General features: G+C 47.0%; 3 protein-coding genes and 2 pseudogenes across 6 annotated transcripts in view; 3 read left to right on the top strand and 2 right to left on the bottom strand.

Annotated features, from left to right (window-relative positions):
* The window catches only part of LOC123148670 (probable aminodeoxychorismate synthase, chloroplastic), a 5,692-nt gene extending 4,162 nt beyond the window's left edge, over positions 1-1,530 (top strand). For all 4 annotated transcript variants that reach the window (XM_044568162.1, XM_044568166.1, XM_044568164.1 and 1 more), the window contains exons 12-13: positions 1-99; positions 529-1,530. The exon at positions 1-99 is cut by the window's left edge and continues 552 nt beyond it. In XM_044568162.1, coding sequence (XP_044424097.1) covers positions 1-99; positions 529-1,069 — 640 coding nt within the window. In that variant the 3' untranslated portion in view covers positions 1,070-1,530. The remainder of the gene's footprint in view (positions 100-528) is intronic.
* Positions 1,531-4,691: 3,161 nt separating this feature from the next.
* On the top strand, positions 4,692-6,466 carry LOC123152823 (UDP-glycosyltransferase 86A2). The gene is made up of 2 exons (XM_044572250.1): positions 4,692-5,308; positions 5,408-6,466. Exons 1-2 carry the CDS (start codon positions 4,744-4,746, stop codon positions 6,310-6,312), a joined length of 1,470 nt encoding a protein of 489 aa, XP_044428185.1. The 5' UTR covers positions 4,692-4,743; the 3' UTR covers positions 6,313-6,466.
* A 32,940-nt stretch (positions 6,467-39,406) lies between these two features.
* LOC123153574 (uncharacterized) lies at positions 39,407-59,553 on the bottom strand (annotated as a pseudogene).
* A 1,154-nt stretch (positions 59,554-60,707) lies between these two features.
* Positions 60,708-64,200, top strand: LOC123152800 (putative clathrin assembly protein At5g57200). The gene is made up of 10 exons (XM_044572241.1): positions 60,708-61,116; positions 61,227-61,312; positions 61,395-61,778; positions 61,866-61,982; positions 62,060-62,125; positions 62,394-62,474; positions 62,845-63,033; positions 63,145-63,220; positions 63,362-63,486; positions 63,585-64,200. Exons 1-10 carry the CDS (start codon positions 60,939-60,941, stop codon positions 63,912-63,914), a joined length of 1,632 nt encoding a protein of 543 aa, XP_044428176.1. The 5' UTR covers positions 60,708-60,938; the 3' UTR covers positions 63,915-64,200.
* Positions 64,201-70,851: 6,651 nt separating this feature from the next.
* LOC123153573 (L-type lectin-domain containing receptor kinase SIT2-like) overlaps positions 70,852-71,799 on the bottom strand; it is a 1,590-nt pseudogene continuing 642 nt past the window's right edge.

Below are 71,799 nucleotides of genomic sequence, written 5' to 3'. Positions count from 1 at the left end.
TCAAAATGCAATTCTGGAGGCAAAACCGATCAAAGGTACTATAGCACGTGGCAGAACACCCGAGGAAGATGAATGTCTACGCTTGCAACTGAAATACAGGTTAGTATATTAAATATAATCTTCTTTTATTTTTCATACATCTTTTCATGTGCCCTTTTTGAGATGTTACACCAGTTTCTTTTGTTGTTGATTTATTCGCGTGCGCTACTCACAATCAGTACTGTCAGATGTTTAATTAGGTTGTTTACCGATTTTTCTTTTGGATTAATTTGCTTCATAAATGATTTGATAATTTGAATTCAAAATATTTCAGTAGCCCGCAGAGTAACAAACTGTGCTTGCTGAAACTATTTCATTTTTGACATCGCATTACATCACAGTTTTATCATCGAAAATGACATGTCCTCTTGGCTGTTCAGTATCACTACTATGTAGATGTGTCGATTGTTATTCCTACAAACTAGCGAATTGGGATACCACAGTGCTTATAATGCTGATACTGTTTTTTGTTCTGCATTTGTTCAACAGTGAAAAGGACCAGGCTGAGAACTTGATGATTGTCGATCTCTTAAGAAATGATCTGGGCAAGGTCTGCGAGCCCGGGAGTGTGCACGTTCCTCGCCTCATGGATGTCGAGTCATACAAGTCAGTTCACACCATGGTTAGCACCATCCGCGGAACAAAGAAGCCCGACCTAAGCCCGGTCGACTGCATCAAAGCCGCCTTCCCAGGGGGCTCGATGACGGGCGCCCCGAAGGTGAGGTCGATGGAGATCCTTGACGTGCTCGAGAGCAGCCCGAGGGGCATCTACTCGGGGTCGATCGGGTTCTTCTCATACAACCGCACGTTCGACCTGAACATTGTGATCAGGACGGTGGTGCTGCACGACGGGGAGGCCTCGGTGGGGGCGGGCGGGGCGATCGTGGCTCTGTCGGACCCTGAGGCGGAGTATGCCGAGATGATGCTCAAGGCTAGGACACCGACGAGGGTTGTCGAGGAGTGCAGCCAACAGGCCGCGGCGCACAGCAGTCCGGACCGATCGGATTCGGTGCGGACGACTATAAGTTAGAAGACATGCCCCTTCTTCTGAATGAAACTAAACCAACATTGCAAGGTTCAGCATACATCAACCAACATCCATGGTGGGTTCAGCCTGGCAAGTTCATCATCGCTGCTGCGGACGGCCTTTGACCGAAGGAGGCTTGAAGGGGAAATTTTCCTTCGAGGAAAGCTGATAGTGAAGACTTGTTTTCTGGGGGAAAGCTGGAAGTGAGGATTTCATATTGATGGCAATATACTGCTTACCTCTGTACCAAAATATAATATGTTTTTTAGGCTAAGCTGATACGGAGGGAGTAGTATACTGTGTAGTGTTAACTAGAATTCACAAACAAATCAAAAGTTGGCATACATTTTTGTTTCCCCCCAAAAAATTAAACAGTGACGTTGCGCACTGATAGCTATTCTTTCTCGGAGACGATGATGCACTGATTGTAATGACAAATCAATCGATAGACTGATATTCACAAAGCGCAACAGTTCTTTGGAGATTTGGACCGAGGAGCATGCAATGCACTTAGGACGTGTTTGGTTGTCTGCATCGTTTTTTGTCATTTTACATACTTGTTCCAGTAAGATCTAGCTATCTAGCTGGGTATATGTAGGCAAAAAACCATCATCTGTAATGTTGACTGGCTGCTTGCAACTCCTCTCTCTGCATAATAGCAACGTCTCTATGCATTGTGTTTGGTTGCTCGACTGTGCTTATATTAGTGCATGTTATTTGATTGCCTGCACAGGGTATAATTAAGACTTAACAACTATCCATAAGACCATAACAATGCTTGATGACAAGGACATAAGCAACTAGCTTGCCGTGCCGCCGTCAGACTCGGCGCCAAGGCCATCGCCCACCGTTGTGGGCTTGCCCATGCGGAACGCCGGCCTCTTCGGGTCGACGAGCATGCCTCCCGCCGCTGTGGCAAGCAGAGTCTCTGGAGCTCATCAATGGTAGATAGATACCGAGCAGGGGAGGGGAACAACATGCTCTTCTCCAAGTTCGATACGCCCTGGCGCGGCTCGCCTCGCCGTGCTCCTTCCTGCCGTCGTGCTCTTCTGCAGGTCGTTGAGCGCGGCGCAGGAGCGGAGGACGTTGAGCGCGTGGCTCGGGAGTGGCTGGTCGGCGCGGGTTGTAGGCGTGGTCGATGCACACAACAATGGCTGGCCAGAGCTGCTTCACGATGCAGGAGAGGAGGCCGAGAGGAGCGACGCCAGCGATGACGCCGGTGTACCATGACACGGGAGAGTAGACTGAGATTATGGGGTGTCATTAACACATAACACATATGCGTACATACGTTCTGTTGGAATTTTGCTAGTAGGCCTTGGCCCAAAGCCCAACTAAAATTCTGAAATTCTCTTGGCCCATTCATGCACACATGTGAGTGGAGTGAGTGAGGCTAAAGTTTAGTCCCACCCCGAAAGTTGAGAGAGAGTTGCACCTCTTTATAAGGTGAGCTCTTCTACCACTTGTATAAGCATGAGAAGAGGAGACCTACACGCGCGCTCCTCCTTCTCGCCACGCCACGCCTTGTCACGACGCGCCGCGGGTTGCGGGATTGAGCCGAGCCGCCGAGGACAGAGCTATGCACGTTGTCTATATTTTTGCTGCATGGGAAAATTAATGAGTCATTAATTACTGAACCGTTTCCGATTCTTTTGAATCGTGACGACTCGGACGTGGGGTTTACTCCCACGACCTACCCGGCCCGCACTATATAGTCATGCAGACGTCTACCCTAGCCGCCGCCGCTTCGTATGGTTTCTCACCACTCCAGATCATTGCGCCGCCAAGCAAGTCTTCTCCATCCCTCCTTCCGGCGTGCACCGCGAGAAGGGACAGCAGGCCTCCGGAACCCCGCCTCTCGTGATCCTGTATGGGAGAGGGGCGATCAGGTTTTTGGGGAGCGCACTCGCGCGACTGCTGGCAGCGACGACTTCTTCCCCGACCTCGGCAACCTCGTCCTCGACGACATGGGCGACAACGTCAACGCCGGCGGTGCTGCACCCGCTGCATCGTATGTGATTCTATCCTTCCTGTTTGAGATCGTGGTAGAATTCATGTTTCTAGTATGTGCCCTAGATGTGATATGTTCATCTGCTATGCTAGTTCGCATGATTAGTTTAATCTCTGCTGCTGTGGTCATGATTTATCTTCTGTTTATTCGGATTAAATCTCGTAGTAATTTGCTCGTATTTCCAACACGTTCCACGAGGAAGATGTTAGATCTATTCGTTTACGATCGTCGAAACAGAAAATCTACAACACGAAAGTCATGTGAAATTGCAAGATGAAGATACTGGTCAAAGGAAATTTCAAACGATCGACCGTGCACGACAAATTTGACAAAATGGATTCAAAATAGCTCCAAACATGAACATGAAATTGAATATTTATGGTCAATGAAACTATGAAGTGATCACAAAAATGAAACAGTAACATCGATGTGCATCTTTTTCGTGTAAAGCTTACCTCAAAATGAATCACGTAGATTTGAATGGGTGGAAGAAAGGAGAATAGAGAAGGAGGTTACTGGAGGTGGAAGAAAATAAATAACATACATGCTACACACTAGCCCGCATCCTCTTGTGCGAGAGGACCCACCATGTGCGAATGAGGTGGGTCGACCCAGCCCGGTTTGCAAAAAAACGGTCGATTCGGCCATTCCTCCAGATCCAGGCTCATGCATGCTTTGAAGTTCGTCGAGCCAGGTTTTGGATGCGGCCCAGACAACCAAACATATCAGATTCTTCTCGTGCGGCCCTGGTTGGGATGGATGCACGCAATCAAACGCGCCCTTAAAGTATCTCTTACAAGTTTTCCTACTTGATATTTTTGGGAACTCGCCCTAAAACACGTGAAACTTCATGCATGGTCACGCCACTGCCGCCGGCGATCGTCGCCGACCCGCCCCACCACACCGCTGTCTCCACTACCCACTGGTGCGCCGCACGGGGATACTGTCTGATCCCCCTGCCTCCTCGTTGAGGTGGATATTAGGGGTCCGGTTGTAAATACCCTAACATCTTTGCTATTCAGCCCCAACACTTTGAAAAGACAAAAGAAGTATAAAAATATGCACCCAATATGCCGGTGTTGATACAGTACTAAATTGCCTATTGCCAGCAGCTGACTGATTTTACCAAATTGCCTATTGCCAACAGCAGAGTGATTTTAGACTTAAGGATAAGATAAACTGCTACCAGCGGTTGGCTGCTGCTGTTTGTGTGTTTGGCAAATATGGAACCTAGGTGTCATCTTATATCATCTTACTCTTCAGAACCATCTACATCTTGAAGGATTTACCTAGTGTGAGTTCATATTGTTCAAAGATGCTCTGCCCATAGATAACCTATCAACATGTCCCATCATTCTAGGACAGGAAGAACAACTCTACGGTGGCTTCAAGTGCCAAAGAACTTCTCCATGACAATGAAATTCCCATTGATGGTGGTTACCGTTTCTTCTTTTTCTTTTTTTGGGACAATGGTGGTTGTTGGGCCGTGTACGTACATGTGCGCGACGGAGGAGGGTGGTTGGCTGTCGATATGCGCTTGGGAGGGAATATTTTGAAAACCACTTTCCCTGTACCCTTTTCCCTTTGGTTACACATGACCTACCTTTGAGCCGAGTTCAAGCACGGTTAAGAAGCGAATCTGCAGCCTGCAGGGACGTGCCAGGTCATGCAAAAATTGACTATGGCGCAAAAGGACGCCGGCGCAGCGGCGAGCGGCGGCCGCACGGGCAAGCCGCACGCGGTGGTGGTGGTGTACCCGATGCAGGGCCACATCGTCCCCGAGACGCACCTCGCGCTGCGGCTGGCGGCGCGGGGCTTCGCCGTGACGGTGGTCACCACGGAGGCCGTGCACGACCAGACGGCGCGCGCCCTCGGCGTCGACCCGGCCGGGCACGACGCCTTCGCCGGCGCGCGCGCGGCGGGGATGGACGTGCGCTGCGAGCTCGTCAGCGACGGCCTCCCGTTGGGGTTCGACCGGTCGCTGCACCACGACGAGTTCCACGGCTCGCTGCTCCACGCGCTCCCCGGCCACGTCGAGGAGCTGCTCGGCCGCGTCGTCGTCGACCCGGCCGCCACGTGCCTCGTCGCCGACACCTTCTTCTCGTGGCCGGCCACCCTGGCCAGGAAGCTCGGCGTCCCGTACGTGTCCTTCTGGACGGAGCCCGCGCTCATCTTCAATCTCTACTACCACGTCCACCTGCTCACCGAGCACGGCCACTTCGGATGCAACGGTGAGCACCTCCCATATGCTCATGTATCAATTCAACGTAGCGAAATAGTCTGCCTGCCATGGCATCGATTTTGAAGATCCTTTCTGGGACGTGTTGCAGAGCCTCGGAAGGACACGATCACTTACATCCCGGGGGTGCCGGCGATCGAGCCGCACGAGCTCACGTCGTACCTGCAGGAGACGAACGCCACCAGCGTGGTGCACCGCATCATCTTCAAGGCGTTCGAGCAGGCGCGCGGCGCCGACTACGTCCTGTGCAACACCGTGGAGGAGCTGGAGCCGTCCACCATCGCCGCGCTCCGCGCCGAGAAGCCCTTCTACGCCGTGGGCCCCATCCTCCCCGCCGGCTTCGCCCGCAGCGCCGTCGCCACCTCCATGTGGGCCGAGTCCGACTGCTCCCGCTGGCTGGACGCGCAGCCGGCGGGGTCCGTGCTCTACATCTCCTTCGGCAGCTACGCGCACGTCACCAGGCAGGAGCTGCGCGAGATCGCCCGGGGAGTCCTGGCCAGCGGCGCGAGGTTCCTGTGGGTGATGCGGCCGGGCATCGTGAGCTCCGACGACCCGGACCCGCTGCCCGAGGGGTTCGCGGCGGCGTCCGCCGGGCGCGGGCTGGTGGTGCCGTGGTGCTGCCAGGTGGAGGTGCTCTCCCACGCCGCGGTGGGTGGATTCCTGACGCACTGCGGGTGGAACTCCGTGCTGGAGAGCGTGTGGGCGGGAGTGCCCATGCTGTGCTTCCCTCTGCTCACTGACCAGATCACCAACCGGCGGCTCGTCGTGCGGGAGTGGCGCGTCGGCGTGACCATCGGGGATCGTGGCGCGGTGTGCGCCGACGAGGTGAAGGCGAGGATCGAGCGCGTGATGTCTGGGAAAGAGGGGGAGGAGCTCCGGGAGGCGGTGAAGAATGTGAGGACGACGCTCGAGGCGGCCGCGGCGCACGGCGGGTCGTCGCAGCGGAGCTTCGATGAGTTCGTCGACGAGCTAACGCGGCGTTGCGGCGGATGTTAAGCTGCGCCGACTGATCGGCCTGAAGCGCCACCCACCCGCCGTTGGAGAACGAATGCAGTTCAGTTCATAGGATTTTTCTGTCTTTGTATGTCTTTGTACTCTGTCATGTGTAGTGTGTACCTAATTGCCATCAAAAGTCAGATTTTTCTGTCTATATCAAACGCATAACCTTGCCCAGCAAGGCTAACACGTTATCAACACGATCCTCTCAAGACCGTCATGAAGTGCAGTTACATCATCAGAGAACATTTTATTCACCACATCATTTTTCAAATGATAAGATGATATTTTGATCATTTTTAATTTATTAGTTACTTGCCCGTGCATTGCAATGGAGTATAGCATAGTATTATATTGGTCCAACATCAATTGTGTTTGACATATACTCACTCAGTTCCTTTATACAAGGTGTATTTTTCTGATAAAATTGCACAATGTAAGATGCAATTTTTTTTCTAATTCCCCGTAATTTTATTTTTAGCCCTCTAGAAAAAGGAAATTATCTGATTACATGTATATCTCATTGCAGTGAAAAAAAAGGAAAAGTATCTCTATCCCGATTACATGTATCTCTTCCTTTCCCATGTTTAATGTTTTACTTGCCGATAATCAACTAAGGGTAATCTCGTACTAGATTGTCTATAGTTATGTGCCTTGATCACCATGTCAAAAATAATACACCTTACATAAAGAAATGGAGTACCTTAAACCTACCATATTTTAGATTTTGATAATATTTGATTTGATTTGAGTATGGCTAGGGGAATACAAGGAAAGTTTTGATTTAATTGAGGTTTTGATAATATTTGATTTGATTTGATTTGGGTATGGTAGGGAAGGCGATGGAAGATAGCTAAGGTTTGAGGCTTCGGTAAGACTTGATTTGATTTGACTGAGTTAATGCATGACATGATTTTCATAAAATTTGATTAGTAGGACAAGGAAATGAAAGTAACAATTTGGTTTAGATTATTCCAAATCAGGGAGGGGAATGGAGAAGAAAAAGCCAAGGTAGGTGTTGGGGATATTACTATCAGTTAAGACCCGTCTAGAAGGGGCCGGGTCAGCTTCAATGGCGGGTTACGCAAGAAGCTCAGTAAATATCCAAGTTTGTAGTTTATTAAGTCTTATAGAAGGCCCAAAGGCCTGGGGCCGGCTTGAGGCCCGATACTATAAGTAAACCGCCACATGTAAGGAAATACTTGTACAGAAAGACATGTAAAGAAAGTCACCGAGCCGGACACGATTATGAGCCGGCCGGGACTCTGTAGGCCACCTGGCGTCAACCCGTGTATATAAGGGGACGACCTGGTGGCGGTTTAGGGCAAGAAACAACCAAGTCGATAACCAAGCCGGCGAGTTGAGCCTCTTGGAAGTCGAAACCTCAGCAATACCAATCCCAACTAGACGTAGGCTTTTACCTTCATCGTAAGGGGCTGAACTAGTATAAAACTCTCTCGTGTCCTTTGTCCCAATTAACCCCTTTAAGCTTCCTAGTGCGATGGCCCTACGACTAAGTCCTTGCTCTAGGGCATCTGCCGTGTCAATTCCACGACAGTTGGCGCCCACCGTGGGGCCAGCGCACGGTGGATTTGAGTTCTTGAAGAGCAACTTCGAAGGGCTCAAGGGATACGCCGTGGGCCGGATGACCAAGAGTCGTCGCGGCAAGATCTACATCGACGACGAAGGCTGGGGCCCCGAGGCCGGCTCAATCGAGTACGGGTACCGGGTCCCCTTTGGCGGAATTCACGTCTTCATCGGCCGGATCGGCGAGTCAGGACCTGAGCCGGATGTCCACACCGACCTCATCGAAACGGCTCAGCGCGCCAGGTCCACCCGTGTTCAATCTGTCGTGAAGCATGCCTTCGTAGGCTGCATCCATGGCGGTGAATACTCCGAAGGATCAATGGAAGGCGGGGAGACGGCCATCTGCTCTGATACTGCATCATCAACAGGTGAGACGGACTCGTTGTACCAACTGCAAGACGGCTTGCTCGGGGGCTGTTCCGATGGCAGCAATATTCTGGACCCCCTTGAGCCACCGAATTGGGTCGGAGTCTTCATGGCAGGGATGCAGCCTGGGCAGAACTCCACCGCAGCGACAGCAGCAGCCACCGGGTCGGCAGCTGCCGGGTCAGGAGACCCCGCGCGCCCCCCGGCTCAGGTTCTCATGGATCTCATGGATAAACTGACAACTCTGTTAACCGCTGCGGTAGAGCCAGCAGATAAAGCCCAGCATGACGCGGAAGTGGCACGCGTGCGGGAGGAGATGGTGCAAGCTAAGGAAAATTTGGCCGCGGAGGAAACCCGGATGGCAGCAGAACGAGCAGCTTTGGATGCTCGTGCTCAGCAGCTTCAAGCAGAAACCTTCCGGCTCTCGGTGGATCTTAATGTGTCAAACGAAGTCATGAGAAGGAGGCGTCAGAAAACTCAGTCGCGTCTGCCTCTAACACTGGATCCGAGGAATCTGTTCCATACACCCGGAGCTGGATGGAGCAACCCGCCAGAGGCAAACCGGGTCACGACGCCCGGTGCACCAGTTCAGCCACGCACCATGGAGCCGCCGCGTATGAATACGGCTCCTCCTCGTTATATATCAACACCCCCGGGTCACTTCTCCAACCCCATGGAGAACCTCATTGCAGCGTTGACTCGATTGGCAACTCTCCCGATGGAAGGCGACTCGCCAGCAGCAACTGAAACCTGGAGGGTAAGAGAACTACTTCAGACAGCTTTGGCCCAGTAGGATGCATACTCCTACAGTCGAGACATGATTCATTCAACTCCTCGCCCAAGCCGGAGCCCGAGTTACAGTAGGCACATGGAATCTGCAGAGATGTCAAGTAATGCTCAACGTCACAACCGGCCATATAGGTATGAGCCAGTGCGGGCTGGAGCTCTTAACTTGGCGGATCAGGAGAGGATTCTTTAAGAGGCGGAACGGGTGGCTCAGATAGCAGCGGAGCAAGCGGCTCACCAAACCTTTCCGGCTTATCCAGCAACCTCGGTTGAGGCGGGAGTGGCTACAAGAACAGGAGGCGTACCTTGCCTGGTCCCAGCCATACGCAATGAGCGGTTGCCCAAGGATTTCAAGGGACCTCGTAAGATGCCTAACTACACGGCTGACTTACAGCCGGGGGCTTGGATTGAGAATTATGAGATGGCTATGGAGCTGTTGGAGGTTAGTGATGCTGCAATGGCCAAATATTTTACTATGATGTTGGATGGAACGGCTCGGACCTGGTTGAAAGGATTACCACCCAATTCCATCGGCTCATGGGCAGAGTTGAAGGCACGGTTCATCCAAAACTTTAAAGACACGTGTAAGCAGCCAATGTCGATTGTGGATCTAACCAATTGCAAGCAAGAGAATGGAGAATCTACAACCCATTGGGTGCGCCGGGTCAAGGAGATAATACATTCATCTGATAAGATGGATGCCGGCTCAGCAGTTTTGATGTTGGAGAAAAATTGCCGTTTTGAACCTCTGAAGCAGAAGTTGGGGCGGCTTAAACGTGACTGTAATGACATGGGAACGTTGATGGCGGCTCTTGTCAAGTATGCCGATTCTGATACCACCAAAGACCCGCATCTGATGAAGAAAAAGCAACGAAGGGAAAGAAGAATGGCAATGGCAAGGGTCACCAGCATAACCCGGCAAATCAAGGAGGTAATAAGCATAAGGCTGATGAGTTTGTTGCTAATACTAATGCGCAGGGTGGTAATCAGCGGCGCAAGGGCAGACAACCCCCTCGATCGGGCGGGTCAGGCCCCACCCTTGAGCAGTTGTTGAATGAACCTTGTCCAAGACACGGCACCCGGGAGAAGCCAGCCACCCACTTGTGGAAGGATTGCACGATCATGAAGGCATTTAAAAATTCAAACGCATTTGATGGGGGTCACAGCCCGGGTGGCGGCTCAGGTGGAGGCGGCTTTTAGGGCCCGGGCGCCGGTTCAAGCGGAGGAGGTTTTCATGGTCAAGGTCATCCTGGTCACCAGGGAGGATATAATTAGCAACACAGCCAAGGGAATCACCAGCAGCAACAATCCGGCTATCAGAGCAACCCGAAGCAGTTGAGTAGCGGACAATATCATGTCTTTACTACCAGTTTATGTAAGAGAGACCAGAAACTCCACAAGAGGGCCGTCAATGCCGTTGAACCGGCAATTCCACGTTATCTACGTTGGTCGGAGCAGCCTATTGTGTGGAGCAGAGAGGATCACCCGCCCCGGGTTGATAATCCGGGTCACTTGGCTTTGGTAGTGTTACCTCAGGTTGGTGGGTAGAAGTTTACTAAGGTACTCATGGATGGAGGCAGCAGCATCAACATCCTTTACTATGAGACGTTCCGCCGGATGGGATTGACGGATAAAAATCTTAAACAATCCAACACTGTTTTTCATGGTGTGGTACCCGGTAAGTCGGCATACCCAGTTGGTAAGATCGAGCTGGAGGTAGCCTTTGGGGATGAGTATGACTCCAGGGCAGAAAAATTAACCTTTGAAGTGGTTAAGATCAAAAGCCCATATCATGCTCTGTTTGGGCGGCCGGCTTATGCCAAGTTCATGGCTCGGCCGTGTTACGTGTATTTGCAGCTCAAGATGCCGGGTCACAAGGGCACCATTACAGTCCATGGGAGCCGGAAGATCGCCTTGGAATGTGAAGAGGGGGATGCTGCCTATGCTGAATCTGTTTGTGCAACAAAGGAGTTGAAATTCTACAAGGATCATGTTGACCCGGCGGACATGAGGTCATTAAAGAAACCAACAACAGAGCATGAGCCGGAGTTAAAGTTCAAATCGGCTGATGACACTAAGATGGTTGACTTTGTGCCTGGCGATTCATCCAAACAGTTCATCATCAGCGCAAACTTGGATCCGAAATAGGAAAGCACGCTCATCGAGTTCATCCGTGAGAGCCGGGACATCTTTGCATGGAAACCTTCAGACATGTCGGGTGTCCCAAGGGAACTCGCTGAGCACACTCTTAATATCGATCCAAAGTTCAAACCTGTCAGACAGTTTCTTCGGCGGTTCAATGAAGAAAGGCGCAAGGCCATTGGAGAAGAGGTGGCCCGGCTCTTGGCGGCCGGGTTCATTGTGGAGGTCTTTCACCCAGAATGGTTAGCTAACCCGGTGCTCGTGCTCAAAAAGAATGGCACCTGGCGTATGTGTGTGGATTACACAGATTTAAACAAGGCTTGTCCGGCTGATCCTTTTGCTCTTCCCTGTATTGATCAGATCATTGATGCTACGGTGGGTTGCGCACGGTTGAGTTTCTTAGATGCTTACTCCGGGTATCATCAGATTAAGATGGCAGTCAAGGATCAAGAGAAGACACATTTATAACTCCTTTTGGGGCTTTCTGCTATGTGTCTATGCCTTTTGGGCTCAAGAGTGCTCAGGCGACTTACCAGCGGTGTGTGCAGAATTGTCTTCATGATCAAATTGGGCGCAATGTTCATGCCTATGTGGATGATATAGTGGTGAAGTCCAGGGAAGAGGAAACCTTGGTCACAGACCTGAAAGAGACTTTTGATAATCTTCGGGTTTACAAGATGATGCTTAACCCAGCCAAGTGTGTTTTTGGAGTGCAAGCCGGCAAGCTTTTGGGTTTTCTGGTGTCTAACCGAGGTATTGAAGCTAACCCGGAGAAGATCAAGGCAATTACATCCCTGGCCAAACCAACCTGCGTCAATGATGTTCAACGACTGGCGGGTCGTGTGGCTGCTTTGAGCCGGTTCATAAGCCGGTTAGGGGAAAAGGCTATGCCTCTGTATCAGTTGATGAAGAAAACAGATGTGTTTGTTTGGAGCGATGCTGCGAATGCCGCTTTTGAGGATCTGAAGGCACAACTGGCTGAGCCACCGGTCCTAGCTGCTCCAATTGAGAAAGAGCCGCTATCGTTATACGTAGCTGCCAACTCACGGGCTGTTAGTGTGGCTATGGTGGTAGAGCGCAAGGAGGCTGGCAAAGAGCACCCGGTTCAGCGGCCGGTTTATTATGTCAGTGAAGTGCTAATTGAGTCTAAGCAACGATATCCACATTGGCAGAAGCTTGTTTATGGGGTGTTCATGGCAAGCCGGAAGCTTAAGCATTACTTTCAGGGACATCCAATCACTGTGGTTAGCTCTGCTCCTTTGGGAGACATTATTCAAAACAGAGAAGCTACAGGGCAAATGGCCAAGTGGGTAATTGAGCTTGGGTCTCATGGGCTAAAGTATGTTCCACGCACTGCGATTAAGTCTCAAGCCCTGGTTGACTTCATCAATGACTGGACAGAGATGCAGATGCCAGAAGAAAAGCCGGACAACACATATTGGACTATTCATTTTGATGGGTCCAGGCAATTGGAGGGCTCGGGGGCTGGAGTTGTATTAACTTCCCCACGAGGTGATAAATTTTGTTATGTGTTACGATTGATGTTTCCGTGCACTAACAACGCAGCAGAGTATGAAGCATTGCTCCATGGTCTTCGAGTGGCAAAGGAGATGAGCTTGAGCCGGGTCAGATGTCTTGGTGATTCAGATCTAATGGCTCAGCAGGTGTCTGGCAAGTGGGATTCCAAAGACCCTCTCATGGCGGCTTATCGCCGAGAGGTCGATGCTGTTGCAGGATATTTTAAAGGTTATCAGGTGGAACACATTGACCATCGAAAAAACGAAGCAGCTGATGCTTTGAGCCGGCTGGGGTCTCAACGTAAGCCGGTACCACCCAACACCTTTTTAGATGTTTTGCATAACCCCTCTGTCAAGTTGCCCACAGAAGAAGATTTAGCTGTTCCTGACCCGGAGGCGCAGTTGGTGGCGGCTCTTCATGTCATCCCAGATTGGACGGTGCCGTTCTTGGCTTACATGACCCGGGGAGAATTGCCAGCAGATGAGACCCTGGCTCGACAGATAACCCGGCGGTCTAAGTCCATGACGATTTCGGATGGAGAGTTATTTCATCGCAGTGTTTCCGGAGCGTTTCAACGGTGTGTTTCCCCCGAAGAAGGTCAAGAAATCCTTCGTGAGATCCATGAAGGCGATTGTGGTCATCACACCGGGTCAAAATCTTTAGTGGCCAAGGCGTTTCGTCACGGTTTTTACTAGTTGACGGCTCACGCTGATGCAGAAGATCTGGTCAGTAGATGTGATGGATGTCAGAAATTTGCACGACGAGCGCATGTGCCGGCTCAAGAGCTCCGGATGATTCCAATCACTTGGCCGTTTGCAGTTTGGGGGCTTGACATGGTGGGACCTTTCAAAAGGTCTAAGGATAAGAAGACACATCTCCTGGTGGCTGTTGATAAGTTCACTAAATGGGTTGAGGCGGAGCCTGTGAGTAAGTGTGATGCAGCCACGGCGGTTCAGTTCATGAAGAAAATAATCTTCCGTTTCGGTTTTCCACACAGTATTATCACAGACAATGGCACTAATCTATCCCAAGGGGCTATGGAAGAGTTTTGTCAGCGAGAGCACATCCGGCTTGATGTTTCTTCTGTAGCTCATCCTCAATCCAATGGTCAAGCTGAGAGAGCCAATCAGGAAATTCTGAAAGGGCTAAAACCCCGGCTTATGGTTCCTTTACAGCGAACGCCGGGTTGTTGGGTAGAGGAGTTGCCTTCAGTGTTATGGAGTATCAATACTACACCCAACAGGTCTACGGGTTACACACCCTTCTTCATGGTTTATGGAGCAGAAGCAGTGTTGCCCAGTGACATCCGTCATGACTCGCCCCGTGTGACGGCTTATGTTGAAGCTAACAATGAAAAGGCCAGACAGGATGCGCTTGACTTGTTGGATGAAGAAAGAGACTTAGCAGCAGCACGGTCAGCAATCTATCAACAGGACCTGCGTCGTTATCACAGCCGCCGGGTTAAGTCCAGGACTTTTCAGGAAGGCGACTTGGTGCTCCGGCTCATCCAAGATCTTTCAGATGCACACAAGTTATCCCCACCTTGGGAAGGACCCTTTGTGGTCAGTAAAAATTTAAACAATGGGTCTTACTACCTCATTGACGTTCGAGAGCATGCAGACTCACGTAAGTCGGAAGAGGAGACCCGCCGGCCGTGGAACATTGCTCAACTTCGGCCGTACTATACCTGAGCCATCGTCTCTCATCATGTACATACGTTCACATTGTATATACGATGATAAGCAATAAAGTAAGACCATCGGTCTCTTTTCTTTTCAAAGATTATGCATCTTTATTATTCTTTTCACAAATGACTATTAAGGAGCTGATCATATTTGAATCAAGTTTAACCTTTTTTAGTCCGGCTTATGATCGTATTCGAATCTAGCTGTAAATCTCATGGTCACTTGGGGGCTTCCTGTTCAAACATAGGTCGTATTCGAACCAAAGAGAACATAGCTGTCGTAACCCTCTTGATCGGCTCAAGGCCAAACTCACTTGGGGGCTTCTTGATCGTATCCGAATCATAGCTTAACCCCTTTTGAGCCGACTTGGATCGTATTCGAATCAGGGTCGTTAAAAACCTCTCAAGGTCATTTGGGGGCTTCTTGTTCAAACATAGGTCGTATTCAAACCAAAGAGAACATAGCTGTCGGTACCCTCTTGATCGGCGCAACGCCAAAGCCACTGGGGGCTATATGGTCGTATTCGAACCTTAGCTTAACCCCTTTGGTCCGGTTTACTGATCGTATTCGAATCAGAAACCCCCAATATTTTAAATACAGAGTTAAAATTATGTTTGTTATCTGTTGCTTGCCTTTGAGTTTTTGTTGTTTCAATATTACAAATGAGGTGGCCTGGTTTTTCTTCGCCGGCTCAATTATTGGACAACACAGCTGCCCGGGTTATCTAAACCGGTGGTCTAAGGATCCGAAGGTACGAGCTGCTGAGATATGATGATTATTGAATATTCAAGGAGTATTAACTTTTATACATATTGAGTTATCAAATTCATCACCCGGGTTATTTGAACCGGCGATCTAAGAATCAACAAGGACAAGGTGGAGATATGGCCTGCAAATTAGGTGTTTAAACCCAGTTGGTTTTAAACCGCCTTGCCAGGTTTTTCCTTGTGTTCACAGGAACAGAGTTTAAACATTGTAGAGACAAGCATTAAATGATGTTTAAGACAACATTAAACATTGGCATCTGGAAGCACAGATTCACATAGAAGTGTTTTATGCGCGATGGCATAAGCAAACATGCGGTGTTTTAAACAGCTAAGCTATTACAAGGCTTTATAAGCCCGTGAAGATGATCACTGTCCTTCCCTCACCGGTTCACCATCTTGAGTCTGCTGGAAGTTGGATTTTGACCAATCAAAGCCATTCATGGCGACAAATTCAGCTTCGTCGTCAATCAGGCCGACCGGGTCAATTTCCGGGGCAAATGTATCTTCTCTCACAGGTGGGATCAGATCAGCAACTTTGTATGAAGGAGTGGCCATCTTCTTATTTGCACTATCAAAACCCGGCTGGTATTTGTCCACGTTGGTGTCATCTCCAAGGCTAGTCGCCTGAGGCCGGACTTCACGGACGCAGGCTATAAAGTCATCTTGATCAAAAGGAGACCCGTCCTCCTTCACAGTAGGATAGCCCCTTGTGACGTCCGCCGGGTCTAGGTCTGGCACCCAAGCTTTGGAGCGGCTTAGGGCAGTCAGTGCACCGGCTCGCGCACAGGAGCGTTTTACCTCTTGGAATCTAGCAGGAAGGATGGATAGCTTCTTCAGGACATCGCTAAGCCGGTTGGGTCCTTGATTTACCGGAGAGATAGCGGCCAGAGCCCATTGTGTACCAATGTACAATTGTTGAACCAAGGTGTATACTGCCTTCAGTTTAATCAACGGGTCTTGGCTCAGATTTTTGCTTCGCGGACCTGTATATATTTTTAACAGAGTCAGTTGGCGGATCATATTCCGGTTTGACAAAAATTATATTCAAGATCAATTCAGACGGCTTACCAAAATAGCAGCAACCATCTGAGATACCCGGCCCTTCAAATTGTTCAGCTCTGTTGAAATTTCTTTCAGAGCTGTTTCGGCTGTCTCAGCTCGGCGGGTCAGGAGTGTTTTCTCATTTTCCCAAGTTTTCTCTTTGGCAGCAAAGCTGGTCTTCAAAGTCTCTGTTTCAGAAAGGCTCATTTGCAATTTGGAGGTGGAAGATTTGATTTCTGACTCCTGGCTTGCTAGCCGGGTCTTTGCGTCAGTCAATTGGGAGTTCAGTTCAGATAATGCATTCTGTGAAACATTCAGATAAGTCAAGATTTGGTTTTAAATTCCAGTATACAAATTCAAAATTCAAAGTCCCAAGTACTTTACGAATAAACCACTTGGCACTTGGGGGCTAATGTATGCCAAATCAAATTTTTGCGACTCTACCAGCATATTAGAAGTCCCAAGTCCTTTACAAAGTAACAACACTTGGCACTTGGGGGCTAATGTACGCAGTTCAGCAAGGTTATCAAAGATAAACTGGAATGTTAAGTACTTTACAGATGGTGTTCAATTCTGAAGTACCGATTCATTAATGATTAAATAAACCGGTCCTTGGGGACTATGGGTGAAGTCTTGTTCTACCAATATCAGGCAAAGATTCAGAAGTAAAGGTATCGGTCTATATTTTAAGTCTACAGGTTATTCTGTTCCTCTCATAATCTACAGACTTGGGGGCTGAAGGAATATTGGTAAACCGGAAACTACATACCTCATACTTCAATTGAAGCTGCTTGACCATCTCAATCTCAGAATCACGACTGGAGTGTACATGACTGAGATAGCCGGATAAGATATCACTGGCATTAAGACAGTCATAGTTGGCAACATCAAGACGAACCTTCCGCCTCTCCAAAGCTTCTTTCTTAGCTGTGCACCGTGCCAATACCGTCGGGTTCCCCGGCTCAACATAGCGGCTCCCAGTAATTTGAACATCTTGAACACGGGGAGACGGTGGGCCGGTTGAGCTTGATGGACCAGCTGCAGAAGGGTTAATAGTGGTCTTGACAAGGGATGGCTCTGGAGGATTTGCTTCATGAACAATAGGCGGGTCTTCTGGGGCGACAGTTAATGGAGAAGGTGGCCTAGCCGGCTCAGATGCCAGTACTGGCGGGTCTTCCACTGGTTTTGTTGCCTTCGCTTTCTTGGACTTAGCCTGACCGCTAAAGAAAAATATTGCAGGATAGTCAGCATTAAGATAACAATTGATAAAACTCGGAAGAAAAGAGGATTTTTAATTACCCGGGAATAGTCTTGAAAGCCGGAAATTGTGTTTGTGATGAGTCGCCCGAGGAACGAGACACCTCCTGAAAAGGTAAAAGAAAGGAGTTAAAGGAAATGCAAGGAGCAGGATTCATTAAAACAAAGGTAAGGACAGTAATAAGTAAACCTCGTTCGGACGTTTCCGAGGGGTCTGTTCAGGGACGACAGCCGGCTCATCTTCAATCTCAACTTCACGATGGCTTTCATGCTGCTGCTTTTTCAAATGAAAGTTGGGATCCAAGTGAGCTAAGGGGTTAGAAAACCTTACTTTACGGATCACTCGTCGAACTTTGTGTCTTGGTAAGGGCTCTAAGTCGGAGGAAATGATAGTTACCTCTGCTTCCCCGGCCTGACTAGCCCGAGTGTCATCCTGGTAAGGATCAGTATCAATAAGACTGTTAAAAAGTTGACCAAGGGAATCAAGGGCTACCTCCGAGTCAGACGAGTCATCAAGCTTTATTATATCCTCAGCAGTAGTTTTCTTCTTCTTCTTTGATTTCCGGGTTGTCTTCTTGGTGTTCATAGCGGCGGCTTTCGCCTTCTTGGAAGCTTCGTGGTCATATTTCACTTTCCAGAAGTCAGAATTGGCCTATAAAGACAAGAAGAAAGATCAGTATTAAGAACTAATAGCTAGGCAAAACACGAAGAAAAAGAGATCAGAATGTACTTACTTCTGGCGCCGGATTAATCTTGCAGAAGGGACTCAACCCAACAATACTGCAATCTTCGTACTTCCCATTTACCAAAAGGGTTGACATCGAAACAATGTCTTCTTCGGTGAGTTCAACTGGGCTGTGACGAAGAGGGTTGTCCAGGCTTCCGTCATATTCATACATCAGTTGAGATCGATGACTTAATGGAATAACCCGCCATGAGATCCAGCAATGGGTCAGATCTACTCCGTTTAAACCATTACCCAACAAGTCGTTGATTCTTCTAATGGAGGGAAGAAGCTTCATACGTTCAGCGACGGTAAGCTTATCCGGAAGGGTGAACTTGGAGTCAAGACGACTAGGGCAGTAACCTGGCAGAGGCTTCTCGTTTGCTGGAGAAGTATCCTGACAATAAAACCAAGTTTGGTTCCAGTCCTTTGGGTGGATCGGTAAGATGATGATAGGGAAAATAGCACCCTGACGGCGCTGAATCGAGATGCCTCCAAGTTCTAAGCTAGAACCATTGGTGCATTCATTCTGACGATTCAGATAAAAGTACTCTCTAAACAGCTCTACGGTGGGCTCTTGCTGAAGATATGCCTCACAGAGCACTTGGAAGTTACAAATGTTGGAAATAGAATTGGGTCCAAGGTCCTGAGGATGGAGTTTGAAAAAATGAAGGACCTCTCTGAAGAATTTTGAACCGGGCGGTGAAAAGCCATGGTTCATGTGGTCACTGAAGATAATCACTTCTCCGTCTTTTGGATTGGGACGTTCTTCCTCCGGGTCAGGAGCACGATAAGACATGACGTTTCTTGAAGGCAGAAATCCAATGAGGAAGAACTCTTTCAGACGCTCCTCAGTTATGGTTGAGGGAACCCAATTGCAGATGGTGGGTGTCTTTGACGGCATGATGAACAAGGGACTGGAAAAGGAAAAATAATGTGCCGGGTCAATAACAGTTAAAGGTTGAAATCGTAAAACAAGTAACGGCGGCTTAACTAAGGGCTAATGACATATAGGAAAAGAAAGCCGGAATGGTAAGCCGCCATGACTACAGATTTTTTCGGAAAGCAGATTCAGCTAAGTGTTGGCATAAACAAGTTTCACCAAGCTATCATTATCATTTTGGATCAAAAGGCTGTTTCAAAAAGGAAAATATTCTAGACATAAAAACCTAGCACAGATGAGTTCGTCGACTGTAAAGAAGCATCTATACAGACAAAAGGGATCTACTGATATAAAAATGAATGCCAAACAATTACCGCGCGAGTTATATCTCTTCTTTGGATCAAAAGAAGTTGCGGAGAAGATCTACAAGATGATCCATGGCGAACAGGTGAAGAACACTGAAGAACTTGCAAACCTAGAACAGATCTAGGTGTGTGAGAGAGAAGAAAACTTACAAGATGCAGGCCTGCCGCGAAGAGTCGCCGCGTTCTCTGGTCGGACTCAGGATAATGCAGCGGCCGAGCTTGACGACGACGATGAGAGTTGCAGCGGTGGCGGAGCTCGAGCAGCGACGGAGGTTGCGAGAGGAAGAAGATGAGGAAGAAAGGAGAATGGGAAGGACCGGCCGCATGCCTATTTATAAGGGCAGATGCGAACAGGCAGGCACGAAAATCAAGGAGACCCAATAATAATTATCCAACTGAACAGACGCCTCGATTCTCAGAAGGCATTAAAAAATAAAAGATCCGTTGTAAGATGACGTCATGAAGGTTTTTTGTGTTTTCAAAAGATGACGTCACGGCGGGTTACAGAAGTTTTCAGACAAAGGATGGATTCTGACTAAGTATTGAAGATTGACAAAGAACAAAGTTCAAAGTCAACCTGGGGCCTAATGTTGGGGATATTACTATCAGTTGAGACCCGCCCAGGAGGGGCCGGGTCAGCTTCAATGGCGGGTTACGCAAGAAGCTCAGTAAATATCCAAGTTTTTAGTTTATTAAGTCTTATAGAAGGCCCAAAGGCCTGGGGCCGGCTTGAGGCCCGATACTGTAAGTAAACCGCCACATGTAAGGAAATACTTGTACAGAAAGACATGTAAAGAAAGTCACCGAGCCGGACACGATTATGAGCCAGCCGGGACTCTGTAGGGCACCTGGCGTTAACCCGTGTATATAAGGGGACGACCCGGTGGCGGTTTAGGGCAAGAAACAACCAAGCCGATAACCAAGTCGACGAGTTGAGCCTCTTGGAAGTCGAAACCTCAGCAATACCAATCCCAACTAGACGTAGGCTTTTACCTTCATCGTAAGGGGCCGAACTAGTATAAAACTCTCTCGTGTCCTTTGGCCCAATTAACTCCTTTAAGCTTCCTAGTGCGATGGCCCTACGAGTAAGTCCTTGCTCTAGGACATCTGCCGTGTCAATTCCACGACAGTAGGGGAACCTGGGGAGGAGATGAGGAAAATGTACCAACTCCCTTCTTAATAATAGAGATATACTATTTTATTACTTTGATTTACATTTCACAATTTGTTTTTGCAGTTTAGTATGTCCAATCTTGCCAAACTCGATTTTGTGGCTTTGGATATCATCGGCCAGAACTACTTGCAATGGGTGCTAGATGTTCAAATTCACTTGAATCCTCTAACCACGAACGATTAATATTTGGACTCTATTTACTATATGAAGCGCCCGTTGGAATTGTATATACAAGATGATGCCCTGCGCGTTGCTGCAAAAAATTGCCATTGATTTTCGGAGTAACATGAACATCTCCGAAGTAGAAGAAAATTTGAATCACTAAAATGATAGATTTCATATAAAGGTAATGACTGAAATGAACCATATACCATATGATAAATGGTTTGTAACATGAACCATATTCTTTACATGATCTATTCCATGTTGCTTGTGGGTGCACCTTCTCCGGCTACTTCGACCTAGATAAATGGCATCTTATTCATTCCAACAGAATAAGAAGGAAGCAAGATGAGTAGCTCAAAGCTTATATGTAATTTTAAAATCTCCAAGATTAATGGTGTTTGGCCAATTTGGTGGCCTGTCAGATTGTGAAGTTTAACTTTGATGATAGAGTGGATGTTGTCCTTGTTAACAATGTTCTGGCCTGAGTGGTGCATTTTGGAATAAACGATTGTAATAACTCTTTTATATAATTTATATAGAGATCTCATTTATATATGAACTAGTTTTCGAGGAAAAAGAATGGATGATCACTACACATTGAATTATTGGTATATTGAGGCTTGGACTCACATTTGAAAGTTACAAACACCGGGTCTTTTGTGTTCTTCATATTTTCAATTGCATGTGTATATTTATTTCGGGCTACAACATGGAAAACTATTGTTTGTGGGATGGGTTGGCATCCTAGAGAAGACTAGTAAGCATGCACGTGCAATGCACGTATAACCATGAGAACAAGAAAAAAACTCCTGTATAAACATACTTTTTACATGTAATACATAGTATGTGGATTCTGCAAAGAGGAAGTTACTTCCAGGGCATGAAGAGAATGGATTCTGGCATGTAGTACTGCTAGTTAACATGGCGAAGAATTATACTACAACACTTTTATATTTCTTTATGGAGTGAGTATTTGTTATCAGACTGATACTGCAAAAGACTTGTCAATTTACATGGAGCAGGGCAGCCTAGAACCAAACATAGTTACTGCTAGTTGTTGCTATTCACAGAGATTTTTCACGGCTTCCGGTGAAGAATGAAGTCACTAAACCGGTGGAAATAAAAATAATAGGAGTGGTGATTTTGGGATACAACATTTCTTTCATAGTAAGCTCCGGTGCAAAGTGCAGTTAGGAAATTCTCATTCTTATTTGGTTAGCTTTGGGGACATGTAGCCAATTCATGCACAAATGCCAGTGACAAGGAATATAGGAAATAAATAAATAAAAGCATATCACCATATCACATATCATTTGAAAATTGCATTATCTGATTGAACTAAAAGACCTGACCGTAGTGGGACTTTTCTCAAAATGACACATGAGCCATCATCTCATCTCACGGAACCTCAAAATGTTAAAATATTTATATCTAACCATAACAAATATCATTTGAAAATTGTACTATTTGATTGAACTACAAAAACTACGAGTAGTAGGATACTAATGGATTTATAAAATTGACACGACACTCCTTTACAATTATGATAAACACCTTTTACTTTTGTTTCACCTTTCATATCCCTCGCATGAATGATGAACCTGCATACATTGCCTTTAAGAGAGATGCTTGAAAATGGAGGAAACGGGAAATATTGAATATTGTTGCCGACACCATGACTCGTTGGTGAAGATGTGCCATGGCTAATCCAGTTCTGGTATGAATCCATAGTCCACACTTTTCCCTACGATCCTAAGCCTGAAACAGAAATAAGGAGTCCATAGTCCACACTTCTACATTAGTTTTGCACAGGACTAACCGGAGCTTGTGCGTGATTCTATTTGATTACTACAGTAGCAGAGCAAAGAAAATGAATACAACATGAGAAAATCAAATATATAGCCAAGCTTGCACTTATTTGTATATTGAGGTGCTAGACATTACACTAAAAATTGTCCAACAAAATACAATAGAAAGGTTGCTCAAAATAAACAGTATGGCATGATGGCATAGAGGAATGTCACATAAAACTATAGTAAGCCCTGCAGTTCAGTGTCTATGATTCTCTAATACTGAAAGCAATAGCCAAATATCACTGTATAGTTCTCTCAGAGTAATAAAATGGTGGGCTCGCTTCAACATCCAATCTAAATGCGTGCGTCTCACTTAGAATTGCTACATGATCAAGTAATTATGCATGTGTCCTTAGTTGTCCAGAATACAGGGGGCTCATGCCTATTAGAAATTGAATTGGCAAGATGTAGAGCCACCTACTTGCCAACACCTTCAAATGTGACATAAAAATACATAATAAAATCTTCATGAAACAAAGAAGTGGACAATACTGAAACAAGAAAACGATCGAGTTTCTAACAGACTCATCCATTCTTCACCATAGGTGGAGTCTTCTCAGTTTTTTTATAATAAATGTTAGATGCTGAAAGGATTAAGCCATCTTAGTGTTAAGGGCTCTAGGGCATTTAAATTTGGTCTCAGTTAAGAAGATTAGTTGAAAATGATGCACAATCAATACTCCCATCAGATTTTAAGTACTCTTGAATTAGTTGACACTAAAAATTACTATAGCACAGTATGGATTGGATTCTCTTTTCATTTTGAAGTTAAACTGTTATCAGCATATATGCAAAGGAAGTTCACACAGATGAACAAAAAGTTAAATTTTGTTTGCGAATTTGCTATGTACTAAAGTGCATGCAGTGCACCTACAGAGTCTGAATCAAACTAAGAGCCCATAGTTAATTAGCACCACCACCACTTTATTACAGAAAAAGGTACCACCCAGTGGATATGCCTGCTCTTCTCATTGTATTTGAGTACATCATCTTACCATCCACTCCAAACACATCGAAATAGACTCTGAATTAAACTAATGTCGATAAGCGTGAAGACAGCCTTGCTGTGGAGGAGGGCCACCTGCGTCATGAGTTGCGCAGCGCGGCGGGCGGGTGATCTACGCCGCAGCGGAGTTGGACTCGGCGGCCTGCAAATGCAGAGGAGGAGGCTAGCATACACAAATGGATCGATCTACGCCTAGTTGGTTAGTCTTTTGCAACTAAAAGGTGAACTGGATTGTTAGAAATTATGTGAAAATGCACACGCACCAAATCCTAACGAAAATTGCAAGGCTGTTGAAAGTACACAAGATCCAGTATCACACATCAGTTCAACATGAGAAGTAAATACACCGAGTTGAACCGAGGGACATTAGAATAACTACAGACACAAAATTCAGTTTCAAAATTGCAACATATGAACTTAACAGGAATTCCAGTCGTACCACATAGACTTTAGTTTTTGGCACACGGGTATCAAATAAAAACGCACAAGACTTGAAATTGCCTTTGTGAGAACAGCAAGCAAGGAATTTACCGGTGAGTTTGCGATGAAGGTGCGGCAGGGCCATCCCGTGGTGTTGCTGAAAGTGCGTTATATCGACTAGAGGGGGATGGTGAATAGGCGATTTTTATGAATTCTTCACTGAGGAATTTGTAGGTGAGGAAATTCCTTAGCAAAGAACTACTAGCAGTGGAATAAGTACTCAAAAGTAAACATAACAGAACACAAGCATAGTCATCATGATGAAATGAAGACAAGCACAGAGTACAGGAAGTGTAAGCACATGATAGCATAGGATGAAGACAAACAGACTGAAGAAATTGAACTAAGGAATTTGAGAAAATCTTCAGTCAAAGTCTTCAAACACAGATATGAACAAGCACTCAACACAATTATGAGGAAATTAAAGAGTTGAGGAAATAGAACCAGTGAGCTTGGTGAAGACAATGATTTGGTAGACCAGTTCCAACTGCTGTCTCAGTTGTACATCTGGTTGGAGCGGCTAGGTATTTAAACCTGAGGACACACAGTCCCGGACACACAGTCCTCACCATATTCTCCTTGAGCTAAGGTCACACAGAACTCGCCCAATCACTCGTGGTAAGTCTTCAGGTGACTTCCGAACCTTCACAAACTTGGTCACTCGGCGATCCACAATTCCTCTTGGATGCTCTAGACCTTGACGCCTAACCGTCTAGAAGAAGCACAGTCTTCAAAGGTAACAAGCGTCGGATGCACGTAGGATCAATCTCTTCAGTGATGCTCAATCACTTGGGGTTTGTAGGTGTTTGGGTTTGGGTTTTCCTCACTTGATGATTTTCGCTCAAAGTCCTCGGAGGATGGGATGCTCTCAAATGACAAGTGTCAGTTTCTCTCGGAGCAGCCAACCAGCTAGTGGTTGTAGGGGGCGGCTATTTATAGCCTAGGGAGCAGCCCAACATGATAAGACATAAATGCCCTTCAATAGTATGACCGTTAGGTGGGTAGATATTTTGGGACAGCTGGCGCATAGCACAACAACGGTGGGAAATTTGAGTATCAAAATCCTCGGGGCTATCATGTTCCTCACTATGTAGGTAATCCGCACTAGCAAATTCGTAACTCCTCAGTCAGAACAAATTCCTTAGAGATCAGAAGAACTTCGTCTTTGTCACTGAAGAATATGACTAAACTGTATGAGATTTCAATGGCTTCACTCGAAGGGATTGGTAGGTGTAGGATTTTGAGTTGAGCATCACATGGAAATTTTTCCTTAGTATTTCCTCGACCCCCTTTAACAGTATGGTGTCTCCTAAGACTCAAGAAATAGAAAATTAAACTATAAAAACAAGAGTCTTCATGCTTCATGTTCCTCAAATGAATACCAAGTCTTCAGGATTGCACCAATTTCTTCACTTTCAAAGTCTTCAGAAGGTCTTCAGAAGTCCAAAGTCTTCAGTCGAAGAACTTCATTTTTAGGGGTCGACTTTCTCTGTAAATATCAAACTCCTCATAGACTTATAGACCTGTGTACACTCAAAAACACATTAGTCCCTTAACCTATAAGTCTTCAATACACCAAAATCACTAAGGGGCACTAGATGCACTTACAATCTCCCCCTTTTTGGTGATTGATGACAATATAGGTTAAGTTTTCAACGGGGATAAACATATGAAGTGTAAATACTGATATTGAGGAATTTGATTGCAAGATATAGAAGAACTCCCCCTGAAGATGTGCATGATGAGGAATTTGCTTTTGAAGCATTGCACACTTGAAGAGTAGAATCATGGAGATCTCCCCCTATATCTTGTAATTCATACACGCATTTGACATATCATAATGAGGAATTTGAAATGCATGATGAAATATGGTGACTGATGTAATTCAGCATGCATGCATTAACACATATGAGGAATAAGCATGCAGAAAGACACATCAAAAGTATCAGAGCACCATCGGGTTTAAGTTTACAACTCGATCCAATAAAGTTTCAGAAGAGTGAGAGTTGTAACTTTGCAAAAAAACGCCTGTATAGACAGACCCGCTTGAAGACTAACTCAAAATTCCCCCCCTTTGTCATCGAATGACCAAAAGGATCGAAAATGAGGACTAACGCCCCTGAAGAATATCAAGATGATGAAGGAGCGCCATCGTTGTTGGGGTCGTTTGTCGTGGAAGGGTCTGCCGCAGTGTCGTCCAAGTCTTCATGCTCATCGGTGTCGCGCGATGAAGAATATGAGCTGGACACCAAAGGAGGAACCTTGACCTTCTTGTATTTCTTCGGTGGAGGTGCAGACCAGTCAAAATCTTTCTTGAGGCCCGTTTTCTTGAGATCTTCTTCACTATACAGATGTGATAGAATAGCCTAGGTGCGACCGAAGACTTCATGGAGGTAGTAATGGTTTTTCTTCACTGCATTGTGTGTAGCAGTCATGTTGTGAAGAAATGAACCAAACTGACGCTTAACCCATTTATGGTTTCGATCCACCTTCTGGTGAAGACTAAGTAGAAGCTCACGGTCAGTCATTACACAAGGAGCAGTGGCTTGAGGAGTAGACTTGGGTGCATTGGCAGTAGAGTCATGTGTGGCAGAGTCATCATTGGTGGAATAAGTTGCAGCTTTGCGAAACTGACCATCCAATGGACGAATGCCTTCATCAATGACTACAGGAGCCTTACCCTTTTCATCAGTGGAAGTAAAAGCCTACTTGAGGACTTCAATCGGGGGCAGATAGCTAAGGTGATTCTGGAAATCAGCCTTGTAGTTGAGTGAAGACCTTGTCATGAGGAATCTCATAATCCAAGGTGCATAAGGTTTCAGCTCAAACGGAGAAAGTGCAGCATTTGCCAGAGTCCTCATGAAGAAATCGTGATAGTTGATAGGAATGCTATGAATGATGTTGAATAGCAAATTCTTTATGATGCCAACTATTTCCTCATCAGATGAGTCGTGGCCTTTGATGGGACTCATTGTCCTCATTAGAATGCGATAGACGGTTCTGGGCACATAGAGTAAATCCTTCACGAGGAATTTGGTCCTTGGGGCTTGACTGGGCTTCAAAGGCTTCATTAACACTTGCATGTAATGAGCTATGAGTTCTGGTTCATGATACAGGCAGCGAGCTCCTTCACTGGGTGGACTGATGGGCAGGGCGTGAAGTAATTCAGAGGCCGGTGCCTTATAATGAGTGTTTTCGGTCATCCAGTCCAAGACCCAGGTGTTGATATCTTCATGATCACCTGTGATATGCAATGTAGCATAGAACTGAAGAATAAGCTCTTCATTCCAATCAACAATGTCAGAGCAAAAGTTGAGGAGGCCTGCATCATGAAGAACACTGAGCACAGGAGAGAAGCAAGGTAATGATTCCATGTCCACGTGAGGAATATGCTCATGGTAGAAGATTTTGTCTTTGTTGTAAAGCAGTGAAGAGTAGAAGTTGGCATGGCTTGCAGTCCAGAAACACTTTCTCCTTAGACGAGCAGAGTCATAAGGATTGTAGTCACTGAAGAACACGTGCTCGCCGAAGAAATCATCAGCCTTGAATTTTTGCTTCTTTGAGAATGGATCCTTTGGCTTAGGGTGAGGAGTGTCAGTCAATTGCATCACAACCTCCGGGATCTCAATCTCAGGTTCCACAGGCTGAGGAATTTCAGGTGCTGCTTCAGTGGCAGCCTGGGACTTCAATTCTTCATTTACATGATCTTCAGCACTAGTGTCTGGAATTTCTTCATGGACAGACAGTATGGCATGTGGTTCATCAGATCCCATTTGTACAGTGGTTTCTGTGGACTGAGGAATTTGTTGCAATGGTGTGAAGAGTGGAGAGTTGGGGCGCTGACTTTCCCAAAGTTCATCACTTAGCACAGGTGTGGTACAGCCAATGTCCACATCTTCATCTTCCATTTCTTCAACGCCGGTCTCTTCAGCAGTAAACTGAGGCATAGGCAAGGAGACAACTGGTGTTGAAGGGATTGTATCCACTTCAATTTCTTCATCCATCTGCTCTGACGAAGCAGCAGAGGGATTTTCTTCATTGGATTCACTTGGAATCACATATTCTTCATCAAAAGGAACAAGGTCCTTTGATGGCTTGGTTGAGATAGGAACAACATCAATGGGGTTTGCAAACGAGCTTGTTAGTGGCTTCATCTTCTTCGGGGCTGAAGAATCTGATGAAGTTGATGCCTTCCTTTTCTTCACTGTTGCATGCTCTACAGCCTTAGTCTTCTTCACATCTGATGCAGATGGAAGGATCAGTGTTGGTGTAGGCGCAGGAGGAGCAGAGGAACTGGGTTGAATTTCTTCAGGTACACCTGATGTAGTTGCCCTCACTTCTTCATTTTCTTCAGGCGCACCACTAGTGGATGCCCTGGCAATTTCTTCAGCGGCTGGAATGCAGTCATCAGCCCTGGAACTCACATTTTCTTTAGCAGCCTGATTTTCATCAGTGGTGCTGGCATGTTCTTTAGTCGGCTGAGCAGATGCTTCAGCCTGAGGAATTTCCTGTTGCGTTGGGGCTGCAACATTTGAGGTGAAGTTGTCAGCAAGTTTCACAAAATGAACCTTGGCTGCAAGCTAGTCAGTGCGGTATGCGTCAAATTCATCACTGAGTTTCTTGATCTCAGTTTGAATAGTGACAAGTTCTTCAGTTGTCATAGCGACAACGTTTTTCTTTAGAAAGCATTCCTTCTTGTACTGCGCTTTCTTGATCTGCCTGGCCTTCTCAAACTTCCATTTCTCTTCCTGTATGAAGTGAATCAACATATGACTTTGGCCAGGAGTCAGCTTGAAGTCAGGCATGGGAGTGTTGGGATCCTTGTGCCAAACATCAATGTACCCGAGGATCAACTTTGGATCCAAAAGTAGAGGCACACTTGTACCCTTGGCTCTAGCGGCCCTGACTTGCCTGTCTCTAATGATTTTTGCTAGTTCTTCATCATCAGCTTCATCATCATCAGAGGGCACTTGGAAAGCAACTTGTTTCTTGTGAGGACTTTGTCGAGGACCTCGTCCAGCAGCGGTCTTCTTCTTCAAAAGAGAGGGGGCAGCTGAGGAACTTGCAGAGGCTCCTGAGGCAATAGATATGCCTGTGGTCCTTTGGCACATGGTGAGATGCACAGGTGCTGAGGATTTGGTTCGAGCAGCCGAAGATTTTGGAGGAGCAGGAGCAGCGTGAGGAATTGGCCGTGAGGGCTTTGAGGAATCTGGCCGTGAGGGCATAGCTGATGAAGCACTAGGCTTGTGAGCAGGCTTCTTTGGCATGGCCTTCTTCGGCTTTACAGAGGCCTCAACAGCAGCAGCGGCAGCAGAGTCTTCATTGAATTTCCTCACTGCACCTTTTGCTTGTTTGGCCAACTTGGCCTGGCGCTTGGCCCATTCGTCGGGATAGTCCTCACCGCGCTTGAGGCTGGCGGGATTAGCTATTTGGCCATGTGCCAACAGAGGTCTTGGGCATGGAGGATTTAGTGCAAATTTCGTCATATATTTGAGAGTGACATATATGTACTCCCTCCACTCTCTTGCCCATCTCCTCTCAATCTTTTGAATGCGCACCTTGCGCTGATTTTTATCTTCCTCAGGGGGTATGCAGTACCCAGCATAGATGTCCTCAGGTATTTCAAAGGCAGTGTTGACTTCAGGCCTCTTTCCTCCTTTCCGTGGCTTCTTACCATTAGCCATTTTCTCCAGTTGAGGATTTTGGACAATTGAATTCTCTGAAGAGGTATGCAACTTTGCTTCGAGGAATGCTGCAAATGAGTTAAGTTGATGAGAACCTAGTGATTTAGCAGCTGACATGAGTACCTGTGAACAGAGTATAGTTGCGAGGAATTTGGAGAGGTCATATGCGTTCTCAGAAGGTTTTTTTATAAAGAACAAGTTTGAGGAATTTGACCAGATGAGTCTTGAAGAATTTCACTAAGCGTTCTTTGTCTTAGGTTCCAGAGATGTCTAGATAAAAAATCCACACATTTGAGGAATCTTGAAGAGAAACATAGCTTAGAGAAACGAATCAAGAACAGATGACATTTGAGGTGTTTTAGTGTGTGAAGATATGAAGAAAAACACCTTTGAGGATTTTGTAGAAAACATTTGAATCAAAGAGGGCAGTAAAAGTAACTTTTAATTACCCTGGACGAAGAACACGACGAACTGGTATGTGGAGATGTGAAGTTCGTCAGTGCAGATCTTCCACGCCCTAACTTGGCGGAGGAAGACAACTACGGCGACGGCGGAGTGAAGATTTCCATGGTCAGTGCGAGTACGACGGTGATGAGGTCGAGGCAGTGAAGCTTCTCGTCACCGGCGACGATGATGTAATGGCGGCGCTAGGGTTTGAGAAGCTCGAGCTGGAGAGAGGTCGAACGGAATAAAGGAAGTGAGGAAGGGGAAGGGGGTATTTATAGCCACTATGAAAAACTGTTCGCCCGAAGAATTTCGACAAACGTGCCCCTGACCCTTCTCATTCTCTTGACATGTGTCACCCACGTACTGAGAAGTGGAAATCGTGTGCGATCGTGGATGAATAGATAAGTATATCGTGGGATGCGGAACGGTTTGAGCGACAAAGCCGAAAACTTAGATAAGATAGGTTTTAAAGTTCCGTTCGCAATTTCTTCAGCTGACAAGGACACAATGAAGATTTTAAACGAGTTTCAAATAGAACGCACATGAAGAATTTGTGAACAGATTGGGTTGATTATAACATAGAGGGGGAAGGGTCCGATCACATTCACTTAGCAGAAAAACCAACTTGAAGAACTAGCCATAAGTGAATGCTGTAGAGGACATAAACTCATATATATATATATATATATATATATATATATATATATATATATATATATATATATATATATATATATATATAGCCAATGAAGAAAAACGACGGAAACAGTGAAGACAATGCAAAGTTGAAGAATATGAACAACTGAGGAATTTCAACTTTTGGTAGTGGCGTGACCCACCGTATAAGAATGATGATTTCGGACACCGCGTACAATTGTTGTAGGGTTCTGAGAATCAAATTCTTCGTTAATTTCTTCATACTTAGAGTGTTATTCTTCATTGATTGAAGAAAAACATTTCTTCATGTGTTGCACATCTAAGTCATCAATTTTGCATAAGTGTTAGGATGAGTGTCCATTTCAAAGAACATTCGAAGATTCTAAGATATTTAGCTCACACCGCAACTTGCTAAATCTCTTCTCATCCAAGGGCTTTGTGAAGATATCGGCTAGCTATTCTTCAGTCTTCACATGCTCAATAGAAATGTCGCCCTTCAACACATGATCACGAAGAAAATGATGACGAATCTGAATGTGCTTTGTCTTCGAGTGCTGAACTGGGTTGTGAGCAATCTTGATGGCACTCTCATTGTCACAGAAGAGAGGCACATTCTTTATGTTGACACCGTAGTCCTTGAGAGTTTGCTTCATCCATAGCAATTGAGCATATCAAGAACCAGCAGTAATGTACTTAGCTTCAGCAGTAGATAGTGATACACAGTTCTGTTTCTTCGAGGACCAACAGACCAAAGATCGTCTGAGGAAATGACATGTACCAGATGTTGACTTGCGGTCCACACAATCACCAGCATAGTCGGAGTCAGAATATCCAATGAGATCAAAAGCTGAGCCCTTGGGGTACCATAATCCAAGTGTTGGTGTGTGAGCTAGATATCGAAGAATATGCTTCACAGCCTTATGGTGTGATTCCTTCGGTGTAGCTTGAAATCAGGCACAGATGCAAACACTAAGCATAATATCTGGCCTAGATGCAAGTACAATAAAGAACCAATCATGGAGCGGTATACCTTATGATCGAAGTCGATACCATTTTCATCAGTGCACAGATGGCCATTTGTGGGCATAGGAATTTTGACGCCTTTGCAATCTTGCATGCCGAATTTCCTTAGTACATCCTTGAGGTATTTCTCCTGAGATATGAATATGCCATTGCGTTGTTGATGAATTTGAAGACCTAAGAAGAATTTCAATTCTCCCATCATAGACATTTGATATTCTTCACTCATCATATAGGCAAATTCATCACTATAACCTTGGTTAGTACAGCTAAAGATAATATCATCAACATATATTTGGCACACAAACAATTCACCATCATAAGATTTAGTGAAAAGAGTAGGGTCGAGTGAACCGGGTTTGAAGCCTTTCTTCATAAGGAATTCCTTCAAAGTATCATACCATGCCCGTGGGGCCTACTTGATGCCATAGAGGGCCTTATTGAGTCTGAAGACTTTGTCAGGATGCTTTGGATCTTCAAAGCCTGGGGGTTGAGCAACATATACTTATTCCTCAAGCTTACCATTAAGGAATGCACTTTTCACATCCATTTGATATAGAGTGATATCATGATGGTTAGCATAAGCAAGTAATATGCGAATAGCCTCAAGTCTAGCAACAGGTGCAAAAGTTTCATTGAAATCAATTCCTTCAACCTGTGTGTAGCCTTGAGCTACAAGTCGTGCCTTATTCCTTACCACAAGGCCATTTTTGTCTTGCTTGTTGCGATAGATCCATTTTGTGCCAATGATATTGTGCTTGCGAGGATCTGGACATTTGACCAGTTCCCAGACGTTGTTGAGCTCGAACTGATGTAATTCTTCTTGCATGGCCTGAATCCACTCAGGCTCCAGAAATGCTTCATCTACTTTAGTGGGCTCTGTGATAGAGACAAAAGCATAGTGCCCACAAAAGTTAGATAAATGTGAAGCTTTTGAGTGTGTGAGAGGACCTGGCGCTTTAATGTCATTGATGATCGTTTCAACTTGCACTTCTTTTGCAACGCGAGGATGAGCTGGTTGTTGTTGAGGAATTTGATCAACATTTTCTTCAGCACCATTTTCTTCATGTTCTGGAATGAATTCTTCAGCAGATTCTTCAGTAGGAATGACATCCTCAGTAGCTTTGAACTTGATAGTTTCCTCAGGTGATGGTTCATCTATCACAGAAGGTAGGTGCTCTCTTTGCGAGCCATTAGTTTCATCGAACCACACATCTACAGTTTCAACAACCTTGTGAAGAACGTTGTTGAAAAGTCTGTAGGTGTGCGTGTCGTTTCCGTAACCAAGCATAAAACCTTCATGTGCTTTCGGTGCAAATTTTGAGTTGTGATGAGGATCTAATCCAACATTTAGCACCGAAGACTTTGAAATAACTTACATTGGGTTTCTTATTAGTGAGGAGTTCATAGGCAGTCTTCTTGAAGAATTTGTGAAGATATACTCTGTTGATGATGTGGCATGCAGTATCAATTGCCTCAATCCAGAAACGATGAGGCGTTTTGTATTCATCAAGCATAGTGCGAGCCATCTCGGCAAGAGTCCTGTTTTTGCGCTCCACGACGTCATTCTGCTAAGGAGTATAAGGAGCAGATAACTCATGAGTAATACCAAGTTCATCAAGATAGTCATCAAGACTAGAATTCTTGAATCAGTTCCATTGTCACTTCTGATGTGCTTGATCTTCACACCAAAGTTGGTTGAAGCCCTCGAGGAAAATCATTTGAAGACTTCCTGCACTTCATGTTTGTAAGTAACAATGTGTACCCATGTGTATCGAGAGTAATCATCAACAATAACAAAGCCATATTGAGATGCCTCATTTGAGACTGCAGAATAATGGTTAGGACCGAAGAGATCCATGTGAAGCAATTCGAATGGACGAGTGGTGGTCATGATAGTCTTCACTGGATGCTTAGCCTTTGTCATCTTCCCAGCTTCACAGGCTCCGCATAAGTGATCCTTGAGGAATTTGACATTCTCGATGCCAATGACATGCTTCTTCTTCGCAAGTGTGTACAAATTCCTCATGCTTGCATGACCAAGTCGTCGATGCCAGAGCCAGCCTTCTGAAGCTTTTGCAAGTAGACACACGGCTGGTTGCGGTCCTGTAGAGAAATCAACAATATACATGTCTCCTCTCCTAAAGCCTTCGAACACTTTGGAATTGTCAGCTTCCATAACCACAACACAACGGTACTTGCCAAAGACAACAACCATATTAAGATCGCAAAGCATTGAGACAGACATGAGGTTGTATCCTAAGGACTCGACAAGCATGACTTTGTCCATGTGTCGATCCTTTGTGATCGCAACCTTACCTAGACCCAATACCTGACTTTTGCCTTTGTCAGCAAAGATGACATGCTTCAGATGCGATGGTGATAAGGGAGCATCCATCAATAGATTCTTGTCACCAGTCATGTGATTTTTACATCCACTACCAAGGACCCACTCAGTGGCTTTGGGTTGATCATCCTGCAGATGAATTAGTGCAACTTACGAACTCATATACTTCATCAGTGAAGAATATGTCATCAATTCATCAGATCAATTCCATCAAACAACAGAATATATAAAGCAGTATGAGGACGTGAGAAATGAAAGTTCATTTCTTCATGATTAGCATGCGTCCTTTCAGGCATACTCAGGTCTCCAGCAAATTCTTCAGACGATTACGTACATCTAGAGACCTGACCCTGCAGAAGAGATTAGTTCTTTTTCTTCACCACCCACATCTAAAGGGGTGGCAAAGAGTTCATCACTCTGCGAGCTCCATACGAGAAAGGTGGCATAGAAGCCAGTCCATTTCGTTTCACATAAGAGGGGTTAGGATAAGCATATGAATAAGCAGAGAAATTCTTCGAGGACTTATGAACATAATGATTAGAAGAATAATGCTCATATTCATAGCCCTTAGCTCTTCCCTGCGAAACAGAGTTGTTAGCACGGTGATATTCATATGAGGACTTTGATCCATTTGAGGAATTTGGTCCATATGAAGAATTTGATCCGGGGTTCCTTTTCTTCACAGGTGGTGTCCCGAGGACATTCACCTGAAGACTTTCAAGACACCTTTTGGGGACCCAGACTTTCTTCATAGGAGGACCGTTCCTGCAGTTAGTGCCAACATATCTAGCAAATATTTCACCATTCTAATTTTTGAACAGTTTATAGTTGGAGTCAAATGACTCATCATCAGAACGAGGAGATTCACATGCAAAGCCAGATAAGTTATATGGATCAACTGGTGGGTCAAATTTGAACTGCAAAACATGGAGACTCCCACCTCCCACCCCACCTCCCATGGCGACTCCCACCTCCCATCCACGTCCCACCTCCTTTCCCTCTAGATCTTCCATGGTGAGTACTGATCCACTTGTGATCAATGGCTAGTCTCATCCATTGGGATTTTGCCCCGGGACTTAAGGTGGAGCAGAAGGTACGTGGCAAGTTTAGATCTACGGTGCATTTTGAAAGTTCTTCCAGAACCAAGGAATTCTTCTTGGTTATCTCTTTCTCTTCGGCCTCCTTCCCTCTTTCTGTAGAGGCTGTTGGAGTGGTTTTACAATGTTGTATTGGAGGTTTGGCCAAAGGTTTCAACGTCAAACAATTGGGTGATCGATCCTTTAGGTTCTCTGTGGCTTCTAATCATGTTGGACATTTCATCTATGGTTTGAAGGATCGTGTATGGCCAAATTTTGTGTGTCATTTCCGTTTGTTTAAAGCAACAGTGGATTATGCTTGGAATGGATCTGAGTGGCATCTTGACGAGGTAATTCCGGAGGTTTCTGCCCGATCGCCTATGGCTATCATAAGCCCTTTAGGGTTTTTACATAAAAATGCACAAGGAGATACTTCATCTAGAACAGAATTGGCCAAATTCAATCTTGTGCCTCCGGATTTCAGCAGGGCGTCTATATGTGATCAGGATTTGGATACCCATAATTTGCGACGATCTCAATCTTCTAATGAAGCACTCATTCCGGGAGGCTCCTCGGATAAACTGGTATTTGGGAAACTCCATGTATGTTTCAATCGGGACAATCTTCAGATTATTGGTAAACATTTCTCTGGACACCATTTTATGACTTTATCTTGGGATCTAATCGCAACTGAAAAGCTTGAGGAAATTCTTGATTTAAGGCAAGCTGGTTATTCCAATGATACTATTCAATCGGTACTTGACATCTCTTCTCTACCTACTAAGGAATTTATATTCAACAAGCTTCATATTTGTTTGATATGTGGGAAACATGGTCATTTAGCCAAGCATTGTGATGATGTGAATTTACCCAATAAGCAGCCCCCTATAGAAAAAGTTGAGACACCACACATGCGAAATTTAGCTTGGTGCACAAAATGCAGGACCATGGGTCATGTTTCTCACACGTGCTCTATTGATAATCGATGTTGAAAAATTTGTGGTGTGAGAGGGCACGTCCATTGGAATTTCTTGTCACGTGCAAGTTCGTTCAAACGTGTTGCTTGGAGAAGGAAAGACCGGATTGTGGGGAAGTACAGTAGCTCTCCGATATTTGTTAAGGAAAAAAAGATTTGGCGCAGAAAATCAGGGAATCCGGCCGAACAAAAAAGGGATAAGAGGCAAATTTGGGTTGTCAAGCGAAAGGGGAGGGAGAGGGCAGATTCTTCGGTTAGTCTTACCGAAAATACCCCAAACGTTTCACCTCCTTACCAACCTATCAACAACTTCCAGACTCCCGAGGCCACGGTTTCTGCTCTGTTTCGCCCGTCACCTTGCGCCCCTGTGTCCTCCTCCTCCCCTCTCCTCGAACTCTCCTCCACCAAAAACCTTGAATCTCCTATGGCGAACCTACCAGTGCTGCCCTACCAGTTTGTGCCGGGGGAGATGGACATCCAGCATGGTCCGGAAGGAAAATTGCAGCGCAACATGGTCATTGTGGACGATCCGCCGCTGGATCACTCGTAGCATGCGCTTGTGATGGTGGTGCCGCCTCCTGGAGATCTGCAACGAGAAGCTGTTCTTGCTGAGGTTCGTCGAGTTCTTCGAGATGATCATGGCGCACCTACTGTTGAGGGTGAGATCTATCCTTTCTGCGTGGGTTTAATCCGTTTCAATGACAATCTTGTTAGAGATACGATGATTAGTAGAGGGGAGCATCCTCTAGATGAGCATTCAAACTTTTATCTGTTGCGCCACGATGAGGGGCCAAATATGCGTACACTTGTCATTGAAAGAGATGTGTGGGTCATGTTGCTCGGCTTTCCCCTGAACTATCAAACAGAGCACTACATCATTAAGGCAGTGTCATGTTTTGGGAGGTGTATGTATTGGCACAGACCTAGACACCGTAAGTCGCGTGTGTTAGTTCGTGTTCTGATTAATGAGCTTGCTCAAGTGCCTTTCAGCCTTGTGGTTAAGAGATTTACGGACATCAGTGGGCTAGGCACATCTTGGACGGTCCCTGTGTATGTGCTCAATGGCAGGAATCCTAGCCAGGGACTTGTGGGGAATGAGGAAGCACCGCCGCCTTTGGGTGTTTCACCCCATCCTGAACATCTCCCGTTTTTAACTGCTATGCAACAACAGCAGCATGAAGCACAAGTCTGGCAGCTCCAGAATGCGGCCAATGCATGGGAGGCTGCTCCACAACCCCCTCCGCCGCAATAGGGCTGGGGTGAATGGCTAGTGCTTCCACCAGTTCCACCTGTGTATCAAGGATTTAGCTACAGAAACTACACTGGTTATGTGGGGCCCTCTATGATGGATGGGATTCAAACTGCTGATTCTGGTTTTGACGATGGGTTGCGCCTTTGGAATGAACATGCGGCAATGATTGAAGATGTGGCAGACCATTTTGTTCAAGGTAGCCCTACTGGTGCTCTTTCTTTTCAGCAGGTGAATGCTCATCAAGTGGTTGTAGAAGTTCCAGGTGAAGAGGAGAACTGGCTTTCTTTCATGATCTGCTTTTACAGTACTGTGTTCACCCCTCAACTTTGCTGGGTCCCTGAGGAAGAAAATGAGACTAAGGTTCGGTTTAAATTTGCTGAGGGTTCACAAAATACTCTGGTGGATCTTGTGGGTACGGCATGCTTCTCTTACTTCCCATTTTCACCTTTTGCGCCGGGCACAAATGTTATATGTTTTCCTCAAGAGGCTTGGTCCATCTGCTGTGCCTTTGTTGCTGATCAAATGCATAGAGCTTGTCAACTGATTGGTACTGACCCCATGGCTGTGGAAGAAAAATGTGAAAAGTTTAGCTACCCTCTTGTTGAGTCACAAACTGAGATGATGGATATGGATGGGACCACGAACAAGAGAAAGCGCAGAATGACTACACCTCTTGACATTTCTGAAGTCAGACGCAGTGTACGTGCTACTAGATACCAAGGCTTTAAGCCGCCCTCTCTGGCAGACAATAAACGCAAACCCTCCCACGTCAAACCAAGGAGGAATCCAGATATGTTGGAGATGCAGCATGGCAAGAACACTGATGAAACTTCGGCCTCTACTCAGGTCCCTCCCCCCACTACCATTGAAACTCTGCAATATTTGGGGACAACTCAATGTGCCATTCCACAGGCAGAGCTCACCAAGGAGAAGCTTCTGGAGCCTCTCAAAGGATTGGAGAAGGATGAGGCCTAAGCCTTTTTATTTCACTATCTGTTCTCCTAAGTTGTGCAATTTCTTAGAAGTCTCCTGAACTTATTTATCTGCTTTCCCTAGCGTGTGCAAAACCTAAATGGCTCCTGTTATGTGGAATATTTTGTGCTGGAATATTCGTGGTCTAAATGCTAGTTCCAAATGCGATGCACTTCGTAATAAGATTGATGAGTCCAACTGCTCGATTGTATGCCTACAGGAAACTAAGAAGCCGGACTTTGATCATTCTTTTATTAGGAAGTGCTGCCCGAGAAGTTTTGATAAGTTTGAGTTTATCCCGTCTGATGGCGCCTCAGGTGGCTTAGTTATTATATGGTGTAGCAGCCAATTTTTGGGCCAAATAATTCATCAATTTTCATTTGCAATAACTATCAAAATGACCTCGGTTCAAACAAATGAAAGCTGGTTCCTCTCTAACATCTATGGGCCGTTCGATGGTCCTGAGAGGGTTCTGTTCACTGATTGGATGGATAGTTTAAATATTGAACCGGAAGATCTATGGCTTTTCATGGGTGATTTCAACTTCATGCGCTCTCTAAAAAACAGAAACCTACCAGGTGGAAATGTGGATGATGTGATTAAGTTTAATGAGATTATCAGTCATCTTGGTTTGCTGGAAATTCCAATTAAGGGAAGGAGGTACACTTGGAGTAACATGCAAGAAACTCCATTACTCGAGCAATTAGACTGGTTTTTTTCCTCTCCTGAATGGATTTTGAAATTCCCTAATACAAATGCAAAACCTCTTGCCCGTCCAATCTCAGATCATGTGCCTTGTATTCTATCTGTTGAAACTTTGATCCCAAGATCTAAACTTTTCAGATTTGAGAATTTTTGGCCGTCTCACCCTGGTTTCTTGGAGGTGGTGAAATCCTCATGGAATGCTCCCATAAAGGCTTCCTCCAGTGCCACAATAATATCTGCAAAATTAAAGAGGTTGAGGTATGCCTTAAAAAAATGGAGCAAATCGATCTCGAAGCTAAAATTGTTAATTGAAAACTATAATAGAATTTTGCTCCAAATAGACAACCTTGAGGATCTGAGACAGCTATATATCCCTGAAGCTAATTTTAGAAAAATTCTTAAAGCACATCTTCTACGGTTACTTAAATATCAAAGTGCGTACTGAAAAAACACTGCACGTTTCGGTGGGCTGTCCAAGGTGAAGAAAATACTAAATATTTTCAAGTGCGTGCAACAGAAAGACTACGGAGAAATGCCATCACCAATCTGGTATTGCCTGATGGACGCTTGATAGAAATCATGATGAAAAAGCAGCAGCGTTTTACGATTGCTTCAAGAAGAGAATGGGAGTGTCATCTCAGCCTGTCTATGATTTTGAGCTTGCAGACTTAATCCAAAAGTGTCAGGGTTTGGAAGAACTTTCAATACCATTTGCGAAAGAAGAAATTGACAATGTGATCAAAATCATTCCGACTGATCGTGCACCAGGGCCGGACGGTTTCAATGGGCTATTTCTTAAAGTATGTTGGGATATAATAAAAGAAGATTTATACACTCTTTGTGAGGACATTTGGCAAGGGACAATAAATTTGCAATGTTTGAACACGTCATTAATCACACTAATACCGAAGAAGCTATCGCCTAAGTCTGTCAATAATTACAGACCAATCTCCTTGTTAAACTGTGTGCTCAAAGTTATAACAAAGATTCTCTCCGAAAGACTTCAACGCTGGATTTTAAAGGTAGTTCACCGCAATCAGTATGGTTTCATTAAAACTAGGACAATTCAAGATTGCCTCGGTTGGGCCTTCAAGTATTTGCACCAATGCAAACAGTCAGACAAGGAAATTGTAATTCTAAAACTGGATTTCGAGAAGGCGTTTGACACGATGGAACATTCTTTCATTCTGAAAATGTTGGAATGCAAGGGTTTTGATGACAGGTGGTGTATGTGGATTAAGATGTTGCTGCAGTCTGGAACCTCATCAATTCTTATGAATGGTATACCTGGTACAGAATTCCAGTGTAAGCGGGGGGTAAGACAGGGGACCCAATTTCCCCCCTACTATTTGTGCTAGCGGCAAATTTATTGCAGTCTTTAATTAACAAAGCCTGGATGGATGGTCTGATTTCATTACCAATTAACCAACCTGCTTCGGAAGACTATCCAGTCATACAATATGCCAACGATACACTAATCATTCTTCCAGCAAGTCAACAAGAGCTGTAGACAATTAAAGGCATTCTAGATTCTTATGCCCGGGCAACTGGTCTTAAAATTAATTACGCTAAGTCTCAATTAATGCCAATCAATGTAAATGCTCAAAAAACTCTGGATCTGGCCAATACTCTTGGATGTCAAGTTGGAGCAATGCCGTTCACCTACCTAGGTTTGCCTCTGGGCACAACAAGACCCACTGTTAGAGAGTTAATGCCTTTGGTCGATAGAATTGAGAGAAGGTTGACTAGAACAACTATTTGGTTATCCTACGGGGAGAGAGTACAACAGATTAATTCCACGCTTTCGTCGCTATTGTCCCTTGCTATGTGTGTTCTCAAACTACCACTCAAGTTGATTGAAATCTTCGACAGATCAAGGAGGCACTGTCTATGGAGAAAAGAACTGGATAGGGATGCTAAAACCCACTCCTTGGCTGCCTGGGAAATGATTTGTCGCCCAAAGAAAAAAGGGGGTCTTGGAATCTTAAACCTACAAATCCAAAACAATGCCCTACTGCTCAAGTACTTACATAAATTCATTCATAAGCAGGATGTCCCTTGGGTAATGTTAGTTTGGAATGCCCACTATGACGATACGCCCCCCACGCGAAGCCACCCTGTGGCTCCTTTTGGTGGCGTGATGTTTTCTCTTTGATGGATATTTACCGTGGTATTACCTCATGTATACCGGCCGCGGGGGACATGATTCTTCTTTGGAAAGATGTTTGGATAAACGAAAGACCCCTGATGGACTCCCATGATCATCTTTTTTCTTTTGCTAACGATGAAGACATCTCGTTGGCACAGTACTACAACAACAATGATCATGTGGACAACTTTATGCTCCCTCTGTCAATGGAAGCCAGAACCGAACTGGATAATCTACAAGAGATCATGGAGGGAATAAACCTGGAAGCTATGGGGACTGATGAGTGGATTCTTTGCTGGGGTGATGCTGATTTTAAACCGAAAAAGTTTTACAAGTACATGTTCAGGAATATATTGGCTCCCCAATGCATCACCTCCATTTGGAAGGTGAAATGTATCATGAGACATAGTGTTTGCATGGTTGATGTTAAATGACAGGGTCAATACAAGAGATCTGCTGCTGAGAAGACACTTTAATATTGGAGAAGATCATAAATGCCCAATGTGCAACATGGGAGTTGTAGAAACAAATGCACATCTATTTTATGAGTGTTCTTTTGCCACCAAGTGCTGGGATGTCATGGGCATTGAGTGGGAAAACGATCCAGACATACAACACAGGTATGAGAGAGCTAGAGAGAGGTGGCGAGGACCTTTATTCAAAGAGATAACTATATTAACCTCCTGGAATATTTGGAAGCAACGCAATAGAGAGATCTTTGATGGAGAGGTAGCCACGCATGCTGAGTGGCTGAGGAAGCTCAAGGAAGATTTTGTGATCCTGGGCTATAGGATCAACCCTCAAAGTTTAACTTTTTTGGAATTATTTGCAAGCTCTTTGTCTCTGTGACACCTGGTTTTCATAGGCTAGTTTCACACCTTCTGAATTCTTGTTAAAGCCATGTAAATCAAGAACTATCTGTAATGTTAAACAATGGTTAACATCTTAAAGTAATAAAGAAAAATACAACAGTAGGAGGCTCTCCTGCTGTTTTCACTGGTAAAAAAAAGATGGATCAACTGGAGGTCCCTTTGCAGCAACCCATGAGGTTTTGGGGTACTGCTCAGGCTTCCAATGTGTACCATTAGCATTGAGTTTCCTCTCAAAGGCAATACCCTCTTTCCTAGGGTTCCTGTTGAGGATCTGCTTTTTAAGCACATCACAAAGAGTCTAATGCCCTTTGAGGTTTTTGTACATGCCTGTCATGTACAATTCCTTCAGCCCTGCATTGTCAATGATACTAGAAATGTCCTCAGATGAGGAACTGGTGATAGCAGAGGCATGTGAAGAATTTGAAACATTAGCAGCATTTGAACATTCAGGTGAAGAATTAGCAGATCCACGTTCAATGCACTTCAAGCATGGAGGAACAAATTCTTCCTGAGAAGCGCTGATTTGTTGAGCAAGTAATGAATCGCGCTCCTTCTGAAGATTGTCATAACTCACTCTTAGCTTTTCAAGATCTTGCTTTCTTTGAAGAAATTCATATAAAAGCTTCTCATGATCAGATAAGAGAGTGTTATGATGACCTTGAAGGTTGTCAAACCTAGACTGAAGTCTCTGAAGATTTTCAGTCAAGGTTTTAGTGCGATCCATTTCTTCACCCAACATATCATCACTTTTGTCTAGCATGTTTTGAACCTTTTCAAAAGCCTTTTGTTGTTTTACAGCAATCTTAGCAAGTTTGGAGTAGCTGGGTTTGAGGTTTTCATCAGATTCATTCTCACTTGATTCAGAGGAGGGGTATTGAGTACCTTGGCACCTTTTGCCATGAAGCAATAGGTGGGAGCATAGTCATCATTGTTTCCATCAGCCATGTTGGTGAAGCCATTTTCTTTAGATTTGAAGATGGACTTGCTGATGAAAGCAGTAGCGAGAGCCAGGCTCGCCACACCAGACTCAGACTCCTCAGATGCCCCCTCTTCCTCATGTTCCTCAGATTCAGCCTGAGAGTCCATTTCCTTGCCAATGAACGCCCGAGCCTTCTTGGAGCTGTTCTTCTTGTAAGATGAAGACTTCAAGGATTTTGATGATGGAGATTTTGAGGATTTCTTCTTCTTCTTCGCATCATCAGAACTGTAATACTTGTATTTCTTCTTCTTTGATTCCTTTTCCCACTGAGGACAATCTTGAATGTAGTGTCCAAGTTTCTTGCATTTGTGACAAAGCCTCTTCTTGTAGTCACTGGATGAGGAATCATTGCTCCTTGAGGATTTTCCAAAGCGACCACGTCTTGAGAACTTCTGGAATTTCTTCACGATCAGTGCTAGCTCATGGCTCAGTTCTTCAGGATCACCAAGGCTGCTACCAGAATCTTCATCTTCAGATTAAGACACTGCCTTGGCCTTCAGGGCACGTGTTCTGCCATAGCTCGAACCATAGAGATCTCTCTTTTCAGCAAGCTGGAACTCATGAGTATTTAGCCTCTCGAGGATATCAGCGGGATCAAATGACTTGTAATCAACACATTCTTGTATCATCAATGCCAGAGTATCAAATGAGGAATCAAGCGATCTCAGCAATTTCTTCACCACCTCATGGTCGGTGATGCCAGTGGCACCAAGTGCTTGAAGCTCATTTGAGATGTCAGTGAGGCATCGAAGGTTTGTTGAACATTTTCATTGTCGAGTCTTTTGAAGCGGTTGAAGAGATTGCGAAGAACATCAACTTGAGAGTCACGCTGTATTGAGACTCCTTCATTGACCTTGGACAGCCTGTCCTAGATAAGCTTGGCTGTCTCCAAAGCACTCACTCTGCCATACTGTCCTTTGCTCAGATGGCCACATATGATATTCTTCGCTTGAGAGTCGAGTTGCTTGAATCTCTTCACATCAGCAACATTGATGGTGGGAGTGACAGAGGGAACACCATTCTCCACAACGTACCAGAGATCGTTGTCAATTGCCTCAAGATGCATGCACATCTTATTCTTCTAGTAGGGGTAGTACGTCCCATCGAAGGTAGGACACCCAGCAAAAACCTTGATCATACCTGCGGTCGACATAACTAAACCCCAGGCGGTTAAACCAAAATCACACAGAACAAGGGAGTACCTCGCTCTGATACCAATTGAAAGTGTGTTATATCGACTAGAGGGGGGTGAATAGGCGATTTTTATGAATTCTTCACTGAGGAATTTGCAGGTGAGGAAATTCCTTAGCGAAGAATTACTAGCAGCGAAGTAAGTACTCAAAAGTAAACATAACAGAACACAAGCATAGTCATCATGATGAAATGAAGACAAGCACAGAGTACAGGAAGTGTAAGCACATGATAACACAGGATGAAGACAAATAGACTGAAGAAATTGAACTAAGGAATTTGGTAGAAGCACTCAACACATATATGAACAAGCACTCAACACAGTTATGAGGAAATGAAAGAGTTAAGGAAATAGAACCAGTGAGCTTGGTGAAGACAATGATTTGGTAGACCAGTTCCAACTGTTGTCTCAGTTGTACATCTGGTTGGAGCGGCTAGGTATTTAAACTTGAGGACACACAGTCCCGGACACACAGTCCTCACCGTATTCTCCTTGAGCTAAGGTCACACAGACCTCGCCCAATCACTTGTGGTAAGTCTTCAGGTGACTTCTGAACCTTCACAAACTTGGTCACTCGGCGATCCACAATTCCGGATGCTCTAGACCTTGATGCCTAACCGTCTGGAAGAAGCACAATCTTCAAAGGTAACAAGCGTCAGATCCACGCAGGATCAATCTCTTCAGTGATGCTCAATCACTTGGGGTTTGTAGGTGTTTGGGTTTGGGTTTTCCTCACTTGATGATTTTCGCTCAAAGTCCTCAGAGGATGGGATGCTCTCAAATGACAAGTGTCAGTTTCTCTCACAGCAGCCAACCAGCTAGTGGCTGTAGGGGGCGGCTATTTATAGCCTAGGGAGCAGCCCGACATGATAAGACATAAATGCCCTTCAATAGTATGACTGTTAGGTGGGTAGATATTTTGGGACAGCTGGCGCATAGCACAGCAATGGTCGGAATTTTGAGTATCAAAATCCTCAGGGCTACCATGTTCCTCACTATGTAGGCAATCTGCACTGGTGAATTCCTAACTCCTCAGTCAGAACAAACTCCTCAGAGATCAGAAGAACTTCATCTTTGTCACTGAAGAATATGACTGAACTATATGAGATTTCAATGGCTTCACTCGAAGGGATTGGTAGGTGTAGGATTTTGAGTTGAGCATCACATGGAAAATTTTCCCTAGTATTTCCCCGATCCCCTTTAACAGTACGGTGTTTCCTAAGACTCAAGAAAGAGAAAATGAAACTATAAAAACAAGAGTCTTCATGCTTCATGTTCCTCGAATGAATACCAAGTCTTCAGGATTGCACCAATTTCTTCACTTTCAAAGTCTTCAGAAGGTCTTCAGAAGTCCAAAGTCTTCAGTCGAAGAACTTCATTTTTAGGTGTAGACTTTCTCTGTAAATATCAAACTCCTCATAGACTTATAGACCTGTGTACACTCAAAAACACATTAGTCCCTTAACCTATAAGTATTCAATACACCAAAATCACTAAGGGGCACTAGATGCACTTACAGTTGCTCCCGACATCAAGCGGCTACAGCCATGTGCCACGCGATAGGCTGAATGGCGGGGACGACTGACGATTAACACGAAGGAGGCAGACAAACAGAGCCGGGTCAGGCACCGTATGCCATAGGAGAGGCGAGTGGGCGGGGGCCGATGTAACACCCATGATGCGGCTATATCTCCCATGTGTCGGAGCACGACTTAGAGGCATAACCTCATAGTAGGCATGTCGCAAGAGGGGTAATCTTTACACATCCCATGTACTGAATAAGAAAGGGATAAAGAGTTGGCTTACAATCGCCACTTCACACAATACATAAATATAGCATTACATCATCAAGAATACAATCAAGGTCCGACTACGGAACCAAATAAAGAAAGACAACCCCCAATTGCATAGATCCCCGATCTCCCCAACTGGGCTCCTCTACTGATCGAAAGGAAACGAAACAACACAACGAACACGATCTTCATCGAGCTCCCATCTGAGCTGGGTTGCGTCACCAGCACTGGCATCGTCGGCACCTGCAACTGATTTTGGAAGTAATCTGTGAGTCACGGGGACTCAGCAATCTCACACACTCGCGATCAAGACTATTTAATATTATGGGTAGGAAAAGGTAGTGAGGTGGAGTTGCAGCAAGCACTAGCATATATGGTGGCTAACATGCGCAAATGAGAGCGAGAAGAGAAGCAAAGCACGGTCGTGAACTAGAAGTGATCAAGAAGTGATCCTGAAACTACTTACGTTCAAACATAACTCCAAAGCCGTGTTCACTTCCCGGACTCCGCCGGAAAGAGACCATCACGGCTACACACGCGGTTGATTCATTTTAATTAAGCTAAGTGTCAAGTTCTCTACAACTGGATATTAACAAATTCCCATCTGCCCATAACCGCGGGCACGACTTTCAAAAGTTCAAAACCCTGCAGAGGTGTCCCAACTTAGCCCATCACAAGCTCTTACGGTCAACGAAGGATATTCCTTCTCCCAGGACGCCCCAATCAGACTCGGAATCCCGGTTACAAGACATTTCAACAATGGTAAAACAAGACCAGCAAAGCTGCCCGAATGTACCGACAGATCCCGATAGGAGCTGCACATATCTCGTTCTCAGGGCACACCGGATCGTCCAAGATTCCGGTAGGCCAACCCAGAGTTGCCCCTGGTGGTCACCGGCTGCTGACAGGTTGGACCAATACTCAGAGGAGCATTGGCCCGGGGGTTTAAAATAAAGATGACCCTTGAGTCTGCAGAACCCAAGGGAAAAAGGCTTAGGTGGCAAATGGTAAAACCAAGGCTGGGCCTTGCTGGAGGAGTTTTATTCAAAGCAAACTGTCAAGGGGTTCCCATTATAACCCAAACGCGTAAGGAACGCAAAATCAAGGAACATAACACCGGTATGACGGAAACTAGGGTGGCAAGAGTGGAACAAAACACCAGGCATAAGGCCGAGCCTTCCACCCTTTACCAAGTATATAGATGCATTGAAGTAAACAAGATATGATAGTAATGACATCCCAACAATAAACTTGTTCCAACAATGAACAAACTCCATCTTCACCTGCAACTAGCAACGCTATAAGAGGGGCTGAGCAAAGCGGTAACATAGCTAAACAATGGGTTGCTAGGAAAGGTGGGTTAGAGGCTTGACATGGCAATATGGGAGGCATGATAAAGCATGTGGTCGGTATCGCGGCATAGCAATAGAGCGAGCAACTAGCAGGCAAAGATAGAAGTGATTTCAAGGGTATGGTCATCTTGCCTGCAAAGTTCTCCGAGTTGACGAAAGCTTGATCCTCGTAAGTGTACTCAACGAGTTCCTCGATCACGTACTCGTCTCCCAGCTCTACCCAAGGCAAGAACACAAGCAAAGGAAACAACAATCAAACACGGTGCAATGCGCAAGCAACATGATGCAAAACATGGCATGATATGCGAGATGTGATATGCAATGCATATGCGTGCTCCGAAAGGAAAAGATTGAACCAGGACCCAACTTGGCAAAACAAGTGTGCCACTGGAAATATGAGTTGATTTCGGTCGAAATCGATATAAAGATCACCGGAATCGGATGCACGGTTTGCAAATGGCAAGCAAAACAAGAATGGCACAATTCTGTGATTAACAGCACGATGCCATCTAGAATGCAACGAGAAACTAAGCTACTGCACTCTAACATAACAACAAAACACATGGTAGTGATCTACTCAAGATGCTTGACAAACGATGAACACTGAGCTACGGCTAAATCACACAAGAGCATGTTCAAACAAGCATGACAAAAGTGCAAAAGATAACAACATCACAGACTTAGTGAAAATACTAACATGCCAGGAATTAACATCACGAAGCAATGTTTAGAGCAAGATAACGACATGCTACAGGAACATATCATGGCAAAACAAGGCATGGCATGAATCTACTCAAAGCATATAACAAAAGTCCCTTACTGACCATAGGCCAAAAAGGACCAGAAGATATGATGGCACCCATGTAAACATAGCAAGTTTCGTTAACAGATTCAGACTTAGCAGAAAATTGGACATGGCAAAAACAGAGTTATGAAGGCATGTTTGCGAGCTCGATGCACTCAACACAAGGCATTGCATGACAAACTAAGCATACTACCAGTAATAAGACATGTTCATGAAGCTAACCGTGGCAAGCACAATCTCATGGCATGCATGGATCAACTACAACAACCTTGGAAAAATTGATTAACACGTAAACAATCCGCCAGGAACATTTTATTGAAAAAATAGAGCAAGATTGAGTCATGCTAGGGCACTCCATAAATGCAAACAGGGACATGGATGGATAGAGTATAAACATGTGTCAAAATCATCCTTAGTGAACATACTCAAAAGAAGCATGGATCTCTCTGTAGCAACATGAACACATGGCATTAAAATAACAGCAGGGAAATGACTTAGTGAAATTCTAAGTCCTTGAAATCAGCAATATCACGAGAGCTACTTTGCATGCATGTGCTAGTCACCACATTGATCACAAAAATACATGGAATACACCCCTGTAAAGATGGCATGGCATAGCCCAAAACACATGTAGAGCTCATGCTCATATGCAGCACACAATAATCATGACGAAAATGACAAATGCTCATAATCTGATAAGAATCAGCACCTAACATTTTATAGCACTCTTGCATCAACTATTTGGGCATCAAGATAGACTCAAACAAGCATGGCACAATGGAACAAAATGAAGAGGACATCCTGATGAACATTTTGATATATCATGCATGCAAAACGGAGCAACAAGCACAAATTTATGGTATGATGAACAGAGGCATAAAATATTGCAGAAAAGGACTTAGTCAAAACAACCTCTCGAAAACTAGACGGAATGGTACGGGATGGAGAGATCCGGGATGAGGGGCGCCGTTTGGTTCGGTGAATGGTTGGATCAGGTCCACTTTCTCCGGATCCGGCCGGAGAAAAACTCCGGCGAGCTCGAGGCCGGCGGGAGCTCCGGCGAAGGCCGGCGACGAGGGGGACGCAAGGGGCCTCCGGCGAAGAACGGCAGTGGCGAGGCAGGCGCCGAGCGGCGAAGGACAGCGAGGCGGCGGTAGTCGGGCTCGCGGTGGCCGGAGTTGCTCCGCGGCGGTGCAGGCGGCGAGCGCGGGCGGCTGCTCGCGGCGCACGACGGCGGGCGGCGGCGCTAGGGCTCCGCGGCGGGCTCGCGCGGGTCAGATCTGGCCCCCGCGGGCCGCGCGGTGGTGGGAGGCGGCGGCGACAAGTGGCGGTGCGTGAGTGGGCGCGGGAGCCGGCGGACGTGTCCGGCCGCCGGGCGAACATGTTCAGCATCGCGGGGAAGATGGATCTAGGGTTCATCCGCGAATTTTGGACGGGGAGGACATATTTATAGGTAGGAGGAGTTTGGAGTGTCCAAATGAGGTGCGATTTTCGGCCACGCGATCGTGATCGAACGGCCGAGAGGATGGAGGGGGTTTGGATGGGTTATTGGGCCACTTTGGATGGGTGTTGGGCTGCAACACACACGAGGCCTTTACGGTTCCCCGGTTAACCGTTGAAGTATCAAACGAACTCCAAATGGCACGAAACTTGACAGGCGGTCTACCGGTGGTGTACCAAGGCCGCTTGGCAAATCTCGGTCCATTCCGATAAAGTTTAACACCCGCACATGAAAAGAGACAAAAGGGGGCGCCGGAGGACATAGGAGTGTCAGATTGCAAAACGGACAACGGGGAAAATGCTCGGATGCATGAGACGAACACGTATGCAAATGAGATGCACATGATGACACGATATGAAATGCATGACATGGACAAAAGCAAAACAAAGACACAACCCAACCACGAGGGAATATTGTATCGCATCTCCGGGAAAGGCAGGAGTTGGAATACAGATATGGAAAGTTGTATCCGGGGTGTTACAGCCGAGGCTAGTGGCGAACGGGCCGGCGGGTGAGGCATGGCAAGCGGCAGGAGCCATTTGAACAAACTATTTTACAAATTACTGTAATGACTAATCGACATATACAAAAGCAATTGACATGAACTGCACAGAGGACTCTGTCCTGTATGTTTATGAGTAGAAAGGTAACAAACAATCAAAGAAAATGCAATTCTAAGTTAATCCTCACTATTTTTGTTACTATGATTTTTAAGCACAATGCTAACAGGCTACGGAACATACAACTATTAGCTGAAAGTATTTTCTTTCTTCTTCCCTTAACTCCCAAGAGATTAGTGGATGAACAGAAGACTGACATCAAGTCCCCCATCTGACACTCTAAGCTCAAGCGGCACAAATTCGTCAGTAAAATGCCATAGACACAAATCGAGAAGCGCGTGTGTCGGTGTCAAAACCGGCGAATCTCGGGTAGGGGGTCCCGAACTGTGCGTCTAGGCCGGATGGTAACAGGAGGCAAGGGACACGAAGTTTTACCCAGGTTCGGGCCCTCTCGATGGAGGTAAAACCCTACGTCCTGCTTGATTAATATTAATGATATGGGTAGTACAAGAGTAGATCTACCACGAGATCGAGGAGGCTAAACCCTAGAAGCTAGCCTATGGTATGATTGTTAATGTGTACGTTGTCCTACGGACTAAAACCCTCCGGTTTATATAGACACCGGAGAGGGTTAGGGTTACACAAAGTCGGTTACAATGGCAGGAGATCTTCATATCCGTACCGCCAAGCTTGCCTTCCACGCCAAGGAAAGTCCCTTCTGGACACGGGACGGAGTCTTCAATCTTGTATCTTCATAGTCCAGGAGTCCAGCTGAAGGTATAGTCTGGCTATCCGAACACCCCCTAATCCAGGACTCCCTCAGTAGCCCCTGAACCAGGCTTCAATGGCGATGAGTCCGGCGTGCAGATTGTCTTCGGCATTGCAAGGCGGGTTCCTCCTCCAAGTACTTCATAGAAGATTTTGAACACAAAGATAGTGTCCGGCTTTGCAAAATAAGTTTCCACATATTCCCATAGAGAGAATAATTTTTACGCCAATCTAATCTACTGACGTATTCTGTAGCGTGTCACACCAAGGCCAAGCCTTTATCCGAGTCGTTTCATTATCCCACCTCAGCATGTCATGCGAGGCGGTTTCCTTGGCACGTCTTGTTAAAGCAGAGATCGTGTCCCCTTATCCCGGGATTCTCATCAATACGGGCGTGGGTAACCCAACCGCTTCTAGGACTCCTAGATTATAGGAAAGTCCACACGGACACGGAGAGGACGCTTGATATTCACCCTCTTTATAAAGGGGACAAGACTTTTATTTTACCCTCCCGTGCTCAATCGAATCCTTCCCCCACCTCAAGATCAAACGCCCGAAGTTCAGGTCAGGCGCCCCGAACCTTCAGTCATGTCCGGATCTAGCCTTCAAGGTCGATGGATGCCTTCCACCGTCACGGAAGAAGACATGAAGAAGTTGAGGGAGGCCAGATATCTGAACACCGACATTTTGCATCGGCTGCCTCCCCGAGGGCAGGCCGTCCCCACCCCCGAACCTAACGAGAACGTCGTGTTTGTTTCCCACTTCCTCCGAGGCCTAGCCCTTGCCCTGGATCCTTTCATCAGGGGTTTGATCTTTTACTACGGGCTATATTTTCATGATCTAGCTCCGGACTCCTTTCTTCATATCACAACATTTATTGTCATGTGCGAGGCCTTCCTTCGGGTTACCCCCCACTTTGGCCTATGGCTTAAGACCTTTGAAGTGAAGCCAAAGCTGGTCGAGGGGCAATATGCAGCGTGTGGAGGTGCCTCAATACGCAAGATGACGGGAGCTCCGTGGCCCAAAGGTTCCATCCCAGAGGTGTCTGAATTGTGGCAACAGGAGTGGTCCTATATCACGGCTCCTAGAAGTGCCAAGTGGGCGGCCCCCCTGTTTTCCGCTCGGGCCCCCACCACAACAGATGTCATGGATCAGCAGAGGTCTGAGCTGGGGTCCAGTCAAGGACGTGCCTATGCTGCAAGGTCGCATTCGAGATCTCTTCAATGGAGATTTCAGTTTGGTTGCGGTGGTACAGGTTATGCTGGTTCGTCAAGTCCAGCCTTGCAAACGCCGGCCTCTTCACCTATGGGAGTTCAATCCCGAGGGACCGCGTGCCATTCAAAATTTTCTCGGCCTGACGCACGAGGAGATTTACAAGTCATTGTTCAGACCTCAGACGGAGTGTTCGGAAATCACCAAGGACGTGGGCCTGAGTAGTAACCGCACCACCGAACAGGTAAGGCATCTTCCGGCCGAACATACTTTCTCTACTTTGTTACGAAGTTATTTCTGAGAGTTCGCTTTTTGACCAGGACTGGCTAACAAAGGCGAAGTTGATTCGGTGTTCGGCCCCCTCCCTAAGGGTTTGGAAAATACGGTATTGGAAAAGATGCTCTAGACCGCACCTTGCCCGGAGCCCTTGAAGGAAGATACTGTGGAGGATAATGCGGGCGGATGCGGGCCCCCAACACTGCCCATTCTAGCCGAGGGAGCGTGTGTCTCCATGAGGGAAGGCGACCAGAAGAGGAAAAGGACTGCGCCCGGGGATTCGAAAGTCGAAGCTTCCAAATGGGAGAAGAAGTCTCCCACAGAGGGTCCCACCTTGGGGGGCGTTGCTGCCGCACAAAGTCCGCGGGGGGATCAATTCTCCCACGAGTCATAAGTGACCCGAAATACCTTTAATAGTACAGATATGCCATTTTTTCCTTCTGAGAAAATAACCACCGCATATATTTTGCAGTTCGGGCCTTAGCCCCTCTCAAATGGGCTCATCTTCGGGGGATCTTCTTCCGGAGATGATGGAGAGCGAAACGCCTCCTCCGGACTCCTCCGCTCCAGAAGCGAGCGACCCTGAAGTGTCATCGCAGAGGGCCTCTCCAAGTCTGGTGAGGCCAGAAGATAATCCCATTGACCCCCGAAGCTCCCAGTGTCCGGCTCCCGAAGGGAGCAGATAAAAGAGTCCGGCCCCATCTAGTGTGCGGTCGGATGTTCCGAGGGAGTTGGTGGGGTGAGCGGCCATCTCAGATGAACACCGTGTGATGATGAATACGGTGATGGAGAGAATATCGTCCGCCGAAAGCGGATTGCATGAAGCTTTTATGAGTCTACTGACAGGCTTTGAGGTACGTAAAAGAATGTATGATAATCCTGCACATGCTAGGTGTGCCCTGTATAGGTAGTAGCCCCTGAGACTCTGGTTGTCGTCGGGAACGACGATCAACAAAGGATCATATTTCCAGGAAATAACCATACTGCTTTTATGTGCAGGTCATGGAAGATCCGGTGTCTGGCCGGACTAGCGAGTTTGCCCATTTAGAATGGCAGTTGGATGCTATAGGTCAAAAGGCTGCCGAGCACTACTTTGAAGAAGTTCTTGAGGGTGCCCGTTTGATAGATACCCGGTGCTCAAAAAATATTATGTTTGAGTGATATGTAATCTCATTGTAAGCGAAATGCTTTTATAAATTTTTATAAGGCTATTTTTATACTTTTGCCTGAAAGTAATATGATGCCTCCTGGGCGGCCATTTATGTATACATGTGTATAACCTGAAAGATTGCAGCCGTCGGCTTCAACCCTCACGCATATAATGCGGAGGTGCTCGCAAAAACACGCATTCACACTTAACCCAACGTCTTGGTCCTATTAAGGAGGTGATAGCGGAGCGAGCGAGGCAACCGGACTATAATGCTTTAGCACTTTCACTTAGCCATAGGAGTTTGACAGTGGGGCTACTAGATAGCCCCTGGTGGCTTCGCACTCTCCCGATATCGGGGTGCGTACATGCCTGGCCGGGAAACGGCCCTTCGTTAAGGTGGAGGAATTCTAACATTCCCATAGGTCATTGAGTGGTTGACCAGTCTCACGCTATATCATGACAGTCAGTTTTCGGCTTTCTCTACTGAGGTGCTCGTCTAGATGAACCAGGGCACAATCGCAGTAGTTCTCCTGGTGCTACCTTATCCGGCAAGGCGGAACGTAAGGCACCAAAACATAGGAGCCGGGCAAACCCAACATTTGACCAAAGACAATGATTTGGAGCTGATGCATATAGGGCCAAACTCGCGATGCCGAATACTCCCTAAGGTATTCGGTCTTTGTGGTATAAACCGGGCCTAAATAGTGGCCTTTGTAAGAAGCCCCGTGTGTCCAGGTACGTGCATTGTTCTGGCATGGCCACATGCCAAGACGTCAGCATCCTTCTCAACGGTGGATATGTATCAACAAGAGACAGTAAAAAAGGTTTACACAGGGTCTTAATCTAAAAAGAATCCTTGGAGCGGGTCCCTGCTGCACGTCTGCGCCTGTGTCTCTGTTGTGCCGTATCCTGGACGGGTGTAGCACGATGATCGTCTATAAAAAAGAGAGGAAGTTAAGTGAAAAAGTTGTCGTGCAAAAGGATAGTTTTTAAAGAAACCAGGTATAATTCAAGATGATAAGAGATTGCCACTTGTCTGCGCGCGTTGAGCCCCTTGTATTGACAAATAGGGGTGTGACCACTTATTTCCGTATAAATAGCGGTGCCGTACTTGATTAGTTGTATCTGAGGTCTTGACGACCTATTGGATGCTTTCGTTTGTCCGGGCGCCTTTAGTGTGCGGCAGCCAAGGCAGCCTCACTCTCTTCGGCGCACAGAGATCGCTTGATATTTCCATGCACTGTAATGATGCCACGTGGACCGGGCATCTTGAGTGTGAGGGAGGCGTAGTGTGGTATTGCATTAAAGCGAGCGAAAGCTTCGCGTTCGAGCAATGCTTGATAGCCACTTTGAAACGGAGCGATGTGGAAAGTTAAATGCTCGCGACGGAAGTTATCGGGGGAGCCGAATGTAACTTGTAGTAGGAGGGAGCCCGTACAATGAGCCCCTGGGCCTGGCGTTACTCCTTTAAAGGTAGTATTGCTATGGCGAATTTGTGTTGGGTCTAGCCCCATCCCGTGGATTGTATCCTGATATATTAGGTTTAGGCTACTACCGCCGTCCATCAAGACGCTTGTCAAGTGATATCCGCCAATTACTGGGTCTAATACCAGGGCAGCCCATCCTGCGTGTCGGATACCTGGGAGTGCCGCGTTGTTTTTTTCCTTGATTACGTGTAATACGTTTACTGTTTTGACTTCTGGTGGAAATTGCTTTTGTTCCCCCGCGTCTTGCTTGGGGGGCTCGTCCTCGTCTTCACTTGGTGTGTCCTCCCCCTTGTGTACGGCGTTGAGCTTGCCGGACTGCTTGAAGACCCAACATTCTCTGTGGGTATGATTAGCAGGTTTACCAGGGGTACTATGAATCTGACATACTTGGTCCAGAATTTTATTGAGGCTGGACAGTTCGTCCCTGGTGCCTTTAGGGGGCGGCTTTTGGCCTGGCCGAGAGCTTTTGAATCCGGCATTTACTGCCGTGCCCTTCATGATGTCTTCTTTATTCCGGCGTTTGTTATTGTTGTTGCGCCGTGATTTCCCATTTCCATCTCTAACTTCAGACGTACTAGGGTCGTTGGTGCTGCATCTGGCTAGCCAGCTGTCCTCCCCCGCGCAAAAGTGGGTCATGAGGTTTGTTAATGCGGCCATCGTTCTCGGCTTATTTTGGCCAAGGTGTCTAGCGAGTCATTCATCACGGACGCTATGCTTGAAAGCTGCTAAGGCTTCGGCGTCCGAACAGTCGACAATCTGGTTCTTTTTAGTGAGAAACTTGTTCCAAAGCTTTCGGGTTGACTCTCCGGGCTGTTGAGTTATATGACTCAAATCGTCCGCATCCGGAGGTCGGACGTATGTCCCTTGGAAATTTGCCCGAAAAGCGTCTTCGAGCTCTTCCCAACTTCCAATGGAGCTTTCGGGGAGGCCTTTGAGCCAGTGACGAGCTGGCCCTTTGAGCTTGAGGGGTAGGTAATTGATGGCGTGGAGATCATCTCCTTAAGCCATATGGATATGAAGGATGTAGTCCTCAATCCAGACCCCAGGGTCTGTTGTTCCGTCGTATGCCTCTATGTTTACGGGCTTGAATCCCTCTGGAAATTCATGGTCCAGCACCTCATCGGTGAAACATAGGGGGTGTGCGGCACCCCTGTAGCTGGGTGTACCGCGTTGTTCGGATGTTTGTTGTGTTGCATTGTATGCTGGGGCGCGCTTGCGTGGGCCATAGATGGATCTTGTTGCACCGTCCTTTGGGTGCGAGCCCTCGCATTGGTTGCGTGTTGTATGGTGAGCGGCGTTGTATGCCACTCTGTGTTGGTAGAGGGGTCGTCTATCCGACCAGGTGGCTGCTTTGATATTTGGTTGTGGGGGGTCTGAGGCCTCCTCATCGAATTCGGGTAGCAGCTTCCGCTTTGGGTAGCTCTTGTAGGGGCGATTGTCGCCGTACCTTGCTGCTGTGTTGAGTATTTTACTCCATCTGATTTGGAGTGTGTCTTGCGCGGCCTTGAGCCTTTGCTTCTATTTTTTCAGACTCCTCGCGGTGGCAACAAGCCTTTTACGGGAAGTCTGCTGCTCCGGGTACCTGTCCGACGTTATGTCGTCCGGATCATTATCCTTGATAGGATTTGTTTGTTCGGTTTGATTATCCGGATTGCCGCTGTCCGGCAGCGGTTTGCCCTGCTCCAGCGCTGGGTCTGTGTGATCGCTATTCCTGTTGAGGCGGGATTTGGGGCAGCGCTTGCGTCGCCGCTTTGACTGCTTTTCGAGGGGACAAGCCTTCGATGCGTCCTTCCGCTCCTCGTCGTCATCTTTTGGTGCGTCCACCATGTATACATCATATGATGAGGTGGCGTTCTAGGGCCCAATAGGCGCTGGTTCTTCATCGGCGTCCATACCGTTCATGTCTTCGGAGTCGAGGTCGAGCATGTCGGTTAAGTCGTCGACAGTGGCTACAAAGTGGGTGGTGGGTGGGCTTTGAATTTCTTCATCATCCGTACCCCAACCTTGCTGACCGTAGTCCGGCCAGGGCTCTCCTGATAAAGAGAGAGACTTCAGTGACTTCAGGATATCGCCGAAAGGCGAGTGCTGAAAGATGTCCGCGTTAGTGAACTCCATGATCGGCGCCCAATCGGATTCGATTGGCAGGGGCGTGGAGGGTTCGGAGTCCGAAGAGGAGTCCGGCTCCTTGGAGTCACGAGTCTCGCAGAGTACGGGGCTGGTGTTCGGCTCAATCGCCGTTGGGATCGCAGCCCCCGAGGCGGCGTCCAACCACCCATCCTCGATCGGCGCGGTTGGCTCCGAATTAAGAGTCGAAGCCGATGCGGGTGCGGCCTCCAGGGCACTATTCGGCGGCAGAGCTAGATCATGCTCGTCGGGACAGTGCGGCGCGCTCGGCAGTGGCTCGAATCCGTCGAAGATCAAGTCCCCGCGGATGTCAGCCGTGTAGTTTAAACTTCCAAATCTGACCTGACGGACAGGGGCGTAGCTTTCGATCTGCTCCAGATGGCCAAGTGAATTGGCCCGCAGTGCGAAGCCACTGAAGACGAAGATCTGTCCGGGGAGGAAGGTCTCACCCTGGACTGCATCGCTATCGATGATCGTAGGAGTCATCGAGCCTGACGGCGATGACACAGAGGAACTCTCAATGAAAGCACCAATGTCGGTGTCAAAACCGACGGATTTCGGGTAGGGGGTCCCGAACTGTGCGTCTAAGCCGGATGGTAACAGGAGGCAAGGGACACGAAGTTTTACCCAGGTTCGGGCCCTCTCGATGGAGGGAAAACCCTACGTCCTGCTTGATTAATATTGATGATATGGGTAGTACAAGAGTAGATCTACCACGAGATCGAGGAGGCTAAACCCTAGAAGCTACCCTATGGTATGATTGTTAATGTGTACGTTGTCCTACGGACTAAAACCCTCCGGTTTATGTAGACACCGGAGAGGGTTAGGGTTACACAAAGTCGGTTACAATGGCAGGAGATCTTCATATCCGTACCGCCAAGCTTGCCTTCCACGCCAAGGAAAGTCCCTTCCGGACACGGGACGGAGTCTTCAATCTTGTATCTTCATAGTCCAGGAGTCCGGCTGAAGGTATAGTCCGGCTATCCGAACACCCCCTAATCCAGAACTCCCTCAGCGTGCTCACCAGATGGTTGGCCAGGATGGCCTTGGCACCCTTCTCCATGAGGAACTTGATGGACAACACGGAGGCACGGATGCAATTTTCGTCGGTGATGTTCTGGCTGTCGTCCAGTAGAATGTTCAGATCGGCACGAAGGAACACCTTCTTCCCCCTGAGGTCCTTGTCGCCCAGGGTGCCCACGCTCCTCTTGGTCGCCATTTCCCCCTCAGTCTCCCCTTCCCCTGCACCAAATCCGATGCCATAAACATCAGAATAATCTGCAGAGGAACCAGATTCAGACGACCGGATATTTACCAGGCAAGAGATCAATCGGGTTAATGCTAATTGAACATCACATTTCTTCCATTGGAAAGTGAGTTCATGAATCCTTGTGAAGATTTTGTGGGTGTTCTATACTACATTGAATTCAAAATCTGCAAAAATAGAAATGAATTTTGTTTAAGCTGCAGGTGTGTAACTGAAGAACCTCATCTTATGACGGAGGGGTCACTTATCCGGTGTTGCACCTGAAGCCGCCTACTCGACAGGCGACTTTTCTGCCTGCGCCATGGCTTCCTGCCGCAATTGGCGGAACACGGCAACGACGGTAGGAAGGGAAGCATTATCGCCATGGTCTCGACGCGCTCCCTTGGGCTTGTGACGCCCATCATGGTGGAGATCGTGAAGCCGGTGATATCGCACGGGAAGTAGAGACGCTTAGAGAGGAGGATCTGGGAGACTACAGCTGGCAAGGCTTCTGGTAGGGACCGCGAGGCAGGGAGAGCACAATGGAGGAGGTGCAACGGAACCTGGTGCCGCGCGGAGGAACGCTGACAGCTGCTCCATCGCCGGTCGGTTGGATCTACAGCCACACGGCTGATGTCCATCGCGTGGAACTTCTCCCGGAACTGAGCCGCCTCTGCGTGGTAGCGCTCGGAGAGGGGAGGCCCCGTGGCTTGATGCATGTCCGGGGCGGTTGACTCTGGCCTCCTCCTCCTCTACAGCCGCGGCCATTGTAGTTGTTGCGCCCATCGCGGCCGCCGTAGTCGTTGCCGCCCTGTTGATAGCCTCAGCCGCGTCCGCCATCACGAACCCCTTTGTAGCCACGGGCGCGACCTCCACCCTCACGACCACCGCCTTGTTTGGCCCATCCTCGGCCACAACCGTCGTCGTCGGCGGCCCCTTGGTACCCACGCCCTCTTCCTCCGCTGCTATCACCCACTCCTTGGCGGCGCAAGGTTGCTGCGAATCCGTTCTTTCTGATCCGGGGCCTAAAGGAAAAACAATCGGGGAGCCACGATTCCCTTGGAATCTATCCGGAAATTACGGAATCGCGGGCGGGGATCGGGAACGCGGAGGATGAAAATTGGCAGACCATTGCGCGTCTGCTCGGCAGAACATTCGATCTGGAACGTTGATTTGGATGGCAGACTATCGACGCAATATGAATGGTAGGATGTGTTTAAATTGATTTAATCAGAGGGTTCTGATTATCCCGTGTACACTTTGTTGCGTGGAGTTAGAAGAGTTGCTTTTTTAATAGTAGTATAGATATGTGTGTGTTGTCAATCAGATAAGAAGTGAAAATGTTAAACGCATATAATTTTTTTAATTTGTATACCAAAAATTTACAATTCATAAAAAAATAGAGATAAAGATATATTTATAAAATTTTAGTCATGTATATAATTTTTTTAAACATGTATAAAAAATATTCCCAATGTATGGGAAAAATGTAGACATGTGCTTAAAAATAATAAAGAAAATAAAAATCTGAAGGAAAACAATGTAACCGAAGAAAAAATAATAAAAATAAAGAAATAAAAACCGAAGATAACCAGAGAAACCCGAAGAAAACCGCTGGAAACAGTAATAAAAAGGATAAAAAGCCAGAGAAGAAAACTCGTCCTGACGCTACATTACTGGGCCGGCCTAGTAGGGCTACGCCATAGCTGTCGTGGGGGAAGGAGGCCCAAATAATATCCACTCACAGAACTGCTGGGGTGGGCCAGACCCATGACGAAAATGAATTAAGCTCTGTTGGAGAAGAGTGGGACTAGAAAGAGGGAATACCCATGTCAGGTCATGTAAGGCCAATAGTTGAGGTACCTGGATCCAGACAAAACTCCAAACATGTAAGAATCTACCTTGAAGCAAGGTTTCTACTGGTTCATGCGTTCCATTCTATTAATGACATCTAATGTTACTAAAAGCTTAGATGAAGAAAAAGCTTCTGAGCGAAGGCTTGTTGGCTTTGGTTGTTGGCGTGGATTCTCTTGTTAAGCTCTCGAAAATGAATTAGAATCCGTCGACCCGCGACCGCGAGTGCGCCAGCACGACTCGCCACGACAAACTCCTACGAGCACGACCAAGCGAGCGACACCCGGGGATCGGTCGGACCAAGCAAGCCGGCTCGCCGCTCGCCGGCCTGCTTCTGATCGTCGTCCGCCTGGCCTTGCATCGGCAGCGGGATGGGCACGCCTTCGATGCAGAAGAGCTGGCGCAAGGCGTGCGGCGCCATCAAGGACTCCACCACCGTCAGCCTCGCCAAGGTCAACAGCGGCCGCGACCACCTCAAGGATCTCGACGTCGCCGTCGTCAAGGCCACCAGCCACGTCGAGCGCCCGCCCAAGGACCGACACCTCGCCAGTGAGATCGCTTCTCCTCTCGATCGTCTTCCGCACACCTGCGACCCGTCCGTACGTTCTGACCAGTCACCCGCGCCGCCACCGCGGGTGTCGTCGTCTTCCTCGTTGCAGAGATCGTCGGCGCCCGGTCGCGCACGGAGGTCTCCCACTGCGTCCACGCGCTCGCCAGGCGCCTCTCCAACACCAGCAACTGGGTGGTACGCACGCCGGCCGGCACCACGACGTCGACGCCATTGACAATCTGGACAGTGCATTGATGGACGGATGGTGCTCGCGCAGGTGGCTCTGAAGGCGCTGGTGGTGATCCACAGGGCGCTGCGGGAGGGGGACGGCGGCGCGTTCAGGGAGGAGCTGCTGAGCCACGGGCGGCGGCGGGGGCACGCGCTGCGGATGTCCAGCTTCAAGGACGACTCGGGCCACCTGGCCTGGGACTGCTCCGCGTGGGTGCGCACCTACGCGCTCTTCCTCGAGGAGCGGCTCGAGTGCTTCGCGGTGCTCCGGTACGACGTGGAGGCGGAGCGCCTCCGAGCCCCGGCGCCGGCGGCGGAGGGGCAGACGCCTCACACCAAGGCGCAGGGCCGGACGAGGGGCCTCGGCAAGGACGACCTCCTCGAGCAGCTCCCCGCGCTGCAGCAGCTGCTCTTCCGGCTCGTCGGCTGCCAGGTGCAGTTCAGTTCATCGTATTGTTTGTTACTGCACATTTTGCACAGACAGTTTGTGCAAACATTCGTGCCCAACATTTCATTGCAGCCTGAGGGAGCGGCGTTCGGGAACTACCTCATACAGTACGCCTTAGCTCTGGTGTTGAAGGAGAGCTTCAAGATCTACTGCGCCGTCAACGATGGCATCATCAACCTCGTGGACGTGGTGCGTCTTCCTGCGATCTCTGAATTTTTCTCTTCTCCTCCATCGTTGAGCTCTGACCGGATGACGGCCTTGCGCAGTTCTTCGACATGAGCAAGCTCGATGCCATCAAAGCCCAGGACATCTACAGAAGAACAGGGACTCTGGTACGTGTACTTACGAGACCGGCATTTTTTCTGCATTTTTCGCTGTCGAACTAATTGTTCATGCAAACTGAAACTGCTGAATTGTACCTGGAATGCCAGGCGAAGAGCCTGTCTGAATTCTACGTGCTCTGCAGGGGGTTGGAACTCGCCAGAAACTTCCAGTTTCCAGTTCTCAGAGAGGCAATTGCCTTAACTTTACTTGATTTTAGCCGTTGGTTTATTTCACTTCACTGCCAAAATGGTGTTCTTTTTTGTGCGGTTTTTGCAGCCACCTGCGTCGTTTCTTGCAACGATGGAGGAGTACATCAGAGAAGCCCCCAGGGCTGGTCACGTTGCAAATAAGACCATTGTGAGTCATTAAGCTATTATTATGTGCAACGTCTTAATGACAATTGGTGTCTGGCAATAATTTCAATAGATTTTTTTTTCTGATCTCAAAAGTGCTTATGAGCTAAAATGGCTCCTAGTTTCGGTCACCAGTGAACCTAACAAAATGCCAGTGAATTCTGTTTTCGGTTTTGTCAAAGGTCTGACATTGTCGTTTGAACTTGACTAATATTCAACCAGTATTTGGCCAAAGTTTGCACCGTGTCTGAAACTGGACGCGAATTCATGTGTCCTGATTTTTCTCTTACTGAAACATAAATATTTCGGGAACGACCGACGGAAATCACTGAAAATTCTGGTGAAATTAATTGGCGTTGGAATCAAATTGGCAGGAATATCGGCAACTGGATCCTACTGCAGACCAAGAAGAACAACCACCACCTGAACCGCCCCGCGAGGCCACGACGGAAGAACCTACAGTGGAGGAACCGCTGCCGGAGCCCGAAGAGGAAGCCCACTCTGCAACTGACCTCGACGATGAACCTGAACCTGCCACCACCACTGCCGATTTCGATTTACTGGTAAGCTGCCAACGTCTGTCACTGCAACATAGCCCTGATGTTTAACTAACTGCTTATAACATGGGACGATGAGGTTACTGAATCTGCCGGTGTGTGTGTGTGTGTGTGCAGGGTTTACATGAGGTGAGCTCCGCTGCCGCTGAGATCGAGGAGAGCAACGCACTGGCCCTGGCCATTGTAGCACCAGGTAACAGACATGTTTCATGCAGCTGGGCTCTGAAGTCTGAACTTCTTGCTACACTTCCCAGCTCCTCCCTGCTCGGCGTCTCATGGGTTCAGTCCAGCAGCCACTGACTGACTCTGCTCCATTAATTCCTCCGTTGCTCAGGTGGTGGCAGCAGCGCGTCTGCGTCTGCGTCTGCTGCTGTCGGCATGGCTGGATCATCGGGCTGGGAGCTGGCGCTGGTCGCGGCACGGACCGACATCAGCAACCGATCGGCAGAGATGAAGCTGGTGCGCGCAGAAAACCACTGTTAGCATTTCCATCCATGATGCATCATGCATGTGACTCTGTCCTCACCTGCGTTGCCACCGACGATGCTTTCTTGCAGGCCGGGGGCTTCGACGGCCTGCTGCTCGACAGCCTGTACGAGGACGCGGCGAGGAGGCAGCAGCAGCAGGCGACCCACGCGGACCCTGCCGGGGACCCGTTCGCCGCGTCGACGAGCGTCGCGCCGCCCACCGACGTGCAGATGTCGATGATGCAGCAGCAGCAGCAGGAGATGTTTGGGATGCCGCTGCCGTTTCAGCATGCCGGCGCTGCTGCTGCTTCTTCTCAGGCTCTGGCCAATCCGTTCGGTGACGCGTACTCTGCTATGTTACCCCAGGGGCAGGGGCAGGGCACCCCCTTCCATGGCCACGGGAGCGGCAGCTTGATCTGAATATGTACTATGCTTGTTTTGTGTAGAAGTAGCAGCATCCGGTAGCTCTGGTTTTAATTGGGACTATCACATGATGATTGACTAGCAACATCGTGGCTGTGCGCCATGGGATCGACACAGATGATGAATCTTATCTTTTTTTATCTTCTGACAAACCACGCTGCTACATTCGTACATACAAACATCACTACATCAGCAGCGCTGTTTTCATCTTCTGCCTGCAATACAGCAACATACTCCCTCCGTCCCAAATCAGCGACACTTATTTTGGGACAGAGAAAGTAGTACATAGCTGTCATCGACAAAAAGATACTATTATGCATATAATAACCTCGAAAGACAACAGAGCATTCATATGTGCTCACTGTTCATAATAGTACTTCCTCCGTTCCATTTGAACTAAAACCACACGATACTTATTACAGAATGAATTTGAGCTAAAACCACGACACTTATATTATGTAACGGAGGGAGTACTACTTATGAAGATATATAATTTACGCACTCATGAACTATGGTTTGTACACAAAGTTCTTACTTCTATTTTGTTGGAACTCGTCCACAGGATCGATCACATCAAATCACGATGAACACACACGCACAAAAACTTTGGCCAAGAGCACGTATCGTGCCCCTTCTTCTCTTTATTTCTTTTTCTTTTTTTCTCAATACCATGTTTCAATCTGACGCCTGGACTGTATATATATATGACACAGCCAAGCCACGACCAGCTACACCGAAACCTACTAGTACTTCTACTTGAACTTCTAACCAGACTCAAACTCCTACGACACGTACTAGACAATGTACAAATCCTAGCCGGACTACTATACTAGTACGTAGGAGTACTACTTAGGCACGGCTGCTAATCCTACACGTCTAATACTTAGTCTAACACAAACACTACTATCCAAACCTAACAATCAAGATTATACTAACAATCTCTTTCTAATCTTGACTTGTCACCTTCCTCGCGCTTCTTCCGATATTGGACGACCATCAATCTTCATGTCATCAACTTAACTGGTCACTATCCCACTACACGCCGAGCTTAATCTTCAACTGCCATATCCGTACACTGAGTACGACCCGCCTGAAAACATGCAAAACCTCCTTGCTCTACAATGTTGTGCCACCGCCATTGCTTGGCCGCTGCCTTGCACTCGGTCCGCACCATACTCTTTGTACTTGCTTACAGTAGATCCACTCTCCACTGCTCGCACATCTCCTCGCTTTACGATGGCTTCGCCTACCACCGTCCGCCTTCGGCACCATACCGAATCCACACTGGCCACAACCAGGATGCTCCACGAGGACATGGACATGACTCACGGAACATCATGCACACCGCTTCCACTTCAACGAATCATCACCAAGACGAGCACTTGGACACGACGATGACTCACAGACGCAACGACGACTGATCGTGCAATCTCGCACGACTCCTTCACTCATCCGAATCCCTCGGACGACGATCTTGATGAGCTCCAGCGCCGCACCTCGGCACCACCTCTCCCATCAACGACCTCCTTCCACCACCTTGCCGACGATAGCCTATCGCCTTCATCCTTGTCGCTCCACCGAACGACGATCACGTGATCCTCCTCGTCGCTGCACCACCCAACGACTTCATCGCCCGCTCTTCCTCGTCGCTGCACCACCCAACGACCATATCGCCCGCCCCGAGGAGCTAGCAGATCGCCACCCCGGGGCAAGAGCGGCTTCAAATCAACCTTGCTCTGATACCAATTGTTGGAACTCGCTCACAGGATCGATCACATCAAATCACAATGAACACACACGCGCAAAAACTTTGGCCAAGGGCACGTATCGTGCCCCTTCTTATCTTTATTTCTTTTTCTCTTTTTCTCAATACCACGTTTCAATCTGACGCCTTGACTGTGTATATATATGACACAGCCAAGCCACGACCAGCTACGCCGAAACCTACTAGTACTTCTACTTGGACTTCTAACCAGACTCAAACTCCTACGACACGTACTAGACAATGTACAAATCCTAGCCGGGCTACTATACTAGTACATGGAGTACTACTTAGCCACGGCTGCTAATCCTACACGTCTAATACTTAGTCTAACACAAACACTACTATCCAAACCTAACAATCAAGATTATGCTAACATATTTTGTATGATTTTCATGCGGGTCCTACCTACACAAGCTCAGCTACCACCACACATGGCGTGCAAATGCTATAGCCGAACAGCAAACAGACTAATCAACCTGCTTAGACTCAAGTAACTTGATAGGTATCAAGATTATAAACATACTTCACCATTACCATATATGACATCTTTCGGTTTCACTAAGAATTACTACTGTATTGATCATCTTCCTCCTGAAAGATAGGTCATGGTCGTGGCCACAGAGTTGGATGAACTGATTGTTGAAATATATCTCATGTGGCCCTAGGCGCATATATTGTTAGTTGGAGTTCTGGTTAGACTAGAGATAGATTAGTATCTACTTAAACTACTTCCTCTCTATCTCCTAATCCCTTGTATTCCAAGTCATGTATGCGATCATGGGATATGCCCCATCTCTATCAATAAATACCACGCGGCCCTCTCACGTGAGGGTAGAACGCTTCCCATCGTTTTCTACATGGTATTCAGAGCGACCTCTTCCCCTTCGTTCTGAGACAAACCGATCTACACCAAAACAAATCCATGGCGTCCTCCTCCTCCACCTCTACCCTCTCCAGCCTCGGTCCCCAGGTTCCGGAGAAGTTAACCAGGGAGAATTATCTCCTCTGGAGGGCTCAGATCCTCCCCCACTTCCTTGGCGCTGGCCTATATGGCTACCTCGACGGCTCCATCCCTGCATCGGAGAAGCTGATCACCGCCAAGGACAAGGATGGCAAGGAGCAGGACATCCCCAACCCGGCATATGAAGCATGGGTTCGGCAGGACCAGCAGGTCCTCGGGCACATCCTCAGCAACCTGACGAGAGACGTGCTCGTCTCTGTCGTCTCCATCAAGACGGCGCACGCGATGTGGACTTCCCTGGGTAATATGTTTGCCTCACAATCTCGTTCCCGCATCAATAACATCCGCATAGCTTTAGCCAATGCTCAGAAGGGAACACAATCTGCTTCGGTCTACTTTGGCCGGATGCGGTCGTTGGCGGATGAACTCGCCGCTGCTGGGAGGCCACTGGAAGAGGATGAACTCCTCTCCTTCATCATTGCGGGGCTAGACCTTGACTACAACTCTGTAGTCTCGGCTCTGGACGCCCGCACCGAGCCGGTCACCGTCGACTTCCTCTACTCGGCGGTCTGCAACTTCGACCAGCGCGTCGAGCTCTTCACAGGTGGGGTTGGAGGCACCGGTGGCTTCAAGTCTTCTGCCAACCTCGCTGCTCGTCGTGGTGGCCCTCCTCCTCCGCCACAGAAGCAAAACGGCGGCGGGTACAAGAAGCAGAACAGCAGCGGTGGCGGCTACAAGAAACGGCAAGGTAACGGGCGCCCCTTCTACTCCAACAACAAGGGCTCCCGTCCCGGCCAAGGAGGCCCAGGAGGTCCCGGAGGTCCAGGCGGCCCTGCACCTAGCAACAACGCCAGGAACAACGACCCAATCCAATGCCAGATATGTGGTAAGTTCGGGCACAGTGCCAAGGACTATTGTTCAACGAGTGCTTAGGAAAAATAAACTCCCCTTTGTTGGTGAGCATAGCTTAGAAACAGTGTGTGATTCTTGTCAGAGAGCAAAAAGTCATCAATTGCCTTACCCCGTGTCAACAAGTGTTTCGTCTCAACCATTAGAGCTCATTTTCTCTGATGTATGGGGACAAGCACCCATCTCTGTTGGTAGACACAAATACTATGTAAGCTTTATTAATGATTATAGTAAGTTTACTTGGATCTATCTTATCAAAAATAAATCCGATCTGTTTCAAGTTTTCCAAAATTTTCAAGCACTCGTTGAACGTAAGTTTGACCGAAAGATTATTTCAGTCCAATCGGACTGGGGTGGTGAGTATGAGAAACTCAACTCATTCTTCCAAAAACTGGGAATTTCCCATCACGTCTCTTGCCCGCACGCACACCAACAAAACAGCTCCGCCGAACGCAAACATCGGCACATCGTTGAGGTTGGCCTCTCACTTCTCGCAAATGCGTCTATGCCACTCAAGTTTTGGGATGAAGCATTCCTCACAGCCACCTATCTCATTAATCTTCTGCCTAGCCGTGTCATCAACTACCAAACTCCTACGGAAAAACTATTGCACGTCAAACCTAACTATGCCTCCTTACGAGTGTTTGGCTGCGCATGTTGGCCTAATCTTCGACCATACAATGCTCGCAAACTCTCCTTTCACTCCAAGCAATGCGTGTTCATTGGCTACAGTCCCCAACACAAGGGTGTCAAGTGTCTTGATGTGTCCACCGGTCGGGTATATATTTCTCGTGACGTTGTGTTCGATGAGACCGTTTTCCCTTCAAAGATCTACACCCTAATGCTGGAGCTCTATTGCGAAAGGAAATCCTTCTTCTCCCTAGACATCTTTCCGGCTTAGATCAAGGGGGCGATGAAAACAATTCTGATAATCATGTGACTAACCCTCATAACCTTTTTCAGTCTCATGATGATGGTGCAGATGACACAGGAATTTATTCTGAAGAAAATGATGTTGAAATTGTCCAAAACGGACCCTTATTTCATGTGGCAGAAGATGCTAGCCGCACAGAACACGAGGTTGATTCCCCTGCGCCGGCAGCCTCGGGATCCGCAGGCGGCAGATCCCGTGCAGATACGCTGCAGCAGCGGCAGACCGAGGTGGGCTCGCCCTCGGGATCCGACGCGCCCTGCAGGGCGGGTGTGGCCCAATCCACGCCAGCCACCTGCGGCTCGGGCCGTGGGACGGTTCAGCAGGCGCCCGACCACACGCCTGGTGCTGGCCTACAGGCGGCCACGTGCCGGCTGTCTCCCGCAAGGGACGCGGGGCCCGCGACAGATGCTGCTGAACCGTCGCCTTCACCTGCCTCGTCAAACTGCGCAGGCGCGTCGCTGCATGGAGAAGCGGCGGGTGCGCTGGATCCTGTGGCGGGATCTTCTGTGGACGGGACGACTACTCCTTCAGCTGTGCCACCTCGTTCCACACGTGTGGGCACACGGTTACAAACAGGAAAATTGCAGCCTATGAATTACAAAAGAATTTTGAAGTTTGGATTAGCTTGTTCTACAGGAGAACCACAGTCTTTTGAAGAGGCATTGGGGGATGCTAAGTGGCACAAGGCCATGGAGGAGGAATACATGGCTTTCAAGAAAAACAAGACTTGGCATCTCGTTCCACGTGGTCAAGGTAAAAATTTGATAGATTGCAAATGGGTTTATAAAATAAAAAGAAGGCAGATGGATCTATTGATCGCTATAAAGCTAGGTTAGTAGCAAAGGGTTTTAAACAGAGGTATGGTATTTACTATGAGGATACTTTTAGCCCAGTTGTTAAAGCTGCTACTATCAGATTGGTTTTGTCTATTGCTGTATCTAGGAGATGGAGCCTAAGGCAATTGGACATACAGAATGCGTTTTTACACGGCGTTCTGGAAGAGGAGGTTTACATGAAACAACCACCTAGGTTTGAAAACAAAGATGCACCTTTCCATGTGTGCAAACTTGATAAGGCTTTGTATGGTCTGAAGCAGGCCCCAAGAGCCTGGTATTCTTGTCTGAGCATGAAATTGCAAAGGATTGGTTTTGTTCCTTGCAAGTCTGACACTTCATTGTTTATTTTCAATAAATCCAATATAACAATGTACATGCTCATATATGTTGATGATATTATTGTTACTAGTTCATCTGATGAAGCAATAACGACACTCCTAAAGGACCTTGGCTCAGAATTTGCTTTGAAGGACCTAGGAGACCTGAATTTCTTCTTGGGCATTGAAGTCACGAAAAACAAAGATGGTATAGTCTTATCTCAAGAAAAGTATGCAACTGATCTTTTGAAAAGAGTTGGGATGCAGAACTGCAAGCCTTCACCAACTCCATTATCTAGCTCAGAAAAGTTATCCCTGCATGAAGGTGAGCCCCTAAGTTTGGAAGATAGCACTCAGTATAGAAGCATGATTGGTGCACTCCAATACCTCACCCTTACTAGACCAGATTTATGCTTTGCTGTGAACAAAGTCTGTCAGTTTCTGCATGCACCTACCACCTCGCATTGGACTGTTGCTAAACGTATTCTGAGATATGTAAAATATACAGTTAATGTTGGACTAACATTTAGCAGGTCTCAGTCCACTCTTGTCAGTGCATTCACTGACGCTGACTGGGCTGGAAGTATAGATGACAGGAGGTCCACAGGTGGCTTTGCCATATTCTTTGGTCCCAACCTGATATCATGGTGTGCTAAGAAACAAGCAACTGTCTCTAGGTCTAGTACAGAGGCTGAGTATAAGGCTCTGGCAAATGCTACTGCAGAAATTATCTAGCTTCAGTCAATGCTGAAGGAACTTGGGGTAATACAGGTGCAAGCTCCTTGTTTATGGTGTGTTAATCTTGGTGCTACTTATCTCTCTGCCAATCCAGTTTTTCATGCCAGAACAAAGCATATTGAGATAGACTTCCACTTTGTAAGAGAACATGTTGCTAACAAACGGTTGGATGTTCGTTTTATTCATTCTGGAGATCAGATTGCAGATGGCTTCACCAAGGCATTGCCCACACAAAGCTTTGAGAAATTCAGGCGTAATCTCAACTTGGTCAAGTTGTGATTAAGGGGGTGTGTTGAAATATATCTCATGTGGCCCTAGGCGCATATATTGTTAGTTGCAGTTCTGGTTAGACTAGAGATAGATTAGTATCTACTTAAACTACTTCCTCTCTATCTCCTAATCCCTTGTACTCCAAGTCATGTATGCGATCATGGGATATGCCCCATCTCTATCAATAAATACCACGCGGCCCTCTCACGAGAGGGTAGAACACTTCCCATCGTTTTCTACACTGATATATTGATCAAAGCCTTCATCTCTTCCTGGAAAACTCAGTTGGAAATCTGGGAGCAGCGCATCCTTCCCAAGGTATTGCATAATTAGGCGCATGCTTGGCCTAGCACTGGATATTGAGTATGAGCATAGCAGGCCAAGCTTTAGTACTAACTCCACTTCCTCCGTTATATAATCTTCCAGCCTTGGGTCTACTGTTGCAAGGGTGGAATCGTGTTCCCATGTGTGGCGCACACAATCTTTTAGTAACAGCTGCTCACCGGAATAGCTCACTCCTATCGGATGCCTCCCGCAAGCAATCTCCAACATCAACACACCAAAAGCAAACACATCAGTCGCCTTGGATGCCCTCCCAAGCATGGCCAGCTCAGGAGCAATGTACCCTCATGTGCCGGCAATGTTTGTGATGTGGGCTCCTATTCCGTTTTCGTGGTTGTGCAACCTTGCAAGGCCGAAATCACCAAGTCTTGCATTCATTTCGCCGTCGAGGAGCACGTTGCTTGTCTTGATGTCTCGATGGATGACAACTTTCTCCCAATCCTCATGGAGGTAGAAGAGACCAGATGCGATGCCCTTGATAATGTTAAATCTGTAAACCCAATCTAGGTCTTGCCTATCTTGACCGTGCAAAAATTTATCAAGGCTACCATTCGGCATGTAATCATAAACTAGAAGTATCTCATTTCGGTGACGAGAATAACCGAGCAACTGGACAAGGTTGCGATGGCGGAGGTGACCAAGGATCATAATCTCGGATATGAACTCCTTCATCCCCTGCTTGGACTCTGGTGAAACTCGCTTGATCGCAACATTTTGTTTTCAGGTTTGTAGCATCCCTTTATACACCTTTCCAAATCCCCCCTCCCCTAGTAGCATTGCGTCACTGAAACCTTCTGTTGCACTGACTAG

The sequence above is a fragment of the Triticum aestivum genome, chromosome 7A (genome assembly GCF_018294505.1).
Source record: "Triticum aestivum cultivar Chinese Spring chromosome 7A, IWGSC CS RefSeq v2.1, whole genome shotgun sequence".
Lineage (NCBI taxonomy): Eukaryota > Viridiplantae > Streptophyta > Magnoliopsida > Poales > Poaceae > Triticum > Triticum aestivum.
This window is presented reverse-complemented; position numbering and strand designations above follow the sequence as displayed.

Coding starts and splice junctions, on each gene's coding strand:
- LOC123152800 (XM_044572241.1), top strand. CDS start 60,939: ATGGGCACGCCTTCGATGCAGAAGAGCTGGCGCAAGGCGTGCGGCGCC. Junction 63,221..63,361: donor CCTGGCCATTGTAGCACCAG/GTAACAGACATG, acceptor TCCGTTGCTCAG/GTGGTGGCAGCAGCGCGTCT. Junction 63,487..63,584: donor GATCGGCAGAGATGAAGCTG/GTGCGCGCAGAA, acceptor GCTTTCTTGCAG/GCCGGGGGCTTCGACGGCCT.
- LOC123152823 (XM_044572250.1), top strand. CDS start 4,744: ATGCAAAAATTGACTATGGCGCAAAAGGACGCCGGCGCAGCGGCGAGC. Junction 5,309..5,407: donor CGGCCACTTCGGATGCAACG/GTGAGCACCTCC, acceptor GACGTGTTGCAG/AGCCTCGGAAGGACACGATC.